This window comes from Rattus norvegicus, chromosome 2, assembly GCF_036323735.1.
Source record: "Rattus norvegicus strain BN/NHsdMcwi chromosome 2, GRCr8, whole genome shotgun sequence".
Lineage (NCBI taxonomy): Eukaryota > Metazoa > Chordata > Mammalia > Rodentia > Muridae > Rattus > Rattus norvegicus.
Genome location: NC_086020.1, coordinates 96,702,335 through 96,774,423, shown reverse-complemented (window position 1 = coordinate 96,774,423; position 72,089 = coordinate 96,702,335). Strand labels below are relative to the sequence as shown.

The following is a 72,089-nucleotide window of genomic DNA, read 5'->3' as shown; positions in this document are numbered from 1 at the left end:
GGGTATTCTTGTTCCCCTTTTAAAGAAGGAGTGAAACATTCGCATTTCGGTCATCCTTCTTGAGTTTCATGTGTTCTGTGCATCTAGAGTAATCCAACAGACATTTCAAGTGAACACAAACTTTTCTATTAACTTAAGAAAGAAAGTTAATAATCATCTCCTTTGGCTCCCAGACCTGTGTTTTACTTTGACCAGTTGGTTTTGATTCTGTGTGCATATCTACTCAGAAATATCCAAGAACCTTTTAGAAATACTAATGCCCTGACACTTTCAACCCAGTTTATTTGATTTGGAATCCCCTGGATCTGGGGCCAAGCAAGGACATTTTTACACTTTCCAAGTGACAACAATGGGCTTCCAACACAGAACATGTTCAAGGAGTTGATCATTAACTTGCTCAGAGTAAATGGCACTATGCAGCTTTTGCAGTGTGTGCCTATGAATAATTCAGAGTGAATCATGAGCCTTTAAATCAATGGTTCTCAACCTTCCTAACGTTGTGAGCCTTTGCTACAGTTCTTCATGTTGTGGTAACCCTCTACGATAAATCTGGTTTTGTTGTTACTTCACAAATGTAGTTTTACTAATGTTGTAAATCATAATGTAAATATATTTTTGGAGATGTTGGTTTGCCAAAAGTATCTTGATATAGAAGTTGAGAATGGCTTCTCTAGATAACCCATTCCATAATAATATACAATACTCAATCACCAATTACACTTCAGTGAAATTTTTCTTCTTTTTCTTTTTCTTTCTTTGTCTTATCCTAAGTATCATATTCCCATTTCTATAGGATCCAAGTTAAATTGATAATGCTACACACACACACACACACACACACACACACACACACACACAGAGAGAGAGAGAGAGAGAGAGAGAGAGAGAGAGAGAGAGAGAGAGCCTGCTTTTCAGGTTTGTGGCTATGAATGCCAGTGTTTTATTTTTTATGTACTCAAATATACTCCATTAGGTTGAAGTCAGGAAGGAAATATTGTAAATCTTGTGATAATAACCAAAACGAAAAGATATCTTTACCATTCCGTTTTCCTTTCCTTTAGATGTATAAATAACAGTGCAATCTGTGCATTGTATGCCATGACTCTAATATAGTTTAGGACGAGCCTACATTTTGTTTTTATAGTGGCTGTTCTGGCATGCTGTCTGTTGTTATGTAGAGAACCTGGTAAATCCCCATGTAGAGCCTGTGTTTCCCTCTTCTGTCTGTATGAGTTCATATAAGCTTTGCTCAGATGATTTAGAGGGCATTGGTTTATTGATGCCCTGTATGTCTTCTGGTGCATATATTCTTTCTGCCTATTCAATGGTGTTCCTAGAGCTTTGAGGGGAAATAATTTTATATGGATAACAAATTTAGAGCTTAGTGTTTCAAGGTTTTTCTCTCTCTGAATAATGTCTGAATGTGGGTCTCTGTACTTGTGTCCATCTGCTTCAGGAGGATGCTTCTTTGATGATGACTGAGCAAGGTATTGATCTATGAGTATAGCAGATGTCATTAGGAGTCATTTTATAACTATATTTTTTAGTAAGATTAGTAGTATTTGGGCTTACCCTAGATATCTAGAGTATCTCATCCCTGGTTCTTTGTCACCTAAGCAGTTTTAGGCATGGGTCTTATGTCAAATCAGATATTTATTGGTTTCTACCAAAAGCTTCATGCCTCAGTTACTTAAAATTTTATATGCTGAACATGATTATAAAACAAAGGTTTTGTGTTTTTGTGTCTGTTAGCATTTACATTTGTCTTTCAGTAGCCTATAGATCATCTTTCCTTAACGGAGACACTAGAACACAGGGTTGAAAGTTCTATGTGGGTACCAGCTCAATCTCATCATATTCAATCAGTTGTATAGGTCCTGTCTTCAGCAATAGAGCTTTCCTGTTAATTTGCAGAGAGCAATCTGTTGTCTTGGCAACAGCCAGGGTTGTTTGGGGATTTTCTTGGGACCCCATTAGCTAACAACTCAATTGAATGCAACCCAACCTAGGTTCTGAAAGGTGGTTCAGCCAAGGTGTTAAGAGATGATGATTCTGTCTCCCCTATTATTGGGAAACATTGTTAGGATTGTCTTCATTTAAGAAAGTTCCACTATACTAGGTTTCCATATCACACATCAAATGTCCCTATCTCTCTTTATATTCCCTCTCTCAACTCCCCCTCCCTTCTCCTTCCCACTCTATTCTCTCCTTTCCATCCCCCACTTTCAGTCCACCCATAAAATCTATTCTATTTCTCTTTTGCAAATAAATCCATGTGTGTCTTCTAGTCCCTTCCTCTATACATAACTTCTTTGCATCTATGTGTAGCTTGTTTACAATTTACTTAGTAGCTAGCATCCACATGTAAATGAATACATACTATATTTATCTTTCTGGGTCTTGTAGTAGGATAGAGCATCCTTTGGGTATATGCTCAAGAGTTATACAGCTGAATCTTGAGATAGACTGATTCCATCTTTCTGAGGAAACAGTAATTTTTACTTTGTATGCATTCTAATAATATGATTGTGTTTTCCAAATGCCTATTAATTAACTAAATATGACAAAGTTGTACTGTCATGCCAACTTTCTGACTGGGACTATAGAGAAACAGATGACAAAGAAAATTATACTTGCAAGTAAATAGTTCCAAAAGGCATGTAAAGACAAAGTGGCTTAGGTTCACTCAGGCATATGGAAGAGGATGAGGAAAAGAGAGAAATGTGTTTGTGCTTTAAATTAATATCTCCAGGAAAGGTATGAAACAAGCCTCCTCATTCGTACAGAAGAATATGAGCAAACAGTTCTGGAGCAATCCTCAGTCTCCAATTTCCAAAACATACATGCTTGTCAAATGTAGAAAGGACTGAAAGAGCTTGAAGGGGCTCAAGACCCCATATGAACAACAATGCCAAGCAACCAGAGCTTCCAGGGACTAAGCCACTACCTAAAGACTATACATGGACTGACCCTGGACTCTGACCTCATAGGTAGCAATGAATATCCTAGTAAGAGCACCAGTGGAAGGGGAAGCCCTGGGTCCTGCCAAGACTGAACCCCCAGTGAATGTGATTGATGGGGGGAGGGCGGCAATGGGGGAAGGATGGGGAGGGGAACACCCATATAGAAGGGGAGGGGGAGGGGCTAGGGGGATGTTGGCCCGGAAACCGGGAAAGTGAATAACATTCGAAATGTAAATAAGGTGCTCGCTTCAGCAGCACATATACTAAAATTGGAACGATACAGAGAAGATTAGCATGGCCCCTGCGCAAGGATGACACGCAAATTCGTGAAGCGTTCCATATTTTTACAGATCATGGAAACAGAAATTAAACAGTGATGTCGACAGACTAAGAGAAGTCATGAGCCAAATGGACTTAACGGATATTTATAGAACATTCTATCCTAAAGCAAAAGGATATACCTTCTTCTCAGCTCCTCATGGTACTTTCTCCAAAATTGACCATATAATTGGTCAAAAAACGGGCCTCAACAGGTACAGAAAGATAGAAATAATCCCATGCGTGCTATCGGACCACCACGGCCTAAAACTGGTCTTCAATAACAATAAGGGAAGAATGCCCACATATACGTGGAAATTGAACAATGCTCTACTCAATGATAACCTGGTCAAGGAAGAAATAAAGAAAGAAATTAAAAACTTTTTAGAATTTAATGAAAATGAAGATACAACATACTCAAACTTATGGGACACAATGAAAGCTGTGCTAAGAGGAAAACTCATAGCGCTGAGTGCCTGCAGAAAGAAACAGGAAAGAGCATATGTCAGCAGCTTGACAGCACACCTAAAAGCTCTAGAACAAAAAGAAGCAAATACACCCAGGAGGAGTAGAAGGCAGGAAATAATCAAACTCAGAGCTGAAATCAACCAAGTAGAAACAAAAAGGACCATAGAAAGAATCAACAGAACCAAAAGTTGGTTCTTTGAGAAAATCAACAAGATAGATAAACCCTTAGCCAGACTAACGAGAGGACACAGAGAGTGTGTCCAAATTAACAAAATCAGAAATGAAAAGGGAGACATAACTACAGATTCGGAGGAAATTCAAAAAATCATCAGATCTTACTATAAAAACCTATATTCAACAAAATTTGAAAATCTTCAGGAAATGGACAATTTCCTAGACAGATACCAGGTATCGAAGTTAAATCAGGAACAGATAAACCAGTTAAACAACCCCATAACTCCTAAGGAAATAGAAGCAGTCATTAAAGGTCTCCCAACCAAAAAGAGCCCAGGTCCAGACGGGTTTAGTGCAGAATTCTATCAAACCTTCATAGAAGACCTCATACCAATATTATCCAAACTATTCCACAAAATTGAAACAGATGGAGCCCTACCGAATTCCTTCTACGAAGCCACAATTACTCTTATACCTAAACCACACAAAGACACAACAAAGAAAGAGAACTTCAGACCAATTTCCCTTATGAATATCGACGCAAAAATACTCAATAAAATTCTGGCAAACCGAATTCAAGAGCACATCAAAACAATCATCCACCATGATCAAGTAGGCTTCATCCCAGGCATGCAGGGATGGTTTAATATACGGAAAACCATCAACGTGATCCATTATATAAACAAACTGAAAGAACAGAACCACATGATCATTTCATTAGATGCTGAGAAAGCATTTGACAAAATTCAACACCCCTTCATGATAAAAGTCCTGGAAAGAATAGGAATTCAAGGCCCATACCTAAACATAGTAAAAGCCATATACAGCAAACCAGTTGCTAACATTTAACTAAATGGAGAGAAACTTGAAGCAATCCCACTAAAATCAGGGACTAGACAAGGCTGCCCACTCTCTCCCTACTTATTCAATATAGTTCTTGAAGTTCTAGCCAGAGCAATCAGACAACAAAAGGAGATCAAAGGGATACAGATCGGAAAAGAAGAGGTCAAAATATCACTATTTGCAGATGACATGATAGTATATTTAAGTGATCCCAAAAGTTCCACCAGAGAACTACTAAAGCTGATAAACAACTTCAGCAAAGTGGCTGGGTATAAAATTAACTCAAATAAATCAGTTGCCTTCCTCTATACAAAAGAGAAACAAGCCGAGAAAGAAATTAGGGAAACGACACCCTTCATAATAGACCCAAATAATATAAAGTACCTCGGTGTGACTTTAACCAAGCAAGTAAAAGATCTGTACAATAAGAACTTCAAGACACTGAGGAAAGAAATTGAAGAAGACCTCAGAAGATGGAAAGATCTCCCATGCTCATGGATTGGCAGGATTAATATGGTAAAAATGGCCATTTTACCAAAAGCAATCTACAGATTCAATGCAATCCCCATCAAAATACCAATCCAATTCTTCAAAGAGTTAGACAGAACAATTTGCAAATTCATCTGGAATAACAAAAAACCCAGGATAGCTAAAGCTATCCTCAACAATAAAAGGACTTCAGGGGGAATCACTATCCCTGAACTCAAGCAGTATTACAGAGCAATAGTGATAAAAACTGCATGGTATTGGTACAGAGACAGACAGATAGACCAATGGAATAGAATTGAAGACCCAGAAATGAACCCACACACCTATGGTCACTTGATTTTTGACAAAGGAGCCAAAACCATCCAATGGAAAAAAGATAGCATTTTCAGCAAATGGTGCTGGTTCAACTGGAGGGCAACATGTAGAAGAATGCAGATCGATCCATGCTTATCACCCTGTACAAAGCTTAAGTCCAAGTGGATCAAGGACCTCCACATCAAACCAGACACACTCAAACTAATAGAAGAAAAACTAGGGAAGCATCTGGAACACATGGGCACTGGAAAAAATTTCCTGAACAAAACACCAATGGCTTATGCTCTAAGATCAAGAATCGACAAATGAGATCTCATAAAACTGCAAAGCTTCTGTAAGGCAAAGGACACTGTGGTTAGGACAAAACGGCAACCAACAGATTGGGAAAAGCTCTTTACCAATCCTACAACAGATAGAGGCCTTATTTCCAAAATATACAAAGAACTCAAGAAGTTAGACCGCAGGGAAACAAATAACCCTATTAAAAAATGGGGTTCAGAGCTAAACAAAGAATTCACAGCTGAGGAATGCCGAATGGCTGAGAAACACCTAAAGAAATGTTCAACATCTTTAGTCATAAGGGAAATGCAAATCAAAACAACCCTTAGATTTCACCTCACACCAGTGCGATTGGCTAAGATCAAAAACTCAGGTGACAGCAGATGCTGGCGAGGATGTGGAGAAAGAGGAACACTCCTCCATTGTTGGTGGGATTGCAGACTGGTAAAACCATTCTGGAAATCAGTCTGGAGGTTCCTCAGAAAATTGGACATTGAACTGCCTGATGATCCAGCTATACCTCTCTTGGGCATATACCCAAAAGATGCCTCAACATATAAAAGAGACATGTGCTCCACTATGTTCATCGCAGCCTTATTTATAATAGCCAGAAGCTGGAAAGAACCCAGATGCCCTTCAACAGAGGAATGGATACAGAAAATGTGGTACATCTACACAATGGAATATTACTCAGCTATCAAAAACAACGAGTTTATGAAATTCGTAGGCATTGGTTGGAACTGGAAAATATCATCCTGAGTGAGCTAACCCAATCACAGAAAGACATACATGGTATGCACTCGTTGATAAGTGGCTATTAGCCCAAATGCTTGAATTACCCTAGATCCCTATAACAAACGAAACTCAAGACGGATGATCAAAATGTGAATGCTTCACTCCTTCTTTAAATGAGGAAAAAGAATACCCTTGGCAGGGAAGGGAGAGGCAAAGATTAAAACAGAGACTGAAGGAACACCCATTCAGAGCCTGCCCCACATGTGGCCCATACATATACAGCCACCCAATTAGACAAGATGGATGAAGCAAAGAAGTGCAGACCGACAGGAGCCGGATGTAGATCGCTCCTGAGAGACACAGCCAGAATACAGCAAATATAGAGGCGAATGCCAGCAGCAAACCACTGAACTGAGAATAGGTCCCCTATTGAAGGAATCAGAGAAAGAACTGGAAGAGCTTGAAGGGGCTCGAGACCCCAAAAGTACAACAATGCCAAGCAACCAGAGCTTCCAGGGACTAAGCCACTACCTAAAGACTATACATGGACTGACCCTGGACTCTGACCCCATAGGTAGCAATGAATATCCTAGTAAGAGCACCAGTGGAAGGGGAAGCCCTGGGTCCTGCTAAGACTGAACCCACAGTGAACTAGTCTATGGGGGGAGGGCGGCAATGGGGGGAGGGTTGGGAGGGGAACACCCATAAGGAAGGGGAGGGGGGGGGGAATGTTTGCCCGGAAACCGGGAAAGGGAATAACACTCGAAATGTATATAAGAAATACTCAAGTTAATAAAAAAAAAAAAAGATCTAATTCTTAAATTTAAATAAATTAACATATAAATAAATCAAAACAATGGTCCCACCCAAAGAAAAAAAAGAAATGTAAATAAGAAATATTCAAGTTAATAAAATAAATCAATAAATAAAATGTTGGGTACAAAGATTTCTTCTATACTTTGCTTAGAAACCTTTGAATGTAGGAAACCTGAAAATGTTCATAGTCTTTAAACTCTTTTTTAGAAAGTCTTAGTTATGATATTCAAATATGTAATCTGAGGTTCTTAGTAGTTGTTAGGTATCCTGCTCTCAGACCTGGTTAGGTAGACAGGTGTGTCTACTGTTAGAGTAGGGCTAAGAGGTACCAGTTCATATTTGTATGTGCTATTCCATATAACTCTGAGGAGTCCCCCTTTTCCATGTTGTGTAAAATAGCCCAAGCTCTTTTGTTGTTTCAGATGGATTACTTATGATGGTTCTCTGATGTCTGCTCACCATCCAAATCTAGTGGCACTTTTGGGCACATGAAGTCAGAAAAAGTATGAACTATGATGTGACGTGTACTGAAAGATGACACCCTCTCCTTGCACTCTTTTCTGTACTGACTCTAAGGCAGTGCCTTACCTCTGCTCATAAGAAGGCATTCTACTAATGGGAGTAGTGGATATAGTGGCACATATTAGAATCTCTTTACTTAAGAGCTGAAGGCAAGAGAAGCTGGTAGCAAATGTGATCCTTAGCTCCACACAAAATCTGAGATTCTGATTCAAATTGGAAGACAAGAAAGGGTAGAGAAGGAAGGCAAGGAGAGAGGGAAGGAGGGAGGGAGAGAGGGAGAAAGAGAGAGAAAACACTGTACTTAATTATTTTCTTAAACTAGATACTTCTGGTGGGTACACTGTGAAATAACTCGTTACCTTCATGGTCATGAGCTCAATTCTGTACATTTATCATTTCAAAATAAGATTTCTGCTTAGGTCCAACTCAATTCTTCATGGAGTTAGAAAGATCAATTTGCAAATTCATTGGGAATAACAAAAACCCAGGATAGTGAAAACTATACTCAACAATAAAAGAACTTGTGGGGGAGTTACCATCCCTGATCTCAAGCTGTATTATAGAGCAATAGGGATAAAAACTGCATGGTATTCGTACAGAGACAGGCAGCTAGATCAATGGAATAGAATTGGGAACCCAAAAACGAACCCACACACCTATGGTCACTTTATCTTTGACAAGTAACTAAAACGATCCTGTGGGAAAAAGATAGCATTTTCAACAACTGGAGATCAGCATGTAGAAGAATGTAAATAGATTTATCCTTATAGCCCTGTAGAAAGGTCAAGCTTAAATGGATCAAGGACCTCCACATAAAACCAGATACACTCAAACTAATAGAAGAAAAAGTGGGGAAGAGCCTGTAATTCAGGCACACTGGGGAAAATTCCCTGAACAGAACACTGCTGGCTTATCCTCTAAGATCAAGAATCAACAAATGGGACCTCATAAAACTGCCAACCTTCTGTAAGGCAAAGGACACTCTCATTAAGACAGAACAGCAAACAACAGATAGGGAAATGGTCTTTACCACTTTTATATCTGAGAAAGGGCTAAAATCCAATGCATACAAAGAACTCAAGAAGTTAGACTCCAGAGACCCAAATAATCCTTTTAAAAATGGGCTACAGAGCTAAACAAAGAACTCTCAGCTGAGGAATAATGAATATCTGAGAAGTACCTACAAAAAATGTTCACCATCCTTAGTCATTAGGGAAATGCAAATCAAAACAACCCTGAGATACCACCTCACACCAGTCAGAATGGCTAAGATCAAAAACACAGGTGTCAACAGAAGCTGTTGAGGATGTGGTGAAAAAGGAACACTACTCCATTGTTGGTGGGATTGCAAGCTGGTACAACCACTCTGGAAATCAGTCTGGAGGTTCCTCGGAAAATTGGAGATTGTATTACCTGAGGAGACAGCTTTATGACTCCTGGGCATAGTTCTAAAAGATGCTCCAACAAATAACAAAGACACATGCTCCACTATGTTCATAGCACCATTATTTATAATGGTCAGAACCTGTAAGTAACCCAGATGCCCTCAACAGAGGAATGGATACAGAAAATGTGGTAAACCTACACAATGGAGTACTAGTTAACTATCAAAAACAATGACTTTATGAAATTCATAGTCAAATGTATATAATATAAAGTACCTCGGTGTGACTTTAACAAAGCAAGTAAAAGATTTGTACAATAAGAACTTCAAGACACTGAAGAAAGAAATTGAAAAAGACCTCAGAAGATGGAAAGATCTCCCATGCTCATGGATTGGCAGGATTAATATAGTAAAAATGGCCATTTCACTAAAAGTGATCTACAGATTCAATGCAATCCCCATCAAAATACCAATCCATTTCTTCAAAGAGTTAGACAGAACAATTTGCAAATTCATCTGGAATAACAAAAAACCCAGGATAGCTAAAACTATCCTCAACAATAAAAGGACTTCAGGGGGAATCACTATCCCTGAACTCAGGCAGTATTACAGAGCAATAGTGATAAAAACTGCATGGTATTGGTACAGAGACAGACAGATAGACCAATGGAACAGAATTGAAGACCCAGAAAGCCCACACACTTATGGTCATTTGATTTTTGACAAAGGAGCCAAAACCATCCAATGGAAAAAAGATAGCATTTTCAGCAAATGGTGCTGGTTCAACTGGAGGTCAACATGTAGAAGAATGCAGATCGATCCATGCTTATCACCCTGTACAAAGCTTAAGTCCAAGTGGATCAAGACCTCCACATCAAACCAGATACACTCAAACTAATAGAAGAAAAACTGGAGAAGCATCTCGAACACATGGGCCCTGAAAAAAATTTCCTGAACAAAACACCAATGGCTTATGCTTTAAGATCAAGAATTGACAAATGGGATCTCATAAAACTGCAAAGCTTCTGTAAGGCAAAGGACACTGTGGTTAGGACAAAATGGCAACCAACAGATTGGGAAAAGATCTTTATCAATCCTACAACAGGTAGAGGGCTTATATCCAAAATATACAAAGAACTCAAGAAGTTAGACCACCGGGAGACAAATAACCCTATTAAAAATGGGGTTCAGAGCGAAACAAAGAATTCACAGCTGAGGAATGCCGAATGGCTGAGAAACAACTAAAGAAATGTTCAACATCTTTAGTCATAAGGGAAATGCAAATCAAAACAACCTTGAGATTTCACCTCACACCAGTGAGAATGGCTAAGATCAAAAACTCAGGTGACAGCAAATGCTGGCGAGGATGTGGAGATAGAGGAACACTCCTCCATTGTTGGTGGGATTGCAGACTGGTACAACCACTCTGGAAATCAGTCTGGAGCTTCCTCAGAAAATTTGACATTACACTTCCTGAGGACCCAGCTATACCTCTCTTGGGCATATACCCACAAGATGCCCCAACATATAAAAAAGACACGTGCTCCACTATGTTCATCGCAGCCTTATTTATAATAGCCGGAAGCTGGAAAGAACCCAGATGCCCTTCAACAGAGAAATGTATACAGGAAATGTGGTCCATCTACACAATGGAATATTACTCAGCTATCAAAAACAATGACTTTATGAAATTCATAGGCAAATGGTTGGAACTGGAAAATATCATCCTGAGTGAGGTAACCCAATCACAGAAAAACACACATGGTATGCACTCATTGATAAGTGGCTATTAGCCCAAATGCTTGAATTACCCTAGATGCCTAGAACACATGAATCTCAAGACAGATGATCAAAATGTGAATGCTTCACTCCTTCTTAAAAGGGGAACAAGAATACCCTTGGCAGGGAATAGAGAGGCAAAGATTGAAACAGAGACAGAAGGAACACCCATTCAGAGCCTGCCCCACATGTGGCCCACAAATATACAGCCACCCAATTAGACAAGATGGATGAAGTAAAGAAGTGCAGGCCGACAGGAGCTGGATGTAGATCTCTCCTGAGAGACACAGCCAGAATACAGCAAATACAGTGGCGAATGCCAGCAGCAAACCACTGATCTGAGAACAGGACCTCTGTTGAAGGAATGAGAAAAAGAACTGGAAGAGCTTGAAGGGGCTCGAGACCCCATATGAACAACAATGACAAGCAACGAGATCTTCTAGGGACTAAGCCACTACCCAAAGACTATGCATGGACTGACCCTGGACTCCAACCTCATAGGTAGCAATGAATAGCCTAGTAAGATCACCATTGGAAGGGGAAGCCCTTAGTCCTGCTAAGACTGAACCCCCAGTGAACGTGATTGTTGGGGGCAGGGCGGTAATGGGGGAAGATGGGGAGGGGAACACCCATCAAGAAGGGAAGGGGGAGGGGTTAGGTGGATGTTGGCCCGGAAACTGGGAAAGGGAATAACATTCGAAATGTAAATAAGAAATACTTAAATTAATAAAAAAAGAAAAAAAGCCGGTGAGAGAGAGACCCAACCGCCTGGTCAGGTGGGCACTCCTGAGGCTGCAGAGCAGAAGAGACCACCAACACTGCTCACCCCTGCCCACATCCCTGGCCCAAGAGGAAACTGTATAAGGCCTCTGGGCTCCCGTGGGGGAGGGCCCAGGAGCAGCAGGACACCTGCCTGAGACACCACCGGAACCGGAAAGAAACAGACGGGATAAACAGTTCTCTGCACCCAAATCCCGTGGGAGGGAGAGCTAAACCTTCAGAGAGGCAGACAAGCCTGGGAAACCAGAAGAGACTGCTCCCTGCACACACATCTCGGACGCCAGAGGAAAAAGCCAAAGACCATCTGGAACCCTGGTGCACTGAAGCTCCCGGAAGGGGCGGCACAGGTCTTCCTGGTTGCTGCCGCTGCAGAGAGCCCCTGGGCAGCACCCCACGAGCGAACCTGAGCCTCGGGACCACAGGTAAGACCAAATTTTCTGCTGCAAGAAAGCTGCCTGGTGAGCTTGGGACACACGGAAGCAGAATTTCTCTAGGACCAGGCACGTTCTGTGTTTACCGGAAGTCCCACAACCGAGGATCCCGGCCCGCAGCAGCTCTCTACTCCCAGACCCGGTGAGAGAGAGACCCAACTGCCTGGTCAGGTGGGCACTCCTGAGGCTGCAGAGCGGAAGAGACCACCAACACTGCGCACCCCTGCCCACATCCCTGGCCCAAGAGGAAACTGTATAAGGCCTCTGGGCTCCCGTGGGGGAGGGCCCAGGAGCAGCAGGACACCTGCCGGAGACACCATAGGACCCTGAAGGAAACAGACCGGATAAACAGTTCTCTGCACCCAAATCCCGTGGGAGGGAGAGCTAAACCTTCAGAGAGGCAGACAAGCCTGGGAAACCAGAAGAGACTGCTCCCTGCACACACATCTCAGACGCCAGAGGAAAAAGCCAAAGACCATCTGGAACCCTGGTGCACTGAAGCTCCCGGAAGGGGCGGCACAGGTCTTCCTGGTTGCTGCCGCTGCAGAGAGCCCCTGGGCAGCACCCCAGGAGCGAACCTGAGCCTCGGGACCACAGGTAAGACCAAATTTTCTGCTGCAAGAAAGCTGCCTGGTGAACTCAAGACACAGGCCCACAGGAACAGCTGAAGACCTGTAGAGAGGAAAAAATACACGCCCGAAAGCAGAACACTCTGTCCCCATAACTGACTGAAAGAGAGGAAAACAGGTCTACAGCACTCCTGACACACAGGCTTATAGGACAGTCTAGCCACTGTCAGAAATAGCAGAACAAAGTAACACTAGAGATAATCTGATGGCGAGAGGCAAGCGCAGGAACCCAAGCAACAGAAACCAAGACTACATGCCATCATCGGAGCCCAATTCTCCCACCAAAACAAACATGGAATATCCAAACACACCAGAAAAGCAAGATCTAGTTTCAAAATCATATTTGATCATGATGCTGGAGGACTTCAAGAAAGACATGAACACACTTATGGAAGCACAGGAAAACATTAATAAACAAGTAAAAGCCTACAGAGAGGAATCGCAAAAATCCCTGAAAGAATTCCAGGAAAACACAATCAAACAGTTGAAGGAATTAAAAATGGAAATAGAAGCAATCAAGAAAGAACACATGGAAACAACCCTGGATATAGAAAACCAAAAGAAGAGACAAGGAGCTGTAGATACAAGCTTCACCAACAGAATACAAGAGATGGAAGAGAGAATCTCAGGAGCAGAAGATTCCATAGAAATCATTGACTCAACTGTCAAAGATAATGTAAAGCGGAAATAGCTACTGGTCCAAAACATACAGGAAATCCAGGACTCAATGAGAAGATCAAACCTAAGGATAATAGGTATAGAAGAGAGTGAAGACTACCAGCTCAAAGGACCAGTAAATATCTTCAACAAAATCATAGAAGAAAACTTCCCTAACCTAAAAAAAGAGATACCCATAGGCATACAAGAAGCCTACAGAACTCCAAACAGATTGGACCAGAAAAGAAACACCTCCCGTCACATAATTGTCAAAACACCAAACACACAAAATAAAGAAAGAATATTAAAAGCAGTAAGGGAAAAAGGTCAAGTAACATATAAAGGGAGACCTATCAGAATCACACCAGACTTCTCGCCAGAAACTATGAAGGCCAGAAGATCCTGGACTGATGTCATACAGACCCTAAGAGAACACAAATGCCAGCCCAGGTTACTGTATCCAGCAAAACTCTCAATTAACATTGATGGAGAAACCAAGATATTCCATGACAAAACCAAATTTACACAATATCTTTCTACAAATCTAGACTACAAAGGATAATAAATGGTAAAGCCCAACATAAGGAGGCAAGCTATACCCTAGAAGAAGCAAGAAACTAATCGTCTTGGCAACAAAACAAAGAGAATGAAAGCACACAAACATAACCTCACATCCAAATATGAATATAACGGGAAGCAATAATCACTATTCTTTAATATCTCTCAATATCAATGGCCTCAACTCCCCAATAAAAAGACATAGATTAACAAACTGGATACACAACGAGGACCCTGCATTCTGCTGCCTACAGGAAACACACCTCAGAGACAAAGACAGACATTACCTCAGAATGAAAGGCTGGAAAACAACTTTCCAAGCAAATGGTCAGAAGAAGCAAGCTGGAGTAGCCATTCTAATATCAAATAAAATCAATTTCCAACTAAAAGTCATCAAAAAAGATAAGGAAGGACACTTCATATTCATCAAAGGAAAAATCAACCAAGATGAACTCTCAATCCTAAATATCTATGCCCCAAATACAAGGGCACCTACATACGTAAAAGAAACCTTACTAAAGCTCAAAGCACACATTGCACCTCACACAATAATAGTGGGAGATTTCAACACCCCACTCTCATCAATGCACAGATCATGGAAACAGAAATTAAACAGTGATGTCGACAGACTAAGAGAAGTCATGAGCCAAATGGACTTAACGGATATTTATAGAACATTCTATCCTAAAGCAAAAGGATATACCTTCTTCTCAGCTCCTCATGGTACTTTCTCCAAAATTGACCATATAATTGGTCAAAAAATGGGCCTCAACAGGTACAGAAAGATAGAAATAATCCCATGCGTGCTATCGGACCACCACGGCCTAAAGCTGGTCTTCAATAACAATAAGGGAAGAATGCCCACATATACGTGGAAATTGAACAATGCTCTACTCAATGATAACCTGGTCAAGGAAGAAATAAAGAAAGAAATTAAAAACTTTTTAGAATTTAATGAAAATGAAGATACAACATACTCAAACTTATGGGACACAATGAAAGCTGTGCTAAGAGGAAAACTCATAGCGCTGAGTGCCTGCAGAAAGAAACAGGAAAGAGCATATGTCAGCAGCTTGACAGCACACCTAAAAGCTCTAGAACAAAAAGAAGCAAATACACCCAGGAGGAGTAGAAGGCAGGAAATAATCAAACTCAGAGCTGAAATCAACCAAGTAGAAACAAAAAGGACCATAGAAAGAATCAACAGAACCAAAAGTTGGTTCTTTGAGAAAATCAACAAGATAGATAAACCCTTAGCCAGACTAACGAGAGGACACAGAGAGTGTGTCCAAATTAACAAAATCAGAAATGAAAAGGGAGACATAACTACAGATTCGGAGGAAATTCAAAAAATCATCAGATCTTACTATAAAAACTTATATTCAACAAAATTTGAAAATCTTCAGAAAATGGACAATTTCCTAGACAGATACCAGGTATCGAGGTTAAATCAGGAACAGATAAACCAGTTAAACAACCCCATAACTCCTAAGGAAATAGAAGCAGTCATTAAAGGTCTCCCAACCAAAAAGAGCCCAGGTCCAGACGGGTTTAGTGCAGAATTCTATCAAACCTTCATAGAAGACCTCATACCAATATTATGCAAACTATTCCACAAAATTGAAACAGATGGAGCCCTACCGAATTCCTTCTACGAAGCCGCAATTACACTTATACCTAAACCGCACAAAGACACAACAAAGAAAGAGAACTTCAGACCAATTTCCCTTATGAATATCGACGCAAAAATACTCAATAAAATTCTGGCAAACCGAATTCAAGAGCACATCAAAACAATCATCCACCATGATCAAGTAGGCTTCATCCCAGGCATGCAGGGATGGTTTAATATACGGAAAACCATCAGCGTGATCCATTATATAAACAAACTGAAAGAACAGAACCACATGATCATTTCATTAGATGCTGAGAAAGCATTTGACAAAATTCAACACCCCTTCATGATAAAAGTCCTGGAAAGAATAGGAATTCAAGGCCCATACCTAAACATAGTAAAAGCCATATACAGCAAACCAGTTGCTAACATTAAACTAAATGGAGAGAAACTTGAAGCAATCCCACTAAAATCAGGGACTAGACAAGGCTGCCCACTCTCTCACTACTTATTCAATATAGTTCTTGAAGTTCTAGCCAGAGCAATCAGACAACAAAAGGAGATCAAAGGGACACAGATCGTAAAAGAAGAGGTCAAAATATCACTATTTGCAGATGACATGATAGTATTTTAAGTGATCCCAAAAGTTCCACCAGAGAACTACTAAAGCTGATAAACAACTTCAGCAAAGTGGCTGGGTATAAAATTAACTCAAATAAATCAGTTGCCTTCCTCTATACAAAAGAGAAACAAGCCGAGAAAGAAATTAGGGAAACGACACCCTTCATAATAGACCCAAATAATATAAAGTACCTCGGTGTGACTTTAACCAAGCAAGTAAAAGATCTGTACAATAAGAACTTCAAGACACTGAGGAAAGAAATTGAAGAAGACCTCAGAAGATGGAAAGATCTCCCATGCTCATGGATTGGCAGGATTAATATAGTAAAAATGGCCATTTTACCAAAAGCAATCTACATATTCAATGCAATCCCCATCAAAATACCAATCCAATTCTTCAAAGAGTTAGACAGAACAATTTGCAAATTCATCTGGAATAACAAAAAACCCAGGATAGCTAAAGCTATCCTCAACAATAAAAGAACTTCAGGGGGAATCACTATCCCTGAACTCAAGCAGTATTACAGAGCAATAGTGATTAAAAACTGCATGGTATTGGTACAGAGACAGAAAGATAGACCAATGGAATAGAATTGAAGACCCAGAAATGAACCCACACACCTATGGTCACTTGATTTTTGACAAAGGAGCCAAAACCATCCAATGGAAAAAAGATAGCATTTTCAACAAATGGTGCTGGTTCAACTGGAGGGCAACATGTAGAAGAATGCAGAACGATCCATGCTTATCACCCTGTACAAAGCTTAAGTCCAAGTGGATCAAGGACCTCCACATAAAACCAGACACACTCAAACTAATAGAAGAAAAACTAGGGAAGCATCTGGAACACATGGGCACTGGAAAAAATTTCCTGAACAAAACACCAATGGCTCATGCTTTAAGATCAAGAATCGACAAATGGGATCTCATAAAACTGCAAAGCTTCTGTAAGGCAAAGGACACTGTGGTTAGGACAAAACGGCAACCAACAGATTGGGAAAAGATCTTTACCAATCCTACAACAGATAGAGGCCTTATATCCAAAATATACAAAGAACTCAAGAAGTTAGACCACAGGGAAACAAATAACCCTATTAAAAAATGGGGTTCAGAGCTAAACAAAAAATTCACAGCTGAGGAATGCCGAATGGCTGAGAAACACCTAAAGAAATGTTCAACATCTTTAGTCATAAGGGAAATGCAAATCAAAACAACCCTGAGATTTCACCTCACACCAGTGCGATTGGCTAAGATCAAAAACTCAGGTGACAGCAGATGCTGGCGAGGATGTGGAGAAAGAGGAACACTCCTCCATTGTTGGTGGGATTGCAGACTGGTAAAACCATTCTGGAAATCAGTCTGGAGGTTCCTCTGAAAATTGGACATTGAACTGCCTGAGGATCCAGCTATACCTCTCTTGGGCATATACCCAAAAGATGCCTCAACATATAAAAGAGACACGTGCTCCACTATGTTCATCGCAGCCTTATTTATAATAGCCAGAAGCTGGAAAGAACCCAGATGCCCTTCAACAGAGGAATGGATACAGAAAATGTGGTACATCTACACAATGGATTATTACTCAGCTATCAAAAACAACGAGTTTATGAAATTCGTAGGCAAATGGTTGGAACTGGAAAATATCATCCTGAGTGAGCTAACCCAATCACAGAAAGACATACATGGTATGCACTCATTGATAAGTGGCTATTAGCCCAAATGCTTGAATTACCCTAGATCCCCAGAACAAACGAAACTCAAGACGGATGATCAAAATGTGAATGCTTCACTCCTTCTTTAAATGAGGAAAAAGAATACCCTTGGCAGGGAAGGGAGAAGCAAAGATTAAAACAGAGACTGAAGGAACACCCATTCAGAGCCTGCCCCACATGTGGCCCATACATATACAGCCACCCAATTAGACAAGATGGATGAAGCAAAGAAGTGCAGACCGACAGGGGCCGAATGTAGATCGCTCCTGAGAGACACAGCCAGAATACAGCAAATACAGAGGCGAATGCCAGCAGCAAACCACTGAACTGAGAATAGGTCCCCTATTGAAGGAATCAGAGAAAGAACTGGAAGAGCTTGAAGGGGCTCGAGACCCCAAAAGTACAACAATGCCAGGCAACCGGAGCTTCCAGGGACTGGGCCACTGCCTAAAGACTGTACATGGACTGACCCTGGACTCTGACCCCATAGGTAGCAATGAATATCCTAGTAGGAGCACCAGTGGAGGGGGAAGCCCTGGGTCCTGCTAAGACTGAACCCCCAGTGAACTAGTCTATGGGGGGAGGGCGGCAATGGGGGGAGGGTTGGGAGGGGAACACCCATAGGGAAGCGGAGGGGGGAGGGGGATGTTTGTCCGGAAACCGGGAAAGGGAATAACACTCGAAATGTATATAAGGAATACTCAAGTTAATAAAAAAAAAAAAAGAAAAGAAAAAAAAAGAAATGAAAAGGGACACATAACAACAGAATCTGAGCTAATTCAAAAACTCATCAGATCCTGCTAGAAAAGCCTATATTCAACAAAACTGGGAAATCTGAATGAAATGGACAATTTTCTAGACAGATACAAGGAACCAAAGTTAAACCTGGATCAGATAAACCATATGAAGAGTTCCATAACTCCTAAAGGAATAGAAGCAGTTATTAAAAGCCTCCCAACAAAAAGAAGTCCAGGACCAGATGGTTTTAGTGCAGAAATCTATCAGACTTTCATAAAAGATCTAATACCAATACTGTCCAAACTATTCCACAAAATAGAAACAGAAGGACCACTACCTAATTCCTTCTATGAAGCCAAAATTATTCTTATACTTAAACCACACAAACACCCAACAAAAAAGGGAACATCAGCTCAATATCCCTTATGAATATTGATGCAAAAATACTCAATAAAATTCTTGTAAAACGAGTCCAAGAATACTTCAAAAAAATCATCCTTCATGATCAAGCAGGCTTCATCCCAGGGATACAGGATGGTTCAATATTCAGAAATCCATCATGGTAATTCACTATGTAATCAAATAAACACACACACACACACACACACATACACACACACACACACACACAAGCATCTTCTTAGATGCTGAGGAAGCATTTGACAACATTCAACACTCCTTCATGTTAAAACTCTTGGATAGATCAGGAATTCAAGGTCCATACCTAAACATAGTCAAAGCAATATACAGCAAACCCATAACCAATATCAAACTACATGGAAAGAAACTTGAAGCAATCCTATTAAAACCAGGAACAAGACAATGCTGCCCACTCTCTCCCTACTTTTCAATAAAGTACTCCAAGTCCTAGCCATAGCAATCAGACAACAAAAGGAAGTCAAAGGAATACAAATTATAAAGGAAGATGTCAAGATAATCATCTATTACCCCTTGCGGGGCTGGATTTGTAGAAAGGTATTATGTAATTTTGGTTTTGTCAAATATATCTTAAATATCTTGGTTTCTCCATCTATGTTAATTGAGAGTTTTGCATGCTATAGTAGCCTGGACTGGCATTTGTGTTCCCTTAGGGTCTGAATGATATCTGCCCAGGTTCTTCTGGCTTTAATGGTCTCTTGTGCGAAGTCTGGTGTAATTCTGATAGGTCTGCTTTATATATACTTGACCTTTTTCTCTTATTGCTTTTAATATTCTTTCTTTGTTTTGTGTGTTTGACATTTTGACTATTATGTGATGGGAGGAATTTCTTTCCTGGTCCAAACTATTTGACATTCTGTAGGCTTCTTCTATGATTATGGGCATCTCTTTCATTAGGATAGGGAAGTTTTCTTCTATAATTTTGTCTTCACTCTCTTCAATACCCATTAGCATTAGGTTTGAATTTTTCATTGTGTCCTGGATTTCCTGTATGTTTTAGGTTAGGAGCTTCTTGTGTTTTTCATTTTCTTTGACTGTTTTGTCAATGTTTTCTATGGTATCTGATGCCCCTGAGATTCTCTCTTCTATGCCTTGTATTCTGTTGGTGATTCTAGCGTCTATGACTCCTGATCTCTTTCCTAGTTTTTCTGTCTCCAGGTTGGTCTCCCTTTGTGATTTCTTTATTGTCCCTCTTTCCATTTTTAAATCCTGGATTTTTTTTTAATTCCTTCACCTGTTTGTTTGTGTTTTCCTGTAATTTTTTAAGGGATTTTTGTGTTTCCTCCTTAAGAGCTTCTAATTGCTTACCTATGTTGTCCTGTATTTCTTTAAGGGAATTATTTATGGCCTTCTTAATGTCCTCTATAATCATCATTAGATGTGGTTTCAAATCCAAATCTTGCTTTTCCTGTGTGTTTGGATATCTACTATGTGCTTTTGTAGGAGAACTGGGTTCTGATGATGCCAAGTAATCTTGGTTTCTGTTGATTAGTTTTTTCTGAGATTGCCTGTCACCATCAGGTTGTTTCTGGTTTTAACTTGTCTTGCTGTCTCTGACAGTGGCTTGACCCTCCTCTAAGCCTGTGTACCAGCCCTCCTGTAGACCTGTTTTCTTTCAACTGAATCTGGGAATACTGAGCTATGGCTCAGCTCTTATGCAGGCAAAAACCCAAAGGATCCTGTACCAAACCGCTCCTGGGTTTGTGTGTTCTGAAGCCTCCAGGCCGGTCACTTGGAGCGGAAGAGTTGTTGGTCTTACCTCTGCTCTCAGGTGTGTCAGTGCTCCTTGGTGACTGCTTTTCTTTTATAGACATTTTTAACATGACAAAAATGATATATTTACCACTTTCAGATCATAGCAAAACTAAAATCCAAAATAACCTAAAACATAGTTTATACAAACATTTGATTAAGTTCAGCTCTGTTCAGCTCCACTGAAAACAGTTGTTTTCACATTGCGTATTTAACATCTAATCTTAGAAATATACTGCTTTTCAAAGTTGTGGGATAGCAATCTTAGAAAATTACCTAAAATTGTATCAACTTAGATAGAAAGTGTGTGAATATTCACTTTGGTATTTATAGTTCAAACTTCAGATCAGAAAACTTTGACACTCCTGCATCAGTATTCTTTCAAATAAATCAATAGTAAGTTCAACCAATAAATGGACAACTTATAGTGAGACTTATAACATGCCTTTCTTTTTAGTGTGGTTCATATATTTTTATAGAACATTCATTGAGAACATATCATACTTTGTCTGCAGATGCAACTGTTTATGTTAGAATTATGACAAAACAAACTGAGCGCTGACTTTCACACCAGAGTGTACTCATTCTGTAACAACCTCCAGTTGTTCTGGCATGACTGTAATGTTTTCATACACCACCATCTTCCAACAAGGCAGACAACAGTTGTGACCAAGGCTGTATTTTGGCATTATAATGCCCAGATGACAAGCTCTGATGAATGCCGCCCCAGCAGTAGCAATGACATCTGGAGTGCTTTCCACACTTGGGACAGCATTGGCTCCATTTCATATATACAGCTGTGGTCCAGTCCCCGTACTATTTTTAAGTAGGAAAAGCCTATTGTGAGACAAGCTATTTCCTAGAGTGTCTTTGTCACTATAACACAATTCACTATGTGTATACAAAAGAATACATTGTTTGTAAATGGTTGCCATTCATTTATAGAAAATTAAATGTACTACACATCATCAAGTTACTATATCTTTAGAAGATGTATAGTTTTATTTGTTTTTCTATATGTATTTCACCCAAGTCAATAATTTTAGGTTAAGTCAGCATTTAAAAGTTTTGTTTATGGAATAGAATTGAAGACCCAGAAATGAACCCACACACCTATGGTCACTTGATTTTGACAAAGGAGCCAAAACCATCCAATGGAAAAAAGATAGCATTTTCAGCAAATGGTGCTGGTTCAACTGGAGGGCAACATGTAGAAGAATGCAGATCGATCCATGCTTATCACCCTGTACAAAGCTTAAGTCCAAGTGGATCAAGGACCTCCACATCAAACCAGACACACTCAAACTAATAGAAGAAAAACTAGGGAAGCATCTGGAACACATGGGCACTGGAAAAAATTTCCTGAACAAAACACCAATGGCTTATGCTCTAAGATCAAGAATTGACAAATGGGATCTCATAAAACTGCAAAGCTTCTGTAAGGCAAAGGACACGGTGGTTAGGACAAAACGGCAACCAACAGATTGGGAAAAGATCTTTACCAATCCTACAACAGATAGAGGCCTTATATCCAAAATATACAAAGAACTCAAGAAGTTAGACCGCAGGGAAACAAATAACCCTATTAAAAAATGGGGTTCAGAGCTAAACAAAGAATTCACAGCTGAGGAATGCCGAATGGCTGAGAAACACCTAAAGAAATGTTCCACATCTTTAGTCATAAGGGAAATGCAAATCAAAACAACCCTGAGATTTCACCTCACACCAGTGAGAATGGCTAAGATCAAAAACTCAGGTGACAGCAGATGCTGGCGAGGATGTGGAGAAAGAGGAACACTCCTCCATTGTTGGTGGGATTACAGACTGGTAAAACCATTCTGGAAATCAGTCTGGAGGTTCCTCAGAAAATTGGACATTGAACTGCCTGAGGATCCAGCTATACCTCTCTTGGGCATATACCCAAAAGATGCCTCAACATATAAAAGAGACACGTGCTCCACTATGTTCATCGCAGCCTTATTTATAATAGCCAGAAGCTGGAAAGAACCCAGATGCCCTTCAACAGAGGAATGGATACAGAAAATGTGGTACATCTACACAATGGAATATTACTCAGCTATCAAAAACAACGAGTCTATGAAATTCGTAGGCAAATGGTTGGAACTGGAAAATATCATCCTGAGTGAGCTAACCCAATCACAGAAAGACATACATGGTATGCACTCATTGATAAGTGGCTATTAGCCCAAATGCTTGAATTACCCTAGATCCCTAGAACAAACGAAACTCAAGACGGATGATCAAAATGTGAATGCTTCACTCCTTCTTTAAAAGGGGAACAAGAATACCCTTGGCTGGGAAGGGAGAGGCAAAGATTAAAACAGAGACTGAAGGAACACCCATTCAGAGCCTGCCCCACAGGTGGCCCATACATATACAGCCACCCAATTAGACAAGATGGATGAAGCAAAGAAGTGCAGACCGACAGGAGCCGGATGTAGATCGCTCCTGAGAGACACAGCCAGAATACAGCAAATACAGAGGCGAATGCCAGCAGCAAACCACTGAACTGAGAATAGGTCCCCCGTTGAAGGAATCAGAGAAAGAACTGGAAGAGCTTGAAGGGGCTCGAGACCCCAAAAGTACAACAATGTCAAGCAACCAGAGCTTCCAGGGACTAAGCCACTACCTAAAGACTATATATGGACTGACCCTGGACTCTGACCCCATAGGTAGCAATGAATATCCTAGTAAGAGCACCAGTGGAAGGGGAAGCCCTGGGTCCTGCTAAGACTGAACCCCCAGTGAACTAGACTATGGGGGGAGGGCGGCAATGGGGGGAGGGTTGGGAGGGGAACACCCATAAGGAAGGGGAGGGGGGAGGGGGATTTTGCCCGGAAACCGGGAAAGGGAATAACACTTGAAATGTATATAAGAAATACTCAAGTTAATAAAAAAAAAAGTTTTGTTTACTAGGAAATATTAGCATTCTCTTTATTTATTTTATATGCAAATACAAGACATTTGTTGCTAAATTCTAGATGTTATGTGAAAGTGCCATGTTTAAATAACCCTTACATGAGCACAGCATAAAGATGATACTAGTCCGGGGCTGGGGATTTAGCTCAGTGGTAGAGCGCTTACCTAGGAAGCGCAAGGCCCTGGGTTCGATCCCCAGCTCCGAAAAAAAGAACCAAAAAAAAAAAAAAAAAAAAAAAAAAAAAAAAAAAGATGATACTAGTCCTGCCATAAAGAAAAGAAAAAATTAAGTGAACTGGCAAACAAAACTGTACTTCAAAATGTGCATTATTTAAGATCCTTAAGTTCTAAAATTTATTTTAATTGTAATTATAGCTGCCATTTATCTATGAAGGATTGTACTGCTTACTACGCATACTTTATCCTATTTAATTCTCACAATAATATATAAAGTAGACATTATTTCTACTTTATGGCATTACAAAATGAAGCTCAGCGGAATTAAAGTTCATATAACTCAGAAAAAGAAGGTTAATTTCCAACTGCAGTCAATGGGTATCACAAGGTCATGACTGTTATCTGTGCTTTCCCTACAGAACATAATTCATTGGTTTGCTAGTTAGTGCAACTTCTAAAATAGGTTGTATGGTACATATTAAATTCATGAAAATATAAAATCAAGAGCCCTAGAAATATTGGAGGTGAAAATAAACTATTAATTTATAACAGAAAAATGGAAAAATAAGTGTAAGAAATTTTTCAGTAAAAGCTGGAGAAGATACAGTAGTCAAGGCCTTTGGCAAATGTCTGGCTTGTCTTTACCAAATACCAAATAACAGAGTCTTACACTTGCAGAACTTGAACTTTACCAATCATTCTTTTCCAGAAATAGAAAAAGTCTTCAAAATCCTAATGATTATATATGTGTTGTTGTTCCTCCCATTGCTACAGTTTCCAACACACACACACACACACACACACACACACACACACACACACGCACAGTGTAATCATTCTACTTTAATTTCATTTCAGTATCATGGAAAGCCATTTTGCTTTCCCCCCTCATCACTTGAGATCTTATTATTATCTTTAATTTATTTCTGATAGAGGAAGTTAGTCATGTCAAACCAGGGGGAAAAATGATTATTTGAATTGTGGAACAGTTTTTACTACCAAAACCATTGAAAATAATTCCCTGCAAATATATATATATATATATATATATATATATATATATATATATATATATTCCTATTTTACAAGAAAGAAAGTAAGAATACCTAGGTGTTTAAGATAGTACAGTGATACAATCTAAAACCAATTCCAATTGACATGATTCAATCTGGAATCAATTCAAGTTGAATTATAAAGTATCAACATCAGTAAAAATTATCCTGAAACACAAGCAATGTTTCAGTTAAAGTTCAGGCAGTTTATAAATATGACTTTTAAAAGCTATGTTCTCAGGATCTCACATTCAATCAAAAGCAATTAGCTTACAAGAGCCCTTCTTGTCTTTCAGAATGAGTGTGAGGTGTTCCTATGCTGTAACCTGTTCAGTCATGATTTCATCATGGCTGCCTGAGACTACCTTCTTAGATTCTTCTTCTAGTCTCTGGCTTGTCTGCTTGTTATTGTTCATCCTGAGCAGTACCAGATCCATAGTACAGTTGGGGTATTGGCCTGTTACTGACATATTTATTGTTTTTGGAAGTACTTCTGATAATATAATGCACCGGCCTGACTCCATTTCTAGATTAAAAGTCATCTTGTTATGTGATCAATCCTGGTTTTTATAAACCACACCTTAACCCACTTAACCCCCTACCTCCTCCAAGAAAAGATCATCTGACAATTTTGAAATGTTCTGCCAGGTTCCTTCGTAACTCCAAAGTCTTGAAAACCCATTAGCTTTACAGAATTGGTGCTAATATATTCTCAAACCCTGCTTTAGGAAGATAGCCCTGTCTGACAGAACATAAAACTTGCTTAATTTGACCAAAGTCTTTGGATCACTCTCATTTGGTGGAATTAACAAATATAATTTCTATTACTCTTCAAACTAATCCATTCCTGTCTGGCCCATCAACCTTCCCAGACCTACCTGAAGTGGTAAATGCATAAAACTCTGGCTAGCTTCTGATTTAATATCCTCAAACCTCAGCCTCCGAAATACAGAGGTTCCAGATAAATACCACTATATCTACTTTTTTCTCATTCTCAGTGTTCTGCTTCACTATCTAAGAACTTAGTAATCATTTGGAAAGGTATCCTTTGATAAGCTCTTCAAACATTTTGGTTTCATTAAATAATATCACTCTTTCTTCCTTGTATCTGAAAGATTCCGTAACTGGATAGAAATCTCTGGGTTAGCGCAGATCCCGGCACGCAGCAGCTCTCTGCTCCCAGACCCTGTGAGAGAGAGACCCAACCGCCTGGTCAGGTGGGCACTCCTGAGGCTGCAGAGCAGAAGAGACCACCAACACTGCTCACCCCTGCCCACATCCCTGGCCCAAGAGGAAACTGTATAAGGCCTCTGGGCTCCCGTGGAGGAGGGCCCAGGAGCAGCAGGACACCTGCCTGAGACACCACCGGAACCGGAAAGAAACAGACGGGATAAACAGTTCTCTGCACCCAAATCCCGTGGGAGGGAGAGCTAAACCTTCAGAGAGGCAGACAAGCCTGGAAAACCAGAAGAGACTGCTCCCTGCACACACATCTCAGACGCCAGAGGAAAAAGCCAAAGACCATCTGGAACCCTGGTGCACTGAAGCTCCCGGAAGGGGCGGCACAGGTCTTCCTGGTTGCTGCCGCTGCAGAGAGCCCCTGGGCAGCACCCCAGGAGCGAACCTGAGCCTCGGGACCACAGGTAAGACCAAATTTTCTGCTGCAAGAAAGCTGCCTGGTGAACTCAAGACACAGGCCCACAGGAACAGCTGAAGACCTGTAGAGAGGAAAAACTACACGCCCGAAAGCAGAACACTCTGTCCCCATAACTGACTGAAAGAGAGGAAAACAGGTCTACAGCACTCCTGACACACAGGCTTATAGGACAGTCTAGCCACTGTCAGAAATAGCAGAACAAAGTAACACTAGAGATAATCTGATGGCGAGAGGCAAGCGCAGGAACCCAAGCAACAGAAACCAAGACTACATGCCATCATCGGAGCCCAATTCTCCCACCAAAACAAACATGGAATATTCAAACACACCAGAAAAGCAAGATCTAGTTTCAAAATCATATTTGATCATGATGCTGGAGGACTTCAAGAAAGACATGAACACACTTAGGGAAACACAGGAAAACATTAATAAACAAGTAGAAGCCTACAGAGAGGAATCGCAAAAATCCCTGAAAGAATTCCAGGAAAACACAATCAAACAGTTGAAGGAATTAAAAATGGAAATAGAAGCAATCAAGAAAGAACACATGGAAACAACCCTGGTTATAGAAAACCAAAAGAAGAGACAAGGAGCTGTAGATACAAGCTTCACCAACAGAATACAAGAGATGGAAGAGAGAATCTCAGGAGCAGAAGATTCCATAGAAATCATTGACTCAACTGTCAAAGATAATGTAAAGCGGAAAAAGCTACTGGTCCAAAACATACAGGAAATCCAGGACTCAATGAGAAGATCAAACCTAAGGATAATAGGTATAGAAGAGAGTGAAGACTCCCAGCTCAAAGGACCAGTAAATATCTTCAACAAAATCATAGAAGAAAACTTCCCTAACCTAAAAAAAGAGATACCCATAGACATACAAGAAGCCTACAGAACTCCAAATAGATTGGACCAGAAAAGAAACACCTCCCGTCACATAATTGTCAAAACACCAAACGCACAAAATAAAGAAAGAATATTAAAAGCAGTAAGGGAAAAAGGTCAAGTAACATATAAAGGGAGACCTATCAGAATCACACCAGACTTCTCGCCAGAAACTATGAAGGCCAGAAGATCCTGGACTGATGTCATACAGACCCTAAGAGAACACAAATACCAGCCCAGGTTACTGTATCCAGCAAAACTCTCAGTTAACATTGATGGAGAAACCAAGATATTCCATGACAAAACCAAATTTACACAATATCTTTCTACAAATCCAGCACTACAAAGGATAATAAATGGTAAAGCCCAACATAAGGAGGCAAGCTATACCCTAGAAGAAGCAAGAAACTAATCGTCTTGGCAACAAAACAAAGAGAATGAAAGCACACAAACATAACCTCACATCCAAATATGAATATAAAGGGAAACAATAATCACTATTCCTTAATATCTCTCAATATCAATGGCCTCAACTCCCGAATAAAAAGACATAGATTAACAAACTGGATACGCAACGAGGACCCTGCATTCTGCTGCCTACAGGAAACACACCTCAGAGACAAAGACAGACACTACCTCAGAGTAAAAGGCTGGAAAACAACTTTCCAAGCAAATGGTCAGAAGAAGCAAGCTGGAGTAGCCATTCTAATATCAAATAAAATCAATTTCCAACTAAAAGTCATCAAAAAAGATAAGGAAGGACACTTCATATTCATCAAAGGAAAAATCCACCAAGATGAACTCTCAATCCTAAATATCTATGCCCCAAATACAAGGGCACCTACATACGTAAAAGAAACCTTACTAAAGCTCAAAACACACATTGCACCTCACACAATAATAGTGGGAGATTTCAACACCCCACTCTCATCAATGCACAGATCATGGAAACAGAAATTAAACAGTGATGTCGACAGACTAAGAGAAGTCATGAGCCAAATGGACTTAACGGATATTTATAGAACATTCTATCCTAAAGCAAAAGGATATACCTTCTTCTCAGCTCCTCATGGTACTTTCTCCAAAATTGACCATATAATTGGTCAAAAAACGGGCCTCAATAGGTACAAAAAGATCGAAATAATCCCATGCGTGCTATCGGACCACCACGGCCTAAAACTGGTCTTCAATAACAATAGGGGAAGAATGCCCACATATACGTGGAAATTGAACAATGCTCTACTCAATGATAACCTGGTCAAGGAAGAAATAAATAAAGAAATTAAAAACTTTTTAGAATTTAATGAAAATGAAGATACAACATACCCTAACTTATGGGACACAATGAAAGCTGTGCTAAGAGGAAAACTCATAGCGCTGAGTGCCTGCAGAAAGAAACAGGAAAGAGCATATGTCAGCAGCTTGACAGCACACCTAAAAGCTCTAGAACAAAAAGAAGCAAATACATCCAGGAGGATTAGAAGGCAGGAAATAATCAAACTCAGAGCTGAATCAACCAAGTAGAAACAAAAAGGACCATAGAAAGAATCAACAGAACCAAAAGTTGGTTCTTTGAGAAAATCAACAAGATAGATAAACCCTTAGCCAGACTAACGAGAGGACACAGAGAGTGTGTCCAAATTAACAAAATCAGAAATGAAAAGGGAGACATAACTACAGATTCAGAGGAAATTCAAAAAATCATCAGATCTTACTATAAAAGCCTATATTCAACAAAACTTGAAAATCTTCAGGAAATGGACAATTTCCTAGACAGATACCAGGTATTGAAGTTATATCAGGAACAGATAAACCAGTTAAACAACCCCATAACTCCTAAGGAAATAGAAGCAGTCATTAAAGGTCTCCCAACCAAAAAGAGCCCAGGTCCAGACGGGTTTAGTGCAGAATTCTATCAAACCTTCATAGAAGACCTCATACCAATATTATCCAAACTATTCCACAAAATTGAAACAGATGGAGCCCTACCGAATTCCTTCTACGAAGCCACAATTACACTTATACCTAAACCACACAAAGACACAACAAAGAAAGAGAACTTCAGACCAATTTCCCTTATGAATATCGACGCAAAAATACTCAATAAAATTCTGGCAAACCGAATTCAAGAGCACATCAAAACAATCATCCACCATGATCAAGTAGGCTTCATCCCAGGCATGCAGGGATGGTTTAATATACGGAAAGCCATCAACGTGATCCATTATATAAACAAACTGAAAGAACAGAACCACATGATCATTTCATTAGATGCTGAGAAAGCATTTGACAAAATTCAACACCCCTTCATGATAAAAGTCCTGGAAAGAATAGGAATTCAAGGCCCATACCTAAACATAGTAAAAGCCATATACAGCAAACCAGTTGCTAACATTAAACTAAATGGAGAGAAACTTGAAGAAATCCCACTAAAATCAGGGACTAGACAAGGCTGCCCACTCTCTCCCTACTTATTCAATATAGTTCTTGAAGTTCTAGCCAGAGCAATCAGACAACAAAAGGAGATCAAAGAGGTACAGATCGGAAAAGAAGAGGTCAAAATATCACTATTTGCAGATGACATGATAGTATATTTAAGTGATCCCAAAAGTTCCACCAGAGAACTACTAAAGCTGATAAACAACTTCAGCAAAGTGGCTGGGTATAAAATTAACTCAAATAAATCATTTGCCTTCCTCTATACAAAAGAGAAACAAGCCGAGAAAGAAATTAGGGAAACGACACCCTTCATAATAGACCCAAATAATATAAAGTACCTCGGTGTGACTTTAACAAAGCAAGTAAAAGATCTGTACAATAAGAACTTCAAGACACTGAGGAAAGAAATTGAAGAAGACCTCAGAAGATGGAAAGATCTCCCATGCTCATGGATTGGCAGGATTAATATAGTAAAAATGGCCATTTTACCAAAAGCAATCTACAGATTCAATGCAATCCCCATCAAAATACCAATCCAATTCTTCAAAGAGTTAGACAGAACAATTTGCAAATTCATCTGGAATAACAAGAAACCCAGGATAGCTAAAGCTATCCTCAACAATAAAAGGAATTCAGGGGGAATCACTATCCCTGAACTCAAGCAGTATTACAGAGCAATAGTGATAAAAACTGCATGGTATTGGTACAGGGACAGACAGATAGACCAATGGAATAGAATTGAAGACCAAGAAATGAACCCACACACCTATGGTCACTTGATTTTTGACAAAGGAGCCAAAACCATCCAATGGAAAAAAGATAGCATTTTCAGCAAATGGTGCTGGTTCAACTGGAGGGCAACATGTAGAAGAATGCAGATCGATCCATGCTTATCACCCTGTACAAAGCTTAAGTCCAAGTGGATCAAGGACCTCCACATCAAACCAGACACACTCAAACTAATAGAAGAAAAACTAGGGAAACATCTGGAACACATGGGCACTGGAAAAAATTTCCTGAACAAAACACCAATGGCTTATGCTCTAAGATCAAGAATCGACAAATGGGATCTCATAAAACTGCAAAGCTTCTGTAAGGCAAAGGACACTGTGGTTAGGACAAAACGGCAACCAACAGATTGGGAAAAGATCTTTACCAATCCTACAACAGATAGAGGTCTTATATCCAAAATATACAAAGAACTCAAGAAGTTAGACCACAGGGAAACAAATAACCCTATTAAAAATGGGGTTCAGAGCTAAACAAAGAATTCACAGCTGAGGAATGCCGAATGGCTGAGAAACACCTAAAGAAATGTTCAACATCTTTAGTCATAAGGGAAATGTAAATCAAAACAACCCTTAGATTTCACCTCACACCAGTGCGATTGGCTAATATCAAAAACTCAGGTGACAGCAGATGCTGGCGAGGATGTGGAGAAAGAGGAACACTCCTCCATTGTTGGTGGGATTGCAGACTGGTAAAACCATTCTGGAAATCAGTCTGGAGGTTCCTCAGAAAATTGGACATTGAACTGCCTGAGGATCCAGCTATACCTCTCTTGGGCATATACCCAAAAGATGCCTCAACATATAAAAGAGACACGTGCTCCACTATGTTCATCGCAGCCTTATTTATAATAGCCAGAAGCTGGAAAGAACCCAGATGCCCTTCAACAGAGGAATGGATACAGAAAATGTGGTACATCTACACAATGGAATATTACTCAGCTATCAAAAACAACGAGTTTATGAAATTCGTAGGCAAATGGTTGGAACTGGAAAATATCATCCTGAGTGAGCTAACCCAATCACAGAAAGACATACATGGTATGCACTCATTGATAAGTGGCTATTAGCCCAAATGCTTGAATTACCCTAGATCCCTAGAACAAATGAAACTCAAGACGGATGATCAAAATGTGAATGCTTCACTCCTTCTTTAAATGAGGAAAAAGAATACCCTTGGCAGGGAAGGGAGAGGCAAAATTAAAACAGAGACTTAAGGAACACCCATTTAGAGCCTGCCGCACATGTGGCCCATACATATACAGCCACCCAATTAGACAAGATGGATGAAGCAAAGAAGTGCAGACCGACAGGAGCCGGATGTAGATCTCTCCTGAGAGACACAGCCAGAATACAGCAAATACAGAGGCGAATGCCAGCAGCAAACCACTGAACTGAGAATTGGTCCCCTATTGAAGGAATCAGAGTAAGAACTGGAAGATCTTGAAGGGGCTCGAGACCCCAAAAGTACAACAATGCCAAGCAACCAGAGCTTCCAGGGACTAAGCCACTACCTAAAGACTATACATGGACTGACCCTGGACTCTGACCCCATAGGTAGCAATGAATATCCTAGTAAGAGCACCAGTGGAAGGGGAAGCCCTGGGTCCTGCTAAGACTGAACCCCCAGTGAACTAGTCTATGGGGGGAGGGCGGCAATGGGGGGAGGGTTGGGAGGGGAACACCCATAAGGAAGGGGAGGGGGGAGGGGGATGTTTGCCCGGAAACCGGGAAAGGGAATAACACTCGAAATGTATATAAGAAATACTCAAGTTAGTAAAAAAAAAAAAAAGTGCAAAAAAAAAAAAAAAAGAAATCTCTGGGTTAGAATATTTACCATTTGGAAAAAAAGCCCGCTTACCTCTGTCCACTATATATTTTATAAGAAATGTATGTCGTTCCTATTATTTCCTCTATAAATAATATACCACATTGAATTACAAACAAACCACTTGTCAATTTTACTGTACAAGAGCTTGTTATTTATAAAGGCTTCAAATAATTTCCAACATTCTGAAAAGTGAGCATAGATAAACATTTGGAACAAATTATTTTGTTTCTGGAATTTCTAATAGTCAATATAGTAGTACATTCATATAAAACCTTCCAACCTTCCTTTTTTTTTTTGTTTTGTTTCTTTTGCTTTGTTCTGTTTTCTTTCTTTGTTTCTTTCTTTGTTTCTTTGTTTCTTTTTTGGAATGGTCAAATAATTTGTCATGTTTTAATAAGATGAGTAAAATAAAGTCTCAAATAAGTTTTCAATATGTTAATTTCTTTGAAGTCATCTTTAAACAAGGTGCCATTTAAGAAAAAATAACTTAGCTTTGTCCATAGATATTAAATTATCGTAAGCTACCCAAGGTAATTTTGACATTGGATGCAGCTTGAAACAAACCAAAACTCAGTAGGTCTTCTCAAAGCAAATTATACAATTAGAGCCCCCAGATTTATAAACTAAACATTCTGACACAAATGCACATACTTAACGTGGCAACATTAAAGAAAGTTCACAAGTGCAGTGCACGTGCTTGCTACTGAGTAGAGAAAGTGAAGAGAAGTCCATTTGGCCATCAGATTAGGGGACTGCCCACAAATCTCCTAAACTGGTTAGAGAAACAAGAACCTCCCATCATTCTACAGCATTCAGGAAAACAAGAAAAGAACACTGGCTCCAGCTTTCTGGCCCCAGGGAGTGACAACCAGTCAATGTGTGCAGTGTTTTCACATACTCACAATATCCTCATGTCTCTAGAAAAATCAGGATTAGTTGGAAAGCAAGGGGATTGTACCTCTTTGGGAGGGTTTGATCGCATCATGGCTTTGCCTGATGTTCACATGAAGTACAAGGACCTTCATGAGCAATGGAAGCAGAAGACTTCCCTAGACTTCCTTCAGACTAAGAGAACCATGGGGATAGGGGTCGGGGGAGATGAGGTACCAGGACCTCCTACTCTTAGTTTGAAAGTTCATGCTTTTGGAACTTGTGGGCATCCATCTGGAATGCAGGCATGCCCTGTTCACTTCTTACTCCAGAGAAGCACATCCCTCCAGTGACTGAGAATGGAACAGTGACATCCCCTCTGTTTGCCTTGACCAGGAACTTCTCAAGGTGACACGATGGTGAGCAGGAGCCAGGTCAACACTCAACCTACCTTGAAGACACTAACTGGTTGATACTTGTCAAAGGGCCTCCCAAAGCCCTGCTCCAAACTCTCTTCAGGTCAGGCAGCCTCTCTTCTCTATCAGAGAGATAAGAAAGAGCAAAGACTGCTCTGGAGAAGGCATATAGAGCTTGTCATTGATCAACTAAGCCAAAAACCATTCTGTTTTGTCCATAGGAAGGACCAAAATCAAAGTGAAGCTGCTTTGTGTCCATATCTTTCTTCAAACCTAAGTTTACCTTAGTCTGACAATTTCCTGACTGGGAGGTCTTGAACTCCCTGAGAGCATGTACGAAATTCTATATTAACAAACATTTTTTTCTAGGAAAAGTATCCACAAGTTTCTGCTTCTCAAAGGAATTGATGGCCCCAAAACAGCCTCTGACATAAGCTAATGATCACAGGTCTCTCAGTGAGGCCTTAGTGACCAAAGTTTTCTCCGTGGTTAGACCTTGAGCAGACCGAAGACTTGCTTCTTAGGAACCTCTACAGGTCTCTGGTTGGCAAGCATGTCCTTTAATCCTTAGGCATTCTAAACACTTTCAAGCAGGATTTGGAGTGTTCCTTCAGCAAAGCAAGAGCCCAACATAAAGTGGCATCTGGCCACAAACCAAGGTCAGTGGCAGACACATTTAACTGTCCGAACTGAGGGAAGGAGAGGAACCTGAAAAAGGGTCCTGTGTAGTTCAAATTTCCATGTGGCTTGGCCCACTTTGAAGCTAGGCTGAGTGTAAGCTCTCTCTAACTCAGACACAGATGAGCTACGGGAGCCCCTTTCTCCTAAACAAGCTAGGAAGGACCACCTAGAGAAGAAAATGACATAGCAACAGTAGATAAAGCAAATGATACAACTGACTCAGTCTCTAGATACTTAGTCACAAATTAAGGTCAGTCTGTGATTCAGGTCAGATATGCCTGTGTGGTACACTTAGATCAAGGTGCATTTACACTTAAGGTCCAAGGGTACAGAAAGAACATACAGAAGTGAAGAGGTGGGGGTAATCAGAGGCCTCTCACATGAAAAATGATATCTTAATTTTGCTGAGTTTCATCTGTATTTTCTTTAACACTACATCAGGCCAGTATTTCTCACCTAAGAAGTCCCAAAATATTCCTCCAAGCAAAGCATTCCCCCAGGTTTCCTGTTCTTCCTCCTCAGAGGGGGGTCCTCTGGCAACTTCTCCCCAGCTCTAGAACTGCTTTCTGCACTCTGCACAGGGCTCCTGTGGGGGCTTCCGTCCTGAGGCACACACCTGCCCATGTACACACTGTAGTCTAGAAGCATCTTCTGTTGCACACTGTCCACTAGTTCCTTCTGCTTTGGCTGGAGCATCATCCCCTCCATGCCACCTATGCTGTTGCAGTGGCTATGGGTCAGGTGCGCAGAGGGACTGCTGTGTCTGCTGTGGGTGAGCAAAATTATTGATTTACTTCCAGAAACTACAAAGGGCTTCTTGAGGTCTGACTTCATCTTAGATGCCAGGATAAACCTACTGAACCACTCCTCTTTTTCTCGGCCAGTTCTCCTAAACAGATACAGTATCAGATCTCCATGGCTAGACTTTGTCCTCTCTTGAAACTGGGGTGGCTTCTTAAGGTCTTTGCTGCCAGCTCTTTCTCAGGAGGCGGCTTCTGAAGCTCACTAGCTCCCTTATCAGTCTGTGCCTTAAGTCATAAAGTCATCTTTATGGTCGGCAGACCAAGCTCAATCTAAATGGGGTACTTTTTATTCCAGATTCGTTTTCAAGCCAAGCTTTTAGGTCCAAGATAAATCCTGCAGTCTGAGAGGTCATAGATTTTTCTGGCTGATGTAGATGACCTCTGCCCTCCAGGATATGTTTTTGTTTGGTTTTGAAAGTCTTGAGGTTCCAAACTCAAGCCAGACAAAGACTGAGTGTGTCTAATTCGCATGGTAGATTCTGGATCAAAGTTGTAAATCTCATTCATCCATCCCTTTAGGATTTCGGGTTCTTTGATATCCTAGGATCTCCTGTTCCAGTGTCACACAGCTATGTGTGATTTGTGGTATTTATGAGCACTTGGCAGTGTAAAGAACCAAATCATACAAACTTCAGTCATGAACCCGAGGTGTAGGAAGGGCCCGCTCATGTAGTAGGGGCTGAGGTACGTGTAGACGCACATGATAAAGAAGACGAGGGTCTTCACAGGTAACTCCTGGTTCTCAGTGCCTGAGTCCTCTTTATCCTCGCTGTCCAGAGCCATGCCATCATTGGCAAGCACCTCTGGTTTAAGGGGGATATCGGGAGCGGGGCTTATTAAGTCTCCCCTCATCCTCAATCTCAAGCTCAATGTACTCAGTATACAGTTCACAGAACTCTTCACCCTCCTTGCTCACTAAAGCAGACAGAGAACATTTCTTAAGAACCAGAGAACTTGTCTTCAGACTGCTTGCCTGGGAACCCTTGGGCTGCCCTTCCTTTGAAGAGTCCTCGTTGGGTTTCGGGTGGTTACTCCTGGGGGTATTGGAGTCACTGCCACAATCATCCCCCTGAGTCACCCTCCTCCTCCTTGATGTTGTAGATAATGATTTCCAAGTGCCCGTTCAAGCTGGGCAGGTTGGAGAGTTCTGAAGCACAGGCTTTTAGCATGTGGCTACCACTTTCCTCCAGGATGATCTTGCTGAGGAGCTGGAAGGAATCATAGATGACTTCGGAAGTCGGTGCGCATTTGAAGTCAGGGGGCTTTTAGGACATGGTATCCAACTCCTGCTGGGAAATGTCTGTGGACAGGGACTTGACCAGAGTCTTCATCAAGTGCCTGTGCTGTGGGAGTTTGGGGGTATTCTTTTGGCTCCATCTTGGTTGACAGGGACTTCATTAGGCTCATGAAGGGCTTTGTGCTAGAGAGGGCATTGGACAAGGCACTGGATAATAGGACTGGAGACTTGGAAGGAGAAGACAGTGGAGATTAAGAACTGGTTTTCTTCTCAAAAAAGGATGACACACTGGGAGGACTAGCTAAAGGTCCAGATGAAGATGACACTGGCGACAAAGCCAGTGGAATTGGAATTACCTGCACTGCTGGAGCAGAGGTCTCCAGCAGCTTTACAGTGTTCTCAGAGACAGGCAAAATGACAAGGGTCTCAGACACAGATAGGCCATCTGCCGGGCCTTTTGTCACAGCAGGGCCTGCAAGGTCATGGCCACTCTGGGGTTCAAGGCACAGGTCTTCCTTGGCTTCAAGCCCTATTACAATGATTTGATCATCTAGCCCCTCCTCCAGGTAGCCCAGGAACAACTCCTCCTCCTCCCCTTCTCCCTCCCCCTCCCCCTACCACTCCTCTTCTTCCTCCTCCCTGGATGCCAAAAAATGAATGGCTAATGGTATTGGAATGTTAGTTGTTTTCTTGGCATGAACCATTCAGTCTTGTCATTGGCAGCTTCACAAGGACTCACACTCCCGGATCTGCTGGCTGCCTCATCCTCCTGGGCCGGCTCCTATTCTCCAAGGTTTCCGCAGCTACAGCTACAGCTCCGGTTCTGGCTCTAGCTGGGGCCATCCTGTTACTCCTGTTTTCTTTTGTTTGTTTTTGTATATTTTTCTTTTGTTCGTTTTTGTATATGAGAGCAATGCCTACATACCTCTATGGCACGTGGTCTTTCTCTGTGCTGTATCTTCTTATTGTGACATAGTGTCTGTCAAAGTTGACCAAGCTGAACTTTAACTAACTCTGTAGCACAAATAAGTCTTGAACCTGTGATTCTCCTGACTTAGCCTCCTGAGTAGCAGAAGTGACAGGTCTACAATACTAGTCCCATCTAAGCCTTTTTTCCATTTAATTTAGCTCAAACACTTGTTATGGCAATAAACATTAACTACAATAATAAGAACTAGATAATATCATCAAATGTAGATATATGCATATATACATATATATTATATATATAAAACATTACTAGTAGATATAGATATTTAAAACTATTTTGTAAAAGTTAAGATAATTCAGAATAATAAATCTTGTTTTGTTTTCAAATAAAACTAATTGCCCCAAATGGAAAGATAGGCTTTTTATTGCTAATGACCAAAGCTGAGGTTTAGGCATTCCTATAGATTCCACCACAGTGATATGTATTTCAAATCACTTCCCAATAACTGGGCTCTTTAAAGAATGTATTGTATAGAAAAATACTACTAGTTAACAGGAAAACAGTGCTTATAAGATAAGAACATTTGTGGTTACATGCATTAGGCCTGCTTTAAAGGGAGTGGATGAATCGATGAATGAATGAATAAATAAATAAAATGAAATGAAAAAAAAGCAACCTAGACAGCATGCTCTAAGGATATGGTTACTAGTAGAATGACAGCTCTTGTCTGGATAGCTCCATACCGGGGAGTATATGGAAAGAAAAGATCAGAATCACTAAGTTTCTAGTTCATGCTTTTATGGAGGATGTGATACCGGGAAGGTTAGGGTAGATCTGGGAGGAGTTACAGGGAAGAGCAGAGGTGAATATGATAAAAAGCATATTGTCTGAGATTTTCAAAGAATTAATAAAAATGTTGCTAATTACATTTTAGAGTAGGAACCAAAGTAAAAAACCGTGTAGACAAAGAAAAGAAAATGCAAAAGAAACTTGTAGTAAACCAACTAACTTCTCTTCTAAAATTTGTTAAGAAAAAGAAGTCTGGAAATTACTATTTGTCTTTTTGGTTTCATATTTCAGAGAAATGATACTATAATAAGAAATGTTTTTTGTCAGCTATCAAAAATGCATGCCCAGTACACATAACATAGTCTTCTAAGAATTGGTAGATACCTAAGATGGGAGACAGACAGACAGATAGATGTTGATAGAGATACATAGAAAATGTGCATATAGAATATATAGACTATAGAAGAAAGATATCCTCTAATATATGCTGGGATTCTCTGAAACACAGTTACTAATAACAAATTTTCCTGGGAATAAAAGCCATTGTGATTTGTGATACATCAAAACATTTTTATGCATTAATATTGACAGTTATATCTTCCTGTGCTTTAACTTTATTCACAGGAGTATGTTCTATGATATGTATATTGTGGTAATTGTAATATGTATAAATATTTGGTAATATACAAGACATAGTGAGTTAGGCTTCTAATTTTAGTACTCAGAAAGTTAATGCAGGAAATCAAATTTTGGTGCTAAGCTGGACTATAGTAATTTTAAGGGTGCCTAAGATACTCCATGTCATGAATAGGGCTAATGAGGAAAGTGACAAGATGGAGGAAGGGGAGGGAAGGGGAGGGAAGGGAAGGGGAGGGGTGGGAAGGGAAGGGAAGGGAAGGGGAGGGAAGGGGAGGGAAGGGAAGGAAAGGGGAGGGAAGGGAAGGGGAGGGAAGGGAAGGGAGAAAAGAAGGAAGGAAGGAAGGAGGGAAGGAAGGAAGGAGGAATAACACTATTTTCTGGAAAGAGACCAAGAGTAAACAAAAAAACAACTATCTCAATATAATTTATTCCAATGCATTTTACAATCCTGTTCTATCAAACACATTCACAGCACTATTATATCTGCTACATTATTATAATTTTCACTTACTACTCAATTTTCTTAACAACTATATCTGTCATAGTTTTATTGAGCTGCATTGCTTAAAATCACCTCTCCAATGTGTTGAGGTCACATGAGGGTCATACTGAGTTCTGATCTTGACATTCAAAGTGTTAATCAGGCTTTCCAATGAAAGAACTGTAAATTACTAAGTTCACAGACATTCCTATCATCCAAGCCATTGATGAAAATAATAAATAGCCTATGGCCCACAACTGACCTTTACATAATAAAATTTCTGTCTATCTTGGTGACAAATAATAATTAATAACTCGGTTGATTCTACCTATTTTGCTTCCAACAACAGGATATATGGTGCTAATACAATACTCTAAATTTCTGAATGAATCAAATTACTAATTTTCTTAAAATCTCAATATTGAATATATAATTTCAAATTATTGATGAAAATTATTGTCATGGATGGATGCTTCTTGGTAAAATAAATCAATCATGGCAGCAATAGAACATTAATTTTTATTTGATATTTTATGTATTTACATTTCAAATGTTATCTCCTTTTCGTGTTTCCTCTCTGGAAACCTCCTGTCCCATCTCCCTTTCCCCTGCTTCTGTGAAGGTGCTCCACCTCCCACCTACCCACTCCCTCCTGACTGCCCCAGCATTCCCCCACACTGGGGCATTGAGCCTTCACAGGACCAAGGGCCTCTCCACCTACTGATGCCCAACAAGGCCATCCTCTGCTACATAAATGGCTGGAGCCAACCAATGGTTGACTGCGAGCATCTGACTCTCTGAGCCTCTCAGGAGACAACTATAACAGGCTTCTGTCAGCAAGCACTTCTGGGCATCTGCCATACTGTCTGTTTGGTGTCTGTACATGGGATAGATCCCCAGGTAAGGCAGTCTCTAGATGGTCTTTACTTCAGCCTCTACTCCACACTTTGTCCCTGCTCTACCATCTAGACCACCATTATTCTTTGGTTTGTCTGGAAGCCTGTGTATCTACAGAAGGGTACTTTTATCCCTTCTCACCTTCTTTCCTCTGTTTTGCTCTCATTTTTTATGTTCTTAAAGAGCTGGTAGTTTTTTGTCTTAATCTGAGTATTTTCAATCTTTGCTCTAATATTATAACGTGTCCAATTTAATCTTTGCATATATAAAATTGCTTTGAACCTTCAGTTGATTTTAATGTTAACACACCTGTACATGTTATTTTGTTAAGAATATAATTCCAATAAACACCTTGAAAATGTATTGAGAGAATAAATGCCCTGCTTACTGACATCTGCTGGATTACTTCCATTGTATGTTTAAACCAGTTGACTTACTTTGCCACACTTTTTTCTGCGCATAAGAATAAGAATTTAATTTCTATCCATTATCTACTGTTTTTATACACTCCTGATTTTCCAGAGTTAAATCATTCCTTTGTTTTTCTCTGCAATACTTAAGCTCCAGGAAGCCCAAGAAATTTGAACCTTGTATTTTCCTACTGTTTTGTTTCTACCTGTTCTTACCTACTTCTTAATTAGTATTACTGTTTTCTACTATTTGGGTATTGAATGTCAGTTAGCAATTTACTGAGTGTGTCTGATCTAGTATAGGTCATTTTGTGTTTATTTTCTATTTTTCTGAACATTATAGAATAGGCCAAATCCTGAATACACCATTCTGGGAAGCTTAAAATTTTTAGCATTGTTTCATGTATGAAAATGGCTGAAGCCACAGTCCAGTGGTTGTTCTCACACTGAGTTGTATGGGATAATTCCTGTTTTTCATTCACTGAACAAAAAGTGTTCATCTATTTGTTCTTGAGAGAATTTTAAGAAGATATAAAACTGGAATTTATGCAGCTATACATACCCAGTACTCTGAAAGATTATTTTTATCTTCCAGAAAAATTTTGCTTGTCACGGAACATCAGCACCTTAGTAACAGCTCAGTTCTCATACATAATAATAATAACAATAATAGTGATAATATTTAATCACCTCACAGAGATTTTATGTTTCCCTTTTAAAATCAAATACGACTTCTCTTTAAATACTATATTACATATCTCTCCTCCATACTTTGTTTACAAGATGGACAGTTTAGCTCTGTTCATTAACTTTTTATTTGTTGGTACATTTTAGTTCCTGTGACTGTATAAAGAAAGAAGATGAATTTATATCATATGTAAGATCTAGCCTACTGGCTTGATGCCGCAAATTTCTCCATTTTTCAAAGAATGAATTTAAATGTTATGAATGTATGAGTCTTTTAATTAGCATGCTGTTCATCTCTCTTAATACAGCACTGTTAAATGAGAATAAAGCTCTCACCCATGCTTAGCACACTGTACAAGCATGCAGCGGTTGATCTCCCACCTGCTCATCAATGCTTCATACTTTACACTTCGCTGATTGTCTGCTTCCCGTTTTTCAAGTCGCTTCAGTTTTACTTCAGTAAGGATTGTCCCCAGAGATTCTCCTACCTTAATGTGTTCAATTGTCAGTAATTTAATAAGCTTCGGGATAATACAGTCATTTGTTTTCACATAAATTTACCTTCAATGAACAAGATTTCATTCTGTATCACCAGAATATTATTACAGTAGTTAATTTACTGGTGTTATATCTACTAATGAGCCCAGCAGCAATTACCATGTAGGGCTTTTATTTCATATTTCTACAACTGACAGCAAAAGTAATAATGGTGTAAGAAGCCATTTTCAGCACACACAGCAGTCTTGATTTTCCCTGAAATGTGGGAGAAGGTCCTTCACACTCTATTTGTCCCTTGGGCTTTAAAGTTTTCATTTTGTTGGCTAGAAGACAGATAAAGAGGATTATGGATAGAACTGAGCCTGCTCTCTGCTAATCTCCAACTTGAATTCTTTCAAGGGTTGCAAAATATGATTCAAGTATTTCACAAGCCGTTATAACCTGAGCTAGACTTTGTCGTCTGTCTGGTATATGTGCCATTATGGGTGGATTTGGGACTGACATTTTTCTATCTCTGATCTCAGCTGTACAAATATTTGTTTACAGTGACTATCATCATAGCACACAGGCAGGTTCTACTCTGATGTACAGATAGAATAGGAGCAGACTCCAACTTTGAGGGAGCAAGGAGGTAAAATCCCAGTGAAACAAGATTATGTGTTCTTTCCACACACACAAAGGCAAAGATCTAGAACACACACAGAGGGACAAACAGACACACACACACACACACACACACACACACACACACACACACAGAATGAGAGAGAGGTGGTTTTGATCACAAACATACACTTTACATTTACAGCCATGTAGATGAGTTTATACTTGTGATTTCATTCCCTAATATATGAAACATGTTACAAGCTTTCATTCTTGGCATTTAAATTGATTAAAAAATATGTCTCTAAGCTTACCATCTTCCTAGTGCTAGTTTCTGTAAAACTGCCTTAAGGCAAGAAATAGTTTAAATAGCATTTTAAAAATATATTGTCAGATGGGTTAATATTATTGAAAATAGCTGATCATTTCATCAAAATCAGGATAAATTGGCACAAGAGTTACTCTTTGTCAGGAATTTATTTCTCAATATATTCTACAAGTCTGTAATTTTGATGAGAGAATTGACCACTCCAAATTATTAACTTTTAGGAATGATAAAATTGCCACATATGCAATGTGAAGTGGGAAGCAGGATTTCAAGGCTCTAATTTATTGCAGATGAAGAATGAGTTGCTAGTGTCCACTACTAGAATTGCACTTTTAGAAGGTCTGCTTTTTCAAAGACTCAGAAGTTGAGTTCTAAGTTCTGGTGAGCACATGCTCTTTTCATCTACAGGAAAAACATTTGAAAAGTTGCTTGTTGAAAAGCCCCTGAGCTGTGTCACAAGGGTGAATCTATTTGGTCTCTGTTCTTAAAGTAGGAGGCAGAAACCATCAAATCTCTGCCTGTATTGAGCAAGAAAAGGTGATTTTTGTGTGCAGTCATCTAATAAGTTTCAATATACTAAGTTGCATAATTATTTTAATAAATAAGAATTCTCTGCTTTTATTCTAATGATCTTGAAAATGAAATTTTAGTCATCTCAGGCAGTTTTCAACAAACAGCGTAAAAGATTGATAACATGACATACAATTCATTTCTGTTGTTTGCACTGCTGAAATATACTTTTTTTAATTATTGAGAAAATAAAGGCGTCAACATATAATAAAAGAGAGTAATAAGAGTCCTCACATAACTGGAATATCTTTATAATCAGTATAATTAGAAATATATTTCTGTCAAGAAATAATATTTGAAGCTTTACCTAGTATAAATACTTAGTATTAAGGAGGAGTTATCTGGGACACATGAGCATGGAGAGGAGGGGCATCAATAAGTGATTTATAATAGGTAGAAGTCTGGCGTATTGCTGAGATTGAATAGTATAAACTGGTTGAATACCCCTATCTTTAACAACTGGAAATGATGGAAGCGTCCTAAGCTAGATTTCAGATGTTAGACCTAAGCCTGGAAATGGCAATGAGCATTGGAAGACGCTTAATAATAATGACAAACTCTAAAAGCCAGTGGCACACAGTGTACATATAATTCAGGGAAATATTGGTATTAAAACTAGAACTGACTGCTAATCCATAAAAAAACAAATTCCATTTCCTCAGTTTTACTACGGAAATAAATTTCTTATGGGTGAAACATGTGAAAATGTTAAGTACTGCAATTACTGGGAGAAATTTTTATAAATGCTTCATTTAAAAATCATGTAAATACAATTTGCTATAATTTAATACAAGCCCCACCAGTTAGGAGGGGTATTCATATGTCTAGTCTTAGAATTAGAACCCAGTTCTCCTAAACTAAATTATATTTCAGTTACACCTGTAATATTGACAAAACACCTCAAAAGAATTAAGTTGTTTTTTAACTATATTCTACAATAAAACTTAAACAGAAAAATATTTAAATGTACATTATAGTTTCACATGTAAAATAAAATATAAATGTTGTAAATATAAATAAAATATAACACTTAAAAAGATACAGTACATTTGGAAAAATGCATCAGATAATATACTCAGTAGATCAAAAACTAAGTACCATAAATGATTTTTATATGCTTTTCAGTGAAAGGAACGTATTCATAACTTAAAGAGGCATGGATGGTAGAAATATGAACAGAATTGAATAATAGGTAATAGTAGGTAGTGTCTACTAATTTACTTTGTTCTCTCTGGTTATATATAAATAGTTATTTAAGTTTAAAATACCAAACACTGTCTTCAATGGTACTAAGATCAAGCTCATAGTCATTGTATTGATTTCCATTTTAAAAAAATGTCTAAACTTTTTGGCATAATACAACTAAATGGTACTCAGTTAAAATATTTATCATTAGAACAGAAATTATCTGAACCTGTGAAACAAAGCATCAAAAAATAAAACAAAATTATTTTACATTTAGGTTGTAGTTGGTCATCACGATAGAAGAAGTCGTGTAATAATTAACATTCTTTTATCCTTCTTTGAAAAGCAGGCTTCAAACTAAAAGGGCAGATAAGCTTAAAATACTGTCTACTTTGACATGTCATATAAAGACTTTCCCACAAACAATAAATCCTATATGAAATTATGAGACTTTTCAAATACTTTCTGAAGGTTTGGATTGCAAAAATTTAGCTGACTGCTCACTTAAATTTTAGCACTTTCTCTGAACTTCAGTAGATAAAACAATGTCCTTTATGCCAAGGTAAATTTATGCATAGGGACTGTTTGAGTACCTCAGTGTGAGTTTGGTTACAGCATTGTGCTCTGGTGCACTAATCTTTAAATACTGAGAGAGCATGTAATAATTGCCAGGCACTCTGTTATATGCTGGTGATACAAATCAAAAATTTACCATCTTCTCTTAAAACCTACATCAGATGGATAACATATATTCTGACAAATACAGGCAGGACATTGGAGATGATGTAATGGGAACATTTCCTCTTCTATGCAATGAATTTGATCATCCCTGATGTAGCATTTTATCACCTAAAAAGACATGTCTTAGTTTGCTTTCTCTTTTCATGATAAAACATGGTCCAAAAGCAATCTTAAGGAAGAAAAGGTTTATTTCATTTTACACTTTGTAGTTCATCATCCAGAGACAACAAGGGAGAAGCTGGAAGCAGAATTTCAAGCCCTTGGGGGTAACAACATATGGTAGCTTGCTCTCTGTAACTTGCATTCTTATACGACCATTACAAACCACCCTGGGATGGCACTGGCTACAGTGAACTTGGCACTCCCCCATTAAGAAAATGAAACACAGACATATCCATAGGCCAATGGGATGAAGAAAATGCCTTACTTGAAGTCCCCTCTTCCTGGGCATGTGAAGTTGTCAACCCAGAATAGTCATCAAAGCATGTATATGATCATTAGGTAAGTGGGAAAGATAAGGTAATAAGATAGAATTTCCTCAAAAGGTATAGCAAGTATGAAAAATTGAAATGTCTGTAATAGGTGTTTTTGCTGATTCTATGACCTACTTTCTATGTATTTTAAAGTGGGTAAATTGTCTTCAGTTCCCAAATCTAGGTGAAGTTTCCTCAGCAAACACAATTTAAGCCAAGGCATCGTTGCCATGTCACTTCCTCATATTTCTGAAATTAAAAATAAATAAATAAGTAAATAAATAAAATACCAATAGATGCCTAGGTGCCTAAGAAGACATAGTTTTTGAAGTTGGAAGGTCTGTTTCACTTTTAAATTAAGTTATGCAGTACCATTTCCACCAAGGATTGGTAGATTCCAGCACGATAAGGTCCGGGGGAATGGAAGGACCTAGGTAATGTAAGTTGTCCTATTTGATAAAACTCATGAGAACCATGTCTGAGGGTCTATCTACTGAAAAACCTGAAGATAGAGTATCAATTTTAAATGGTAAATAAGCTCATCATTACCATTGTTTTGCAAGATTTTCCTAGATTGCACAATCCAGATATTAAGCATATTTGCTGTTGTAAATATATACTCCAGTATTACACTGGAATAGCTCTCAGGGGCTGAAAGCCCTGAAACCATAAAAATTATGTCCTCCAATCTTCCAGTCTAAATAGTCTATGGGTAATATTTAGTAAACACAAATAAGTACACCTATACTCTCAGGATTTAATGAATTCTGGGAGCAGAAATAGCCTAACCAGGGAAAGAATGCTAAAAGGATTTTATTGCTATTCTTGCTGGAGAATGACAGCATTGCATAGAAAATTCACAATTAAAATATTAATTAACTTGTTTACTAAATATTCAGAAAATCCCTTATTGTAGCTATGTCCAAGATTTCTAGTTTTTAACCTGTTGATTAAATTTAGTGACCCAGAAAGCAGATTATTCCTCTAGTACTATTGCCTCTGAAGGAAGAGAGAAGAAATAACACTAGTAACACTTAAAAATATATTGATTTCTTTCTATAGCCGTCAGGAAAATATATTTTACACACTGACATAGTACACGCATGTCCATTTATAGACAGATACATTTACACAGAACTAAAAAATGTGTTTCACACTGGAGAGCTGATTTTTACTCTCAATAGTGAATACTAACTTTGATTCGGCTTGACTTTTACACCTATTATATCCAAAGCATTAAACATTGTGCCGTGATCCTCTGAGTGCTTACAAGGATGAAGTGGATATCATAGGACCAAAACACACACCTATGCTTTAAAAATAACTAACAAAAGGTTGGGGATTTAGCTCAGTGGTAGAGCACTTGCCTAGGAAGCGCAAGGCCCTGGGTTCGGTCCCCAGCTCCGAAAAAAAAAAAAAAAAAGAACCAAAAAAAAAAATAACTAACAAAGCAGAATTTAGAGATTATTCTTGTCGTGTTTATAAAACGTTTTGTTTTCTAATAATAAAATGTGTTTTATGCTAGGCCAAACACTAAAAGTTTGCTTTGCTTTAGGGATGGTTCCTTATTATTTTCCTGGGTTTTCTCCAATGGGTGTGGCTCTTTATAGCTCCTATATAGAGTATGTGCATCCTTAAATTCAATGATAAGAGCAGTGTGTGTTCCAAATTGCTAACACACTTCACATTGATTCTAGCAAGCACAAGTTCATTTACCAAATGGCAGCTGATGAACTCACAGAGTAAGTATGTTGGCTTAAAAACAAACCTCACATCTCCCTGAAGAATAACTCCTTTCACTAAGTTCTTTCTCCATTTGTTAATTGTGGGGTGGGAAGCAAGTTATATATCTCTTATTCTTTTCTACTTGTTCATGTTACCAGAAATTCCTTTAAGGAGATTACAAAATGGGAAAGATGTTTGTGGAGGCACATAAAGTGAAACCAAAGGGACATAAAATAACACAATGTCAACTGCATAAATATAATGGTAAGTTTATAAATATTTTCAGGGGCCAGAGAGTTAGATCACTGGGTAAAGATGATTGCCATACAAGTCTGGTGACCTGACTTTGATCCCTGGTGCCCACTTAAAGAAGAGGAAAGGAGTAAACTGACTCTACAATGTTGTCCTCTGATTTTCACATGCATGTTCACAAATAACCATCACACACATATGTGCATGTATGTGTATACTGACACATGCACACAAAATAAATTTTAAAAATTTTTGTGCACAAAAAGTAAAAATTACATCTGATCAGTAAGACAAAAAAGTTTCATTGAAATATGAAATAGTTAGCTATAAACATAGCAATCATGGGAATTTCAGGAAAAATATTAATAATTTTTCCCTATCTGTAGGCTATCATTTTGTTCTAATGATGGTGTCCTTTGACTTATAGAAGCTTGTAAGTTTCAGGAGGTCACATTTATTAATTCTTGATCTTAGTGCTGAGCCACTGGTGTTCTCTTCAGGAAGTTGTCTTTTGTACTGAAGAGTTTCAGGCTATTCTATTATGTTTACTGTATCTTGCTTTACATTGAGATCTTTGGACCATTTGGACTTGAATTTGTGCAGGGTGATAAATATGGATCTATTTGCATTCTTCTACACTCAGACATCCATGTAGACCAGCATCATTTGTTGAAGATGCTCTCCCTTTTCCATTGTATGATTTTGATTTCTTTGTCAAATATCAAATGTCCAGAGGTGTATGGGTTTATTTCTGGGCCTCTGATTTTGTTCCATTGATCAACCTGGTTCTGTATAAATATCATGCCATTTTTATCATTCTTCCTCTGTAGAATAGTTTGAAGTCCGGGGTGGTGATTAATCCCTAAGTTCTTTGGATTGTTCAGGATTGTTTTAGCAATCCTGGGTTTTTTTGATTTTCCATATGAATTTGAGAATTGTTTTCTAAAGATCTGTAAAGAATTGTGCTGGAATTTTGATGGGGATTACCCGGAATCTGTAGATTACTCTTGGGAAGGTGGACAGCAATTTTATACATTGTAGCTGTGAAAAATAAAATGAAATATATTGTGTGTTTTATTTTGTGGTAATGAAGCATTTTCATAAGAAAACTTAACATAAAAAGATAAATTTTTTAAAAGTTTGCTATCTCAAACCCTTTACATTTCTTTTCATACATAAAGAAATATGTGGGTGGAGAGTGAAGGAAGGAGAGAGACGAGAGTATATGAAAGATTTTTGAGAGAGTCCAGCAGCCATTCCTGTCACCTCCTGTCTCAATTGGGTGATAATCAATATCTCAGTGCTAGAGCTGAAATTGAGGTGAGAAGTCATTGAATCAGGGTTTACTCTAGGCAGTCTATTCGTTTGCAGTGAACCTTCTCATTTATAAGCATAGCAAAAGAAAGCAATCTGAACAATTTAGCTTAGGGAAGACTTCTGAATTTGGTGACTAAACTCTGGAAAACTACTATTTCCTTACACATGGCAGAGTAGAGTAGTTCCACCATGAATCAAATACTAGTCCAAAAAGAAAAGAAGAAGAAAGAAAGAGAAAAGAAAAAGAAAAAAAGAAAGAAAAAGAAAGGAGAGCAATAAAGCCTAGAATCCAAAGGCAGAGGGAAGTGGGTGGCAAGCAAAGTCAGAGCTCAAACATGAGTCAGACACACACACACACACACACACACACACACACACACACATCTTTTGTCTCATGTAAATAAATTAATAGCGTCTGTAGTCCAGAGCCATTTTACTCAATGTGTAATTCACAAAGGAAAACATTCTGAGTTACACAGACACATGGGTAAATGTGGTGAGGGTTTTAGGAAAGCCTGCACTTTGCATGGAAATTAAATATAGGCTCTGGGAAAGTCCTTACTGAGCAAACATGGGCGGCCTCCATGGTGAGCATATGGAATTCATTCCATCTTCTGTAAACTGCACAGGACTTGCTTTCTGCCTCATCTCTCATGCACCCAGTCAGCACCAGGGATGTGTGGATGTCACCCAGGCTTTCAGCATATCCCCAGCTTTACACATCAAACTGTCAAAGGCCAGCAGCATGTCCATGTCAATGGGCGTGTAACAGGCAGAACATCAGGAAATCTAGAAGAAGCAGTACAAAGGGGAGGAGCTCCATGTGTAGAGAGTGGTTACTGAACCTACTTGAAGACCTCCCTTGGCTCCCTCAGCAAGAGCTTCTGAGACAGAGAATGTCACTGTGCCTCTTCTCCTTTCAGTAGCCTGAGGAGAGTGTTTCCCATTATTGCTGCTTCATGGGAATGCCAGTAAAGATATTTTAGGCTTTCGTTTAAAATATTTTTGTAAATGTATGCTTTAAAAGTAAATGTATTGGGGTTTATAAACTTAAGATATCTAATTAAAACAGAATTCTTGTTGAAGCCATTAAATAAGAATCCTGAAAAGAATAAATTATCCATTTGAAAAGAACTGAGATAAGTATTTCTAAACATATTGCCTCCAACAGGGTTAACTACTTTAAACACATTATTTTTCCCAGCTTAAAAAAAAAGAAAAGAAAAAAAGAAACCTAGAAATCTTGGAAGGAGTAATAATACTAGACACAACCGAATCCCCAAATTAACACAAAACCAGTAATTACTAAAGTGTGGTAAGTCTCTGCTGAGCTCAACCTCGCATCCCACCCACAAATTAGTTTCCTTTTGATGAATTCAGTACAAGGGCCAAAACTGCATTCCCTTTGGGGCAGTGTGAAGGTACAACATTTCCAAAGAACAGTGTGTGTTTATGTAACCCAACCCATTCTTATAAATAACATTCTCACCACAAAAGCATATTGCTCCATAGATATGTCAACTCAGCGGTCTTTACCAAAGTCATACAAGTACTCAAAAGAAAAGGCATGGTACCTACTTCAACACTGTGTCAAAGACGTTACCAAAGCTTAGCAATAATGGCATAAAGCACAGAAGTAGGAGACATGATGTGTTGACTAAAGCCTTGATCACTATGTGCTGAACTTTTATCTGGGTTCAATATGGATATGTGACTTGAAACAACCCAATTAACCTAAATGCATTCTTTCTTCATCTAGCACATGGAATTAATAATCAAGCTTGCATGCATTCATTGTGTAACACATGAAATGTTCACATGATATTAATATTTGTGTGAGGCCATGACACCCTCTTGGCTCTTGCCTATTGAGCATTCTAAATGACTCTTGTTTGAAAGGGGATACATGGGAGATTTCACAATAAAAAAGACAGGATCTGAATTTGCCATTGTTCTCTGATAGAGAGTACATATAGTGTGAAGGCACTTTTTAATAGATTTACAATCAGTGTTATGACTGTTTTTAATTGTATTTCTACTGTGTGTGCAAGCCTAAGAAGTGAATGTTTAATGCATGAATATAAAAACAAATTACAAATTTGGTTCTTCTTAAAACGTGTGTCAAGCTTAAGCTTGTAGAATGTAAAAAGGGAGAGTTACTATTTGTATTAAGGGAAATCCAGAGCCAGATGTGAAAAATGCTAATGTAAAGTCTACTATAGACAAGTGCAGATAGGCCATATTACTTTGTCTAAAAAGAAAAAGGTTGATGTTCAACTGCGTTTCTTTCTAAAGCATGGCCTACACTTATATTCTAGTTGATCATTGTGAGTCTGTTTGTGAGACAAATGGACTGCTACCATTCTCACCTCTTATGATCAAGCAATGTTGATGGGACCATGACAAGGATACCATGCTAACAAAATCTCTATGGTGCAGAAATCCGGAGAGCATTGTGACAGATAGTTATATGAGTTAAACAGAAATCAGAGATAGAAAAGCAATAAATATGGTATCCTGGAGAATGTTTGATGTTAAAAAATGAAATATCCTCAAGACAATAAAACACAATTATTTAAAATGTGCAGCTGGCCACTCAGTAGGTAAAATCCTAACAACCTGAATATGAGGCCCAGAATCTACAGCTGAAAGAGAGGAACAACTCAATAAGTGTTCCGCTGATCTCCAGGATGGAACACACACACACACACACACACACACACACACACACACACACACACACACACACACACACACACAGAGAGAGAGAGACAGAGACAGAGACAGAGACAGAGACAGAGACAGAGACAGAGACAGATAAAGAGAGAGAGAGTTACTGAATAAAGCCAAAAACATCATATTTTTAAAGAAAAATTAAATTTAAACTAATGGAGGACTTAGAGGCTTCATCAGACTTTTATTCCCTGAAACCTTTGGATTAGGAAGTGTGGAATTATAGAACCAGCACTTAATAACATTTATAGCAGAAGGTTAATAAAGCTTTTTCGGAAGACTTTCTGATGATTAGGAAAGATATAGATAGAAATAATTATTATTTACATAATAAGAATTACTTATGAATCATTAAAGATAAAAATAGCTGAAAGTTTAAGTGTTAGAGACATGCCACAATCGTTTAGCTGTTAGTCACAGCATTACACATCATTCTTCAGAAGTCAAGAGTCATTTCCTTCTAACTCCACTGTGCATGAGTCTCTAGAATGATCCAATCATTCTTCAGGAAGTGAGGTTCATCTCCTTCAATCTCAGCCTCACGTGGGTCTCTTCTATATTTATCTCCTCTATTTGTACCTATAAAATATGCTTCAAACATATTTTTATTTTTTTCAGTTTAGCTCATAGAAGTCATGAATAGCAGAGGTGACAATAAAATTTTTGTTAATGATCCTAAATGTCAAAATCTTCTCCATTAACATTCTCAGTACATCAGCATTATCCTGAGTAAGATAACTTCGAAGTGTCCAAAATTAGAGAGTTCAAATATATGTGTTATAATATATCTTGTTATCCTAGTAATAGATAGAATTTCTAAACATGGATAGTGAGGGACAACAGGTGTCTTTTTAATGCTTAAACTTGCCAATGTATGTCCAAGTAGTAATGCAAATGCAAGGTCTAAATGAAATGAGCAATGATGTGTATCTAGCAGAGAGAACAGAAATATGGATATGAGAAAATAAGAACCCTCATAGTCTAGTTGAGGTAAAGAATCATTAACTTATTTAGAAGCCCATTGGAAATAACTAATAATAATAAGCTGCTAATAATGCTCAAGGGATTATAGGAATTCTTCTGTAAGTGAAGATGAATAAAGGTTATTCTGGGTCATTATCCCCTACTAATATTTATCTGAGAGATAAACATCCTCTTTGACCAAAGAGAACATTCCACATCTTATAGATTTAAGATGGTGGACAATTATTGTTTATAGAGGTTTTATTTTTTACTTCTCCCCTCTTTCCCTCTTCTCTCTTGTATCTCCTCCCGCTTCCTCAGGTGCTTGCTTCTTCCTTCTTTCTTCTCTCTAAATAAAATAATCAATCAGTGCTACATTCACACTTCAAATGATGAATGGTCTTGAAATTGCAAAATATGTGGTCCTTTCATTCATTAAACTACTTGCAAATACAAAAGTGACATGGTGTTTCTAAACTAGTAGCACAAAAATCTTGGAATATTATAATGTTGAGCAGATTAGTAGAAAATGATCACAAAAACAAGACATTTCAAAACACAAAGAACTGCCAAAATTCTGCCAAGCTCCAAGAACTTGAAATATATATATATATATATATATATATATATATATATATATATATATATATATATATATATATATATATACACACACACACACACATATATTTCTCATTTTACTGGCTAATTTTTCATCACCATAAAATAATTATTTTCCAACGAGACTTCATTATACCTGTGTAGGAGTCATGTTCATAAATACCATCTAGCACACATTCACTTCATGTAATGTCACATTCACTGATAGTTCTGTCTTTCATAGCATAAAATAGAAAACGTAATTGTCTTCCTGAATTTAAGGTCATCAAAATGATATTAAGTATAATAAACTTGTTTAAAATAGGAAATACTCTAAGATATGGAGTAGGGCAAAGCATTTATTTATTCTTTTGACTTCATCATTTTTCTCTTACTATCTGACAAGAATCCATTCCATAATTTACTTAATTAAATGTAATGTGCTAATGTTTTTGTGTGTGTGTGAGTGTTTGTGCGTGTGTGTGTATGTGTGAGTGTTTGTGCGTGTGTGTGTATGTGTGTGTGTGAGTGTGTGTGTGTGTGTGTTTTCCATGTATGGAACAAAGCATCCCTTCTGCAATACATGCAATTTGTAAGAATGAAATAAGTGCCTGAAAAAGACTTAACCATCACCACAAAATAAAAGCATTGTATCTAATTATGTACAGAACCCACTAAACTAAAAGCAGCCCTTGCAAAACAAACCATTCTCTTAAGCAATCAGTGCTAATTGCAAAGGCAACAAACATTTAAACCCCAGATGAAGAAGCCACAGACTGTCCGCAAAACCCCATATGAAATCTGCCACATATTGCAGAACAAGAAGAAACCATTTGGTGGTGTTAAAAGGTGATTTCTCCAAGATGTACTAAGAGACTCTGAGAACATTCACATGCATGAACTTTAGACATCAGTCATCATTTTATTGGCACAGTAATGCATTCTCCACAGGGTGGGGTATAAGATACATCTTTATTTAATTATGAAAATAATGTAATCATTAGGAAATTATGAGTATTATTCAAAATGCATACTATAAAATAATACAAATAGGATTGACAAGAAATTTGCTACAATTTAGAATTTAAGATGTATTTATATGTGACTTATTTGAAACTATCTGCTCTAAATCTCATGAGACAAATATCCCAGAAGACCCCAAACAATATGCATTTTAACAGATAATACCATGTGTTAGAAAGACCATATTCTATTCATGGGGTATTATGTAATAATATAGGAAGGACTTCAATGCAAACTAATTGAGAAATGTGAATAAGGAGGCAAGGCCATCAATATTTGGATTTAAAGCAATTATTTCCTTAAAAGCATTAAATATTAGAAACTAAAAGTCCTGGTTATTACTAAAATTATTATAAGTTGGTACTTTCAATACATTCATAACATTAATAGTTTTGAAAAATTAACAGCATTTTAATTTGCTGAGTCTCCTTAATTTTTTAGCTCTGGCTGATTATTCAATATAATTTTAATGTAAAACATATGGTCTTGGTTAGGATACTGTTACTGTGGCAGAATACAATGACAAAAATGAACTTGGGGAGGGAAGAATTTATTTGGTGTACCCAACCACATCACTGTTCATCACTGAAAGAAGTCAGGATAGGAACACAAGCAGGGCAGGAACCTGGGGGACAGGAGCTAATGCAGGGACCATGGAGGAGTGTTCATCCTGACTTCCTCCTCATACCTCCTCAGCTTGCTTTCTAGTAGATCCTAGAACCACCAGCATATGGATGCCCCCACCCACAGTAGGATAAGCCATCCTACATAAATCAGTAATTAAGAAAATGTGATGGAAGTTTGTTCACAGCCCAGTGTTATGGCACTGTTTCTTAATTGAGGTCTTTTCAGCTCTTATAGTTGGAACTTTGGTTACATTTACAAAAAACTAGTCACAGCTTTTGTTGTTGTTTGTTTGTTTGTTTTTATAATACTCATGTGTTGTCTTCATAGAGTCCACAATTCCTCCATTATTCAACAAATATTTTTAGGAGTCTCTAAAGAGCTTCTCTTATTGTTGAATAGCATAAGCCCAAAGGCTGGTGTACTTTATAAAAGTTTGATTCTTAGTTCCTATTGCAATACGGAATGAATAAAACTTTAACAGCTTCTCCTAGAAGGGGAGAAAGGAAAAAAATATCTCTCTCTCTCTCTCTCTCTCTCTATATATATATATATATATATATATATATATATATATATACATATATATATATATATATATATCTTGTGTGCATGTGTGCTTGGACATCTGTGTGTGTGTGTGTGTGTGTGTGTGTGTGTGTGTGTGTGTGTGTGTGTGTCTTCCCCTCCTGGACTCCATGAAGCAAGAAACCTATACTGCCATGTTGTTAAAGCATGATGTTTTGTGTTTCCACAAGTCTAAGCAACCTGGCTTAAACACGTTCTGACAGTAATCTCTAGGGTCTGCACAAAATAAACATCCAACATATTCAGTTGATTGTCTTGGGTGTTTTTGTGAGGAAAATGAATAAATAGCACAGTTTTCAAGGGGAGGGATGTTAAGAATATAGTGACGGGATTTAGAACTGATAGTGTCAAGTTAACAATGTGAATGTAGCATCACCTAGGAGACATAGGTTATGTGGGGTTTATAGAGAACATTAACTGAGATGTGGAAGTACTAGAGAGTAGCCCTGAGTGTGTGTGTGATACCACAGTGGGTTGTGATGCCAGACTCAAGGAGAAGAGGGAAAGAAGAAAGGAAAGAGCAGACATTCAACTCTCCCTACTACTAGACTTTGAGTGTGACATGCTCTCCACTCTTGAGGCCTAGCTAAAGCCATCTGTGGCCATGCCTTCCAGGTTCAGGCAGACTTACTGAGCTGATAGACCCTTCTGTCCACAAATGCATTTCGTCATATGTTTTGTCACAGCTGTGACCTCATTAAAACAGAACAATTAGTCAAGATTTTGCTGTGACCAGTTGATTACGCAGGTTGTAGGCCTTTGCAAATTCTTTGAATTTAATTTACATTTTATTTTATATGTATATATGTGTGTATTTGTTGGTTTATTTGTGTTTGCTAATTTTTTTGTTTTTCTCTTTTTTGAATAATATGAATTTGATGTTGTGGGCAAGAGAAATCTTTAAGTGTCATAAGTAAGACATACTTGTCCATTGTGCTGGAACCCTCCTTAAGGAAAGAAGGCTAAGAGAAAACCAACCCTGGAGACTCAGCTCAGGAATGTTCAGAAAAAAAGAAGTTCCCTCTTGGAAACTGAGCTAAAGGCCATTCATATTAAAATCTGTGAAAAAAATAGTATCTTCAGACCATATTCTGGAAATTAAAGTGAGTTAGAATCTAAAAGTAATGGTCTAAATTTAGCAGAGTGAATTTGAGGATGGCAAAAGAGCCAAGTTTCAACACCTTACTTTCGCAACTTTTTGCTGTGTATTGAGAAGGAATAGAAGGAAAAGGCTGGAGAGATGGCTTAGAGGGTAAGTTCACCAGCTATTCTTTCAGAGAACACAGGTCTGATCTCCAGCACTTCGTGACAACTAACAACCATCTGAAATAATGGGTTCTGAGGATTCAACATCTCTTCTGCTTCACCAGGAACCAGCCGTACACACAAGCATGTAGTAAAGCAATCATGCATAGCAAATACAGATAAATAAATCTTCAAAACTAAAGCTCATATAGACTTGCCAATATAAGTGAAAATAGTAAAAAGGGGAACATGTCATTTGAACCTTAACACAGAGAGATCAAAAAGTACATCTGTGGTAAGACCTGAGTAAAAAGAGCAACTATTGGTCGGAAAATCAAAGGCACTTAAGAAGATTGCTGGAAATCTCAAAATTCTACCTTCCTTGGTTGTAGGAGTTCCCACACTGCTGAAATGAATCCAGAGATTGGTGTAGTTCCAGGAATCTTTTGGATAGTAAATGTTCACAGCACTGTTCCTAGTTGAAGGAGAAATGGGACCATTTTCATGAATAACACTAACTCATTTTCTTTGTCTTTGGGTCTGGACATTTGTTCTATCCGTCCATGAATTCAGCATCTACTATGCAGCTTTCACTCTCTCTCTCTCTGAACCCTGGGATAGACAAGGAAGAGAAGCAAAGCTGTGATCCACAAAGAGCTCTAAGTCAGCCAGGACAGTGCTGCAAAACTGATTCTATAATATCTCCTTACAACACACTTCAGTTTCTTTAAGTAAGATAGAGAAGTCACTGGGTACTTTATCGTTGTGTTTACTTCCTTATTGATGGTGGCACTTGGTGCTATTAAATGTTCCGTACTAACAGTATTTACAGGAGTTTGGCTGAATCTTTACTTTTAATGGTAAAGGTTGAAGTAAACATTTCTAATGAAAAATAAAATTGACATTGTTGGGAGTGTAAATTATCAATATAGTTTTTAAAGCTGCAAAAAAAAAAAAGGAGTTCCAACTTTATTTTTTTTACACAGCAGTAATTCCTACATGATTTGGTACCTGTTTAAATAAACATTGGGACAAGTAGAGGTTTCCTATATAGGTGCATATTTTGTGAGATAGAAGTGAATAGGTTGAATAGACCAGGGATTCCTAGAACTAAAAGTGGTAATCCATAAGCACTCCAATCTGTTGCTCAGTCATCTCATAGGATATTTATATTTATCAATACCTCCCACTTTGTATAGTCTGAAACAAAAGAGATATTTACTGTAAAAGAAGAACATACATCTTAATATTTTGAATTACATGGCAATCAGTTTAATAAAATGGATTTTTTGTTAGAAATATTTTGATAAGTACTTTACAAGGACTGAGGGAAGAGATTTCTTTAGATGTTTCAAATGTCCATCAGTGTTTTTATATTTACAATGTTTACATAAATAGTAACACAACCAGAAAATAACAGTTTTCTATATGTAGACAATGATGACCATACAGATCCATGTTCTTTTGGATGTTCAACATGGACTAGGAAATATGCAAAGAAATAAAAGGAAGATTAAGACTTAATAACAGTTGCATGTGAATAGCAAGTATGTGGCTCTTGCATAGCTAGTTGTTCTGAAAACCTGGGAGAAGAGAAAAGGTGTAGTGGTATAAAGGGAAGATTAAAAGGGGAAGAACTAGGAAGGGGAAGGGAAAAGTAGGCCATGGGAGAGAATGGGATGGGATGCAGAAGGCAGAGCATAGAAGGGAGAGATGGACAAATTTCCATCTTCTGAGATTTTCTTTGATTTCTTTCTTCAGACACTTTAATTTCCCTCTCAAAATATGATATGAATATGTCAAAGTTTTGTAGCACTTCACTAACATTATAATCTCACCAGTTAAACATATGCAAAGGAGTGTGATTGTGTTAATCTTTTAGACCCCTGACAAAATTACATCTATTTTCTCACATTTATTACTTTGATACAATTTTGAAATACCCTTCTTAGAATCAGGAACAAAAATATTCATAGAAGGATATATGGAGACAAAGTTTGGAGCAGTGACTGAAGGAATGACCATTCAGAGCCCGCCCTACCTGGGGATCCAGCCCATATACTTACAGCCACTAAACCAGACAATATTCCTGATTCCAAGAAGTACATACTGACAGGAGGCTGATAAACTATCTCCTGAGAGGCTCAGCCAAAGCCTAACAAATACAGAAGCAAATTGTTACAGTCAACCATTGAACTGAGAATGGGCCCCCATTGGAGGAGTTAGAGAAAGGACTGAAGGAGCTGAAGGGGTTTGGGAGCCCACAAGAACAATACCAACCAGAGAGACCATGGGCAGCACCCCGCGAGCAAACTTAAGCCTCGGGACCACAGGGAAGACCAACTTGTCTGCTGGAAGAGAACTGCCTGGTGAGATCGGGACACACAGAGGCAGAGTTCATCTAGGACTGGGCACGTCCTGTGTTTGCCGGAGGTCCCACGCCCACGGATTCCAGCCGGCAGCAGCTCTCTGCTCCCAGACCCCTTGGGAAAGAGGCCTCACCGCCTGGTAAGGTGGGCACTCCTGAGGCTGCAGAGCAGAAGAGACCACCAACACTGCCCACCCCTGCCCACATCCCTGGCCCAAGAGGAAACTGTATAAGGCCTCTGGGCTCCCGTGGGGGAGGGCCCAGGAGCGGCAGGACCCCTGCCTGAGACACCACTGGAACCTGAGGGAAACAGACCGGATAAACAGTTCTCTGCACCCAAATCCCGTGGGAGGGAGAGCTAAACCTTCAGAGAGGCAGACAAGCCTGGGAAACCAGAAGAGACTGCTCTCTGAACACACATCTCGGACGCCAGAGGAAAAAGCCAAAGACCATCTGGAACCCTGGTGCACTGAAGCCCCCGGAAGGGGCGGCACAGGTCTTCCTGGTTGCTGCCTCTGCAGAGAGCCCATGGGCAGCACCCCACGAGCGAACTTTAGCCTCGGGACCACAGGTAAGACCAACTTTTCTGCTGCAAGACAGCTGCCTGGTGAACTCAAGACACAGGCCCACAGGAACAGCTGAAGACCTGTAGAGAGGAAAAACTACACGCCCTAAAACAGAACACTCTGTCTCCATAACTGACTGAAAGAGAGGAAAACAGGTCTACAGCACTCCTGACACACAGGCTTATAGGACAGTCTAGCCACTGTCAGAAATAGCAGAACAAAGTAACACTAGAGATAATCTGATGGCGAGAGGCAAGCGCAGGAACCCAAGCAACAGAAACCAAGACTACATGGCATCATTGGAGCCCAATTCTCCCACAAAACAAACATGGAATATCCAAACACACCAGAAAAGCAAGATCTAGTTTCAAAATTATATTTGATCATGATGCTGGAGGACTTCAAGAAAGACGTGAAGAACTCCCTTAGGGAAACACAGGAAAACATTAATAAACAAGTAGAAGCCTACAGAGAGGAATCGCAAAAATCCCTGAAAGAATTCCAGGAAAACACACTCAAACAGTTGAAGGAATCAAAAATGGAAATAGAAGCAATCAAGAAAGAACACATGGAAACAACCCTGGATATAGAAAACCAAAAGAAGAGACAAGGAGCTGTAGATACAAGCTTCACCAACAGAATACAAGAGATGGAAGAGAGAATCTCAGGAGCAGAAGATTCCATAGAAATCATTGACTCAACTGTCAAAGATAATGTAAAGCAGAAAAAGCTACTGGTCCAAAACATACAGGAAATCCAGGACTCAATGAGAAGATCAAACCTAAGGATAATAGGTATAGAAGAGAGTGAAGACTCCCAGCTCAAAGGACCAGTAAATATCTTCAACAAAATCATAGAAGAAAACTTCCCTAACCTAAAAAAAGAGATACCCATAGGCATACAAGAAGCCTACAGAACTCCAAATAGATTGGACCAGAAAAGAAACACCTCCCGTCACATAATAGTCAAAACACCAAACACACAAAATAAAGAAAGAATATTAAAAGCAGTAAGGGAAAAAGGTCAAGTAACATATAAAGGCAGACCTATCAGAATCACACCAGACTTCTCGCCAGAAACTATGAAGGCCAGAAGATCCTGGACTGATGTCATACAGACCCTAAGAGAACACAAATGCCAGCCCAGGTTACTGTATCCTGCAAAACTCTCAATTAACATAGATGGAGAAACCAAGATATTCCATGACAAAACCAAATTTACACAATATCTTTCTACAAATCCAGCACTACAAAGGATAATAAATGGTAAAGCCCAACATAAGGAGGCAAGCTATACCCTAGAAGAAGCAAGAAACTAATCGTCTTGGCAACAAAACAAAGAGAATGAAAGCACACAAACATAACATCACATTCAAATATGAATATAACGGGAAGCAATAATCACTATTCCTTAATATCTCTCAACATCAATGGCCTCAACTCCCCAATAAAAAGACATAGATTAACAAACTGGATACGCAACGAGGACCCTACATTCTGCTGCCTACAGGAAACACACCTCAGAGACAAAGACAGACACTACCTCAGAGTGAAAGGCTGGAAAACAATTTTCCAAGCAAATGGTCAGAAGAAGCAAGCTGGAGTAGCCATTCTAATATCAAATAAAATCAATTTTCAACTAAAAGTCATCAAAAAAGATAAGGAAGGACACTTCATATTCATCAAAGGAAAAATCCACCAAGATGAACTATCAATCCTAAATATCTATGCCCCAAATACAAGGGCACCTACATATTTAAAAGAAACCTTACTAAAGCTCAAAACACACATTGCACCTCACACAATAATAGTGGGAGATTTCAACACCCCACTCTCATCAATGGACAGATCATGGAAACAGAAATTAAACAGAGATGTAGACAGACTAAGAGAAGTCATGAGCCAAATGGACTTAACGGATATTTATAGAACATTCTATCCTAGAGCAAAAGGATGTACCTTCTTCTCAGCTCCTCATGGTACTTTCTCCAAAATTGACCATATAATTGGGCAAAAAACGGACCTCAACAGGTACAGAAAGAAAGAAATAATCCCATGCGTGCTATCTGACCACCACGGCCTAAAACTGGTCTTCAATAACAATCAAGGAAGAATGCCCACAGATACTTGGAAATTGAACAATGCTCTACTCAATGATAACCTGGTCAAGGAAGAAATAAAGAAAGAAATTAAAAACTTTTTAGAATTTAATGAAAATAAAGGTACAACATACCCAAACTTATGGGACACAATGAAAGCTGTGCTAAGAGGAAAACTCATAGCGCTGAGTGCCTGCAGAAAGAAACAGGAAAGAGCATATGTCAGCAGCTTGACAGCACACCTAAAAGCTCTAGAACAAAAAGAAGCAAATACACCCAGGAGGAGTAGAAGGCAGGAAATAATCAAACTCAGAGCTGAAATCAACCAAGTAGAAACAAAAAGGACCATAGAAAGAATCAACAGAACCAAAAGTTGGTTCTTTGAGAAAATCAACAAGATAGATAAACCCTTAGCCAGACTAATGAGAGGACACAGAGAGTGCGTCCAAATTAACAAAATCAGAAATGAAAAGGGAGACATAGCAACAGATTCAGAGGAAATTCAAAAAATCATCAGATCTTACTATAAAAACCTATATTCAACAAAACTTGAAAATCTTTAGGAAATGGACAATTTCCTAGACAGATACCAGGTACCGAAGTTAAATCAGGAACAGATAAACCAGTTAAACAACCCCATAACTCCTAAGGAAATAGAAGCAGTCATTAAAGGTCTCCCAACCAAAAAGAGCCCAGGTCCAGACGGGTTTAGTGCAGAATTCTATCAAACCTTCATAGAAGACCTCATACCAATATTATCCAAACTATTCCACAAAATTGAAACAGATGGATCACTACCGAATACCTTCTACGAAGCCACAATTACTCTTATACCTAAACCACACAAAGACACAACAAAGAAAGAGAACTTCAGACCAATTTCCCTTATGAATATCGACGCAAAAATACTCAACAAAATTCTGGCAAACCGAATCCAAGAGCACATCAAAACAATCATCCACCATGACCAAGTAGGCTTCATCCCAGGCATGCAGGGATGGTTTAATATACGGAAAACCATCAACGTGATCCATTATATAAACAAACTGAAAGAACAGAACCACATGTTCATTTCATTAGATGCTGAGAAAGCATTTGACAAAATTCAACACCCCTTCATGATAAAAGTCCTGGAAAGAATAAGAATTCAAGGCCCATACCTGAACATAGTAAAAGCCATATACAGCAAACCAGTTGCTAACATTAAACTAAATGGAGAGAAACTTGAAGCAATCCCACTAAAATCAGGGACTAGACAAGGCTGCCCACTCTCTCCCTACTTATTCAATATAGTTCTTGAAGTTGTAGTCAGAGCAATCAGACAACAAAAGGAGGTCAAGGGGATACAGATCGGAAAAGAAGAAGTCAAAATATCACTATTTGCAGATGATATGATAGTATATTTAAGTGATCTCAAAAGTTCCACCAGAGAACTACTAAAGCTGATAGACAACTTCAGCAAAGTGGCTGGGTATAAAATTAACTCAAATGAATCAGTTGCCTTCCTCTATACAAAAGAGAAACAAGCCGAGAAAGAAATTAGGGAAACGACACCCTTCATAATAGACCCAAATAATATAAAGTACCTCGGTGTGACTTTAACCAAGCAAGTAAAAGATCTGTACAATAAGAACTTCAAGACACTGAGGAAAGAAATTGAAGAAGACCTCAGAAGATGGAAAGATCTCCCATGCTCATGGATTGGCAGGATTAATATAGTAAAAATGGCCATTTTACCAAAAGCAATCTACAGATTCAATGCAATCCCCATCAAAATACCAATCCATTTCTTCAAAGAGTTAGACAGAAAAATTTGCAAATTCATCTGGAATAACAAAAAACCCAGGATAGCTAAAGCTATCCTCAACAATAAAAGGACTTCAGGGGGTATCACTATCCCTGAACTCAAGCACTATAACAGAGCAATAGTGATAAAAACTGCATGGTATTGGTACAGAGACAGACAGATAGACCAATGGAATAGAATTGAAGACCCAGAAATGAACCCACACACCTATGGTCACTTGATTTTTGACAAAGTAGCCAAAACCATCAAATGGAAAAAAGATAGCATTTTCAGCAAATGGTGCTGGTTCAACTGGAGGGCAACATGTAGAAGAATGCAGATCGATCCATGCTTATCACCCTGTACAAAGCTTAAGTCCAAGTGGATCAAGGACCTCCACATCAAACCAGACACGCTCAAAATAATAGAAGAAAAACTAGGGAAGCATCTGGAACACATGGGCACTGGAAAAAATTTCCTAAACAAAACACCAATGGCTTACGCTCTAAGATCAAGAATCGACAAATGGGATCTCATAAAACTGCAAAGCTTCTGTAAGGCAAAGGACACTGTGGTTAGGACAAAATGGCAACCAACAGATTGGGAAAAGGTCTTTACCAATCCTACAACAGATAGAGGCCTTATATCCAAAATATACAAAGAACTCAAGAAGTTAGACCGCAGGGAGAAAAATAACCCTATTAAAAAAATGGGGTTCAGAGCTAAACAAAGAATTCACAGCTGAGAATGGCTGAGAAACACCTAAAGAAATGTTCAACATCTTTAGTCATAAGGGAAATGCAAATCAAAACAACCCTGAGATTTCACCTCACACCAGTGAGAATGGCTATGATCAAAAACTCAGGGGACAACAGATGCTGGCGAGGATGTGGAGAAAGAGGAACACTCCTCCATTGTTGGTGGGATTGCAAACTGGTACAACCATTCTGGAAATCAGTCTGATGGATCCTCAGAAAATTGGACATTGAACTGCCTGACGATCCAGCTATACCTCTCTTGGGCATATACCCAAAAGATGCCCCAACATATAAAAAAGACACGTGCTCCACTATGTTCATTGCAGCCTTATTTATAATAGCCAGAAGCTGGAAAGAACCCAGATGCCCTTCAACAGAGGAATGGATACAGAAAATGTGGTACATCTACACAATGGAATATTACTCAGCTATCAAAAACAACGACTTTATGAAATTCGTAGGCAAATGGTTGGAACTGGCAAACATCATCCTGAGTGAGCTAACCCAATCACAGAAAGACATACATGGTATGCACTCATTGATAAGTGGCTATTAGCCCAAATGCTTGAATTACCCTAGATGCCTAGAACAAATGAAACTCAAGACGGATGATCAAAATGTGAATGCTTCACTCCTTCTTTAAAAGGGGAACAAGAATACCCTTGGCAGGGAAGAGAGAGGCAAAGATTAAAAGAGAGACTGAAGTAACACCCATTCAGAGCCTGCCCCACATGTGGCCCATACATATACAGCCACCCAATTAGACAAGATGGATGAAGCAAAGAAGTGCAGACCGACAGGAGCTGGATGTAGATCGCTCCTGAGAGACACAGCCAGAATACAGCAAATGCAGAGGCGAATGCCATCAGCAAACCACTGAACTGAGAATAGGACCCCCGTTGAAGGAATCAGAGAAAGAACTGGAAGATCTTGAAGGGGCTCGAGACCCCATATGTACAACAATGCTAAGCAACCAGAGCTTCCAGGGACTAAGCCACTACCTAAAGACTATACATGGACTGACCCTGGACTCTGACCTCATAGGTAGCAATGCATATCCTAGTAAGAGCACCAGTGGAAGGAGAAGCCCTGGGTCCTGCTAAGACTGAACCCCCATTGAACTAGACTGGTGGGGGGAGGGCGGCAATGGGGGGAGGGTCGGGAGGGGAACACCCATAAGGAAGGGGAGGGCGGAGGGGGATGTTTGCCTGGATACTGGGAAAGGGAATAACACTCGAAATGTATATAAGAAATACTCAAGTTAATAAAAAAAAATCCAATAAAAGTAAATAAATTAAAAAAAAAAAAAAGAACAATACCAACCAACCAGAACTCTTATGGAGTAAACCGCCATCCAAATAGTACAAATGGGCAGACCCATGACTCCATACGCATCCTCTGCATACGTAGCAGAGGATGGCCTTGTTAGGCATCAATGGGATAGAGGCCTTTGGTCCTAAGAAAGTTTGATGCCCCAGTGTAGTGGAATGCCAAGGCAGGGAGGTGGGAGAGAGTGGGTGTGTGGGCAACCAACCTCATGGAGGCAGGGGAAATGGAGGTGGTATAGGTGGTTTCTGGATGGGAAACTGGGAAACGTGATAACTTTTGAAATGTAAATATAGAAAATATCTAATAAAAAACAGAAAAAATCCTTTTCTAATGTACTTTACAGACTCATCATGTAGGCATACAGTCATGAAAAACATGTTTTCCAAGAAGTGTTGATGCGGCAACATTGCTGGCAACAGAAAAGGGAATTAATACAAATCTTCAAAAGCAGAAGACTCTGTAAATAAATTATGGCACTGCTATTATTAATAACCTCAGTATTAAATACCAAATTGAAGATCACATAATTTTCCCTATACATCTAGACATGACAACAGCATTCAAGTGAAATACAGCATATGCTATGGTATATAACATTATATCATTCATATTATTGAATGCAAATAATAACATAAATGATAAAATTAAAGAACAGTGTGTTTATAAATATATCTTCAATAATGGAAAATATTTAGCAGTTTTATTTAAAAAGAAAGTTCTATAATGCATGCTCATAAATAATTAGCTGTTGCTTTTATTTGGCTTTTGGTTCTATGAATTCTATGAAGAAATGTCTAATTAAGAGATGTATATATGTTGTGTGCTATTTGATGTGTTGCTGAATTCAAACAGAAAAACAAATTTTAAAGGATGTGGACTTCAGGTTTCTGTCTGTTCTCTGAGCTGAACATGTGCCACAGCTCTCTGTACCGGGATCCGGGCAGGAGAAAGCCAGTCTCCAGGGGTGCTGACACACCTGAGGGCACAGGTAAGGCTACTACTTCTGCTCTGAGAGACCAGCCCAGAGCCCTGAAGACACAGGAACCAAGCAGCAGTCCAGGAGAGAATCCTTCCAGTTTCCACCTGTGCTCTGTGCAACAGCTCTCTGCACACAGATCCCATGGGGAGTGAGCTGGATTCTCAGAAGTATGACAATCCTGAGAGCACAGGGGAGACCACCACTTCTGCTCACATTCATGGCCCAAGAAGAACCCATCTGGAGTGCTCTGGACACAGGAACCAAGGTGCAGTATAGGAGAGGATCTTTCCAGTTTCTGCCTGTGCCTGGAGCTGAAACTGTGAGACAATTCTTTGTAAGAAGATCCCACAAGGAAAAAGCTGGTCTCCAGGAATGCTGACACACAGGCTTATAGGAGGGTCAAGCCACTGTCAGATACAGCAAGACTAGCTCACACCACAGATAAGAAGATGGCTAGAGGCAAGGGCAAGAACCTAAGCAACAAAAACCAAGGCCACATGGCATCAAAACCCAGCTCCCCAAACACAGCAAGCCCCAGATTCCCCAACACACCAAAAAAGCAAGATTTTGATTTAAAAATTACAACTCATGATGATAGTAGAGGACTTTAAGAAGGACATAAATAAGTCCCTTAAAGAAATACAGGACAATACAGGTGGAAAAAAGAAGACGCACTTAAAGAAGAAACACCAAAATTCCATAATTCCACAATTACAGGAAAACACAAGCAAACAGGTGAAGGAATTGAACAAAACCATCCAGGATCTAAAAATGGAAATAGAAACAATAACAAAATCATAAAGGAGACAATCCTGGAGATAGAAAACCTAAGAAAAAGATCAGGAGTCATAGACCCAAGCATTACCAACAGAATACAGGAAATAGAAGAGAGAATCTCAGCAGTATAAGATACCATAGAAAACATTGACACAACTGTCAAAGAAAACGTAGAACATAAAAGCTCCTAACCCAAGTCATACAGGAAATCCAGGCCCCAAAGAGAAGATCAAACCTAAGGATAATAGGTATAGAAGAGATCAAAAGATTCCCAACTTAAAGGGCCAGTAAATATCTTCAAAGAAATTATAGAAGAAAACTTGCCTAAACTGAAGGAAAGATACCCACAAGTATAGAAGAAGCCTACAGAACTCAAAATAGATTGGACCAGAAAAGAAATTCCTCCTGTCACATAATAGTCAAAACACCAAAAGCACAAAGCAAAGAATATCAAAAGCAGTAAGAGAAAAAGGTCAAGTAACGTGTAAAGCAAACCTATCAGAATTACACCAGACTTCTAACCAGAGACTATGAAAGTTAGAAGATCCTGAGCAGATGTCATACAGACGCTAAAAGAATTAAAATGCCAGCCAAGGCTACCACATCCAGCAAATCTCTCAATTAATATAGAAGGAGAAACCAGTATATTCCAAGAAAAACCATATTTACACAATATCTTTCCACAAATCCATCCCTAAAAAGGATAATAAATGGAAAACTCCAACACAATGAAGGAAACTACACCCTAGAAAAAGCAAGAAAGTAATCCAATTTCAACTAACCCAAACATAATTCCACCTCTAACAACAAAAGTAACAGGAAACAACACTCATTATTTTTTAATATCTCTCAATATCAATGAACTTTCCCCAATAAGAAGACATAGATTAACAGATTGGATACCTAAAGAGGACCCAGCATTTTGCTGCATACAGGAAAGACAACTCAGTGACAAAGACAGACACTACCTCAGAGTAAAAAACTGCAAAACAGTTTTTCAATCAAATTGTCCCAAAAAACAAGCTGGAGTAGCCATTCTAATATTGAATAAAATCCACTTTCAAGCAAAAGATATCAAAAAATAAGGAAGGAAACTTCATATTCATCAAAGGAAAATCCAGCAAGATGAATTCTCTATCCTGAATATAAATGCTCCAAATGCAAGAGCACAAACAGTCATAAAAGAAACCTTACAAAAGCTCAAAGCACACATTGCACCTCACACAATAATAGTAGATTTCAATACCCCTCTCATCAATGGACAGATTATGGAAACAAAAACTAAACAGAGACATAGAGAAACTAATCAAAGTTGTGAACTAAATGACTTTAACAGTTATCTGTAGAACATTTCCTCCTAAAACAAAAGAATATAAATTTTTCTCAGCACCTCATGGTACCTTCTCCCAAATTAATCATACAATCTGTCACAAAACAGGCCTCAACAGATACAAGAAAATTGAAATGATTCCATGCATCCTATCAGATCACCATGGACTAAGACTGGTCTTAAATAACAGCACAAATGACAGAAAGCCCACATATACATGGAAGTTGAACCATGCTCAACTCAATGATAATTTGGTCAAGGAAGAAATAAAGAGAGAAATTAAATACTTTTTTAGAATTTAATGACAATGAAGGCACAGCATACCTAAACTTAAGGGACACAATGAAAGCAATGTTGAGAGGAAAACTCACAGCTCTGAGTACATTCAAAAAGAAATTGGAGATAGCACACACTAATAGCTTGACAACACACCTATAAACTCTAGAACAAAAAAAGAGCAAATATATCAGAGAGGCATAGAAGACAAGAAATAATCAAACTCAGGACTGAAATCAAACAAATAGAAACAAACGTAGATACAAAGAATCAACGAAATCAGTAACTGGTTCTGATCACGAAGATAGATAACTCCTTCGGCAGACTAAACAGAGGGCACAGAGAGAGTATCCAATTTAACAAAATCTGAAATGAAAAAGGAACATAAGAACAGAATCTGAGGAAATCAAAATACATCATCATGTCCTGCTACAAAAGCTTATACTCAACAAAACTGGATAATGTGGATGAAATGGATAATTTTGTAGACACATACTAGGTACCAAAGTTAAATCAGGATCAGATAAACTATCTAAACATTCCCATAACTCCTAAAGAAATAGAAGCAGCTATTAAAATCTCTCAACCAACAGAAGCCCAGGACCAGATGCATTTAGTGCAGAATTCTGTCAGATCTTCATAGAAGACTTAATACCAATACTGTCCAAACTATTCCACAAAACAGAAACGGAAGGAACACTACCCAATTCCTTCTATGAAGCCACAATTACACTTATACCTAAAACACACAAAGACCCAAGAAAGAAAGAGAACTTCAGACTTCAGACTCATATTCCTTATGCATATCCACACAAAAATAGTCAAAAAAATTTCCACAAACCAAATCTAAGAACACATCAAAATAAATAAATAAATAAATAAATAAATAAATAAATAAATAAATAATCCATCATGACCAAGTAGGCTTCATCCCAGGAATGGAGGGATGGTTTGATACATGGAAATCCATCAGTGTAGTCTACTATATTAACAAACTCAAAGAAAAACAGATACATGATCATCTCATTAGATGCTGAGAGAGCATTTGACAAAATTCAGCACCTCTTCATGTTAAAAGTCTTGGAATGATCAGGAATTCAAGGCCCATACCTAAACACAGTAAAATCAACATACCAGTAGCCAACACCAAACTAAATGGAGAGAAATTTGAAGCAATCCCACTAAAATCAGGGACTATACAAGGCTCCCCACTCTCTACCTACCTGTTCAATACAGTACTTGAAGTCCTAGCCAGAGCAATCAGACAACAAAAGGAGGTCAAAGGGATACAAATTGGAAAGGAAGAAGTCAAAATACCATTATTTGTAAATGATATGTGACCCCAAAAATTTCACCAGAAAACTCCTACAGCTTATAAACAACTTTAGCAGAGTGGCTGGATATAAAATTGACAAAAACAAATCAGTAGCCTTTCTCTACTCAAAGGATAAACAGACTGAGAAAGAAATTAGTGAAATGACACCCTTCACAATAGTCACTGCAAGAGTCTCACAAATACAGGGGCATATGCTCGCATCCAATTATTGAACTGAGAGTGGGATCCCTTTTGGAGGAGTTAGAGAAAGGCTTGAAGTAGCTGAAGAGGTTTGTGACCCCATATGAACAATACCAACCAACCAGAACTACCACGGACTAAACTACCATCCAAAGAGTACACATGGACAGACCCATGGCTCCATCTGTATTATGTAGCGGAAGATGGCCTTGTTGGGCACCAATGTGAGGAGAAGCCCTTGGTTCTGCCAAGGCTCGACACCCCCCAAATCCCCAGTGTAGGGAAATGTCAGGGCAGGGAGGCAGAAAGGGTTGGATGGTAAGGGAACACCCTCATAAATGAAGGGGGAGGAGTATGGGATAAGGACTTTGTGGACAGGAAACCAGGAAAGGGGATAACATTTGCAATTTAAATTTAAAAAATATCTAATTAAAAAAAAAGACGTGAAATGTCTTTTCCTCCAGATTCTTCTTTTAGTTAGTTTTACTCTACAGTAAACATATGAGTAAAATGAACCCATGATAAATAATAAACAAACCAAAAACTCAGTAAGGGATGCAAATACTTTAGGATGTTGATTTGCTTGTGATATAACATGATATTCTAAACAGGTCTCAAAAGGGATGCTGGCAAGAACATGAAATCATTATGGAATAATACAAGCAAAATACAATAAGAGAAAAATATTGAACAAAGTTACATGCAAGTTTACCTGATGAATATTTATGTATAAAAATGGCATCCTAATATTATGAACTTGCTTTAGTTGATATTTATTTTGATGAAATATAAAAGGCATAATAAAGTAAATTTATACTAAAATGTGCTAACAAGTTAAACTAAGTAAATTAGTGGAAGGAAACTGGGAAAAAATAAGTGGAAATAGAACATAAGAAGAACTGGCATGCATGTAGAAATTGCAGAAATTTCTGAATGAGAACGCAAGAAAAGTCCAGTAAATTTATTTATTATGAGTTTCTTATTATCCTGACGAATGTTATTTCAACACACATGTGCATTCAACACATGCACACACATACACACACATGTACAAACACACACATCATTGAATATATTTTTATTGATCCTATCAATACATGAGAGTGTGATTTATTAACTAAATATAATATTTGTCTCCTGTTGTCTGCTCTGGCATTATATCCTTAAAGCTCCTTTGGAGGATATAGACAGGTCTAGATGAATCATAGCTGC

General features: G+C 38.7%; 1 non-coding gene and 1 pseudogene across 1 annotated transcript; one reads left to right on the top strand and one right to left on the bottom strand.

Annotated features, from left to right (window-relative positions):
* Positions 1–3,202: 3,202 nt before the first annotated feature.
* Positions 3,203–3,309, top strand: Rnu6-33 (RNA, U6 small nuclear 33). Its single transcript, XR_005501538.1, has one exon. It is a non-coding gene; the product is annotated as a U6 spliceosomal RNA (small nuclear RNA).
* A 31,819-nt stretch (positions 3,310–35,128) lies between these two features.
* Positions 35,129–50,071, bottom strand: Tex2-ps1 (testis expressed 2, pseudogene 1; annotated as a pseudogene).
* Positions 50,072–72,089: the final 22,018 nt, after the last annotated feature.